The sequence below is a fragment of the Sus scrofa genome, chromosome 14 (assembly GCF_000003025.6).
Source record: "Sus scrofa isolate TJ Tabasco breed Duroc chromosome 14, Sscrofa11.1, whole genome shotgun sequence".
NCBI classification, from domain to species: domain Eukaryota; kingdom Metazoa; phylum Chordata; class Mammalia; order Artiodactyla; family Suidae; genus Sus; species Sus scrofa.
Genome location: NC_010456.5, coordinates 66,376,891 through 66,448,979, shown reverse-complemented (window position 1 = coordinate 66,448,979; position 72,089 = coordinate 66,376,891). Strand labels below are relative to the sequence as shown.

The 72,089-nt window shown below is 40.2% G+C and overlaps 1 long non-coding RNA gene across 4 annotated transcripts; it reads right to left on the bottom strand.

Moving 5' to 3' along the window:
- Positions 14,323–70,661, bottom strand: LOC110256759. 4 transcript variants are annotated; one of them, XR_002338690.1, is made up of 5 exons: positions 70,330–70,661; positions 69,224–69,368; positions 59,794–59,910; positions 20,539–20,641; positions 14,323–14,526 (listed from the first exon to the last, which is right to left on the bottom strand). It is a non-coding gene; the product is annotated as an uncharacterized LOC110256759 (long non-coding RNA). The 4 variants fall into 4 exon arrangements; XR_002338688.1 differs by lacking the exons at positions 14,323–14,526; positions 20,539–20,641 and adding exons at positions 33,675–34,080; positions 35,202–35,303 and having other exon boundaries at positions 70,330–70,658; XR_002338691.1 differs by lacking the exons at positions 14,323–14,526; positions 20,539–20,641 and adding an exon at positions 42,918–43,313 and having other exon boundaries at positions 70,330–70,653.

The window sequence follows — 72,089 nt, the reverse complement described above, 5'->3', positions numbered from 1 at the left end:
AAAAATCTCTCTGACAATAAAGGTTTCAGTTATATGGTTTAAAGATGACCGCTTCCATTGAAAAAAAAAAGTTGAGAAGGATGGCTATGATGGAAGATTCTTCCAAGGAGGTTCAGGCTCTGTAGAGAGTGGGGGTGAAGTGTGACCAGTGAGGAAGTAAGCGTGTTTTTGGGTGGTGGAGGGAAGTAAAAGAAAACCAGGGAGGGTGGGAAGGAATGTGGTATGTCATTCAGCCTGCTTCCAGCCTGACCAGTCTCTCCACCAATTTTAATGCATGCAATTTCTCAGTGAGCAGGCAGGGTTTCCTGAACAGGGAAAGTAAGTCCTTCTGTGGAGAGTGAGAAAGAGTATAAGTGTACATGGATCTTTTTCTTCTCACTTCTCAGCTGATGAATATGAGAAGAAGGATGAGTAGGCTCAGAGAGAATTATTCATTTCCGTCGTATTCCATGGGCAAATTATTCAAAGATCCCAGATTCTGCTCTGTGGATTTATTCATTATTTTCATCCTCTAATGTGGAGTTTCTCTCAAATGACATGTGTGAATAAAAGAAACTAAACATTACAAGATTCCAGAACCAAATACCTGTGACTGGTACTTATTTAAGTAGCACCCTTCTTTCCACCCTCCCTCCCCTTTACTACACTTTGCTGGTGATTCAGATTTTCCCTGGGATCTATACTCTCTTGGTCTGAGGCTGACCTTGGCATTTGGAGCCCAGAAACAGTCTCTGAAGGATCCCTGCACAGGTGGAGGAAACAGTGACCTCCAGAAACATCCTGCTGGTGTGCATGGCTGGTGTGTGTGTAAAGCAGAGAAGGGGTCCCTCCCCCAGAACTACTGCCTCTTGGGCAAGGAACTTGGGCTGGTACTGGGTTGATTTGCAATTCACCACTTTGGCCACTCCCTCCTTGACAGGCTGGTTCTGAGGACTGGAAGGGAAGCAGCTGTTGTCTGACAGGGAGATGGGCAAGCATGATAGCTGAAATGCCAACCTGGGAGGTGGTGGCTGGGAATCCTGTGGTGGAGGAAGGGCTCTTGTAGAAGATGGGTCAAAAGTTGCCAGTGGATGCGTGAGGGATGGGGGAGGGTTTAAGGTGAAGCCGGAAGTCCTCTCCTGGGCAAACAGGAAAGCCCTGAATACAAGCCTCAGTGTCCCCTCCTGACCTTCTAGCTCCTCTTCCCTAATCTACGCCTTGGCTCTTGGAGCTCTTCTCCACCTTTGGGTGTAAGAGGCTGATGACATCTTGAGTGTCATCTGTCCCCGGTGGAGATTGCTTTTGCGTGGACATCATGACCTAGAGCAACGATTCCTTTTTTTGTCTTGTCTTTTTTTTTTTTTTTTTTTTTTTTGCCATTTCTTGGGCTGCTCCCACGGCATATGGAGGTTCCCAGGCTAGGGGTCTAATCGGAGCTGTAGCTGCCAGCCTATGCCAGAGCCACAGAAACGCGGGATCTGAGCTGAGTCTGTGACCTACACCACAGCTCATGGCAACGCCGGATCCTTAACCCACTGAGCAAGGGCAGGGATCGAACCCACAACCTCATGGTTCCTAGTCGGATTCGTTAACCACTGTGCCACGACGGGAACTCAGAGCAACGATTCCTTAAGTGTAGCCCCTGGACTCCCAGAGGCAGCATCACTTGGAAATTGTTAGAAATGCAAATTTTAGGGCCCTAATGCAAACCTAGTGAAGCAGAAACTCTAAGGTTTGGGAACTCAAGATCCATTTTAACAAGCCTTCCAGGTGTTTCTGATGTATGAAAGAGTTTGAGAATCACTGACCTAAAAAACCTGACCAGATGTGGTTTCCATTTGTTTTTATCTAGTGTTCAGTTTAGGCTTTCTAATTATTCTCATAGAATTGAACCACTGCCCTTTATGAATGATTCTCCAAGGTCTGGGGGAGGGAGAAAGGGGATTTGTATGGCTTAAGATCTGGAAAACAAATCGTGCAAATAAAGAGCATTAAAATATAGGAAATTTCCTGTGGTTAGCAAGCTCTGTTTCCATTCCAGCCCCCTGCCTCAGGAGTGGTACCAAGGAACATTTGATGAAAGAGAGTGGAACCCTCAGAAAGTTAAGAGTGTTTCCAAAGTATGGTTAGTACATAAGAGTAGATCCTTGATAGGTTTAAAAAAATTTTAATTTTATTTTTATTATAGTTAATGTACAGTGTTATGTCAATTTCTGCTGTACAGATAACCCAATCTCAGATATATATATATACACACACAGAAACAATTTTTCTCATGCTATCTTCCATCCTATTCTATCCCAAGAGATTGGATATGGTTCCTTGTGCTATTCAGTAGGATCTCATTGCTTGATAGATATTTAATGAATTGAAACCTCCATAACTTTGTCTCAAGAAACTAACTCTTCATTCATACATTTATCTCAACCTTCTTGAAGCTAATTTTATGGTTTACATAGGCTGTAACAAGTTTCAGATGAGGTAAGGAATTTACTACCTACCTCTTAAAGGAATGTGCCCCTTTATCCTAAAATGACCTCTTCCAGTTTCAAGGTTGCTTATCTGAACTCTTAACTCTTGGCTTGGGTATTGATGCTGCCGACCTTGTCTGAGGTGGTCTCTTTGTGACTGTGCAAAGATGAGTCAGTAGTCTGGATCAGCACTGCCAGGCCATACCAGGCAGGAAACCCTCCAAGGAGCAGAAAGCCATCTGACTCCATGCTGGGCTAGGCTTACCTCTCCTGGAGCGGGTGGACTTCCCCAGAGTGTGGTTTTCGGAAATCACCACATAGAAGACCACATTGCTCCTGAATCAGTGCTTGCAATTTCACCATGGAAACTCATTATTCTGGGTAAAACATTTCATTACAAGCATTTTCTCCTGCTCGATTTACCTTTCATGAAGGCAAGGAGGATGCCTCAATCAGTTTTGTTAGCCCTTACCACCTGTCATAGAGCTTGAACTAAACTAATATATTTGCCACAGCTCTTTGTGGGTACATGTGTATACACTTTCAGAGAAGGATAACAAGTTATTACTTTGCACCTGAGTATGAATAGGCTGTGAGGGGGATTTAGCTCTACATTTGGAGACAATTGACTGAAGCCTGATCCTTGTCTTCATGAAAGTTAAGTCTATTTAGTGATGTTGAGAATTTTTTCATGTGCTTGTTAGCTATCTGTATATATTCTTCAGAGAAATGTCTTCTCAGGTCTTTTGCCCATTTTTCAGTTGGGTTGTTGGTTTTTTGCTGTTGAGTTGTATCAATTGTTTGTATGTTTTAGAGATTAAGTCCTTGTCAGAAAGGGTACCCTCCTTCACTGTTGGTGGGAATGTAAATTTGTACAGCCACTATGGAAAACAGTATGGAAGTACCTCAGAAAACTAAATATAGAACTATCATATGACCCAGAAATCTACTCTTGGGCATATATCTGGACAAAACTTTCCTTGAAAAAGGTAATGCACTCCTATGTTCACTGCAGCACTATTCACAATAGCCAAGACATGGAAACAGCCTAAATGCCCATTGACAGATGAATAGATTAAGATGTGGTACAGATACAAATGGAATACTACTCAGCCATAAGAAAGAATAATGCCATTTGCAGCAACATGGATGGAACCAGATACTCTCACACTAAATGAAGTAAGTGAGAGAAAGACAAATACCGTATGATATCACTTATATCTGGAATCTAATATATGGCATAAATGAATGTTTCCACAGAAAGTAAACAAACTCATGGTCTTGGAGAACAGACTTGTGGTTGCCAAGGGAGAGGGGGAGGGAGTGGGATGGACTGGGAGTTTGGGGTTAAGAGATGCAAACTATTGTATTTGGAGTGGATAACTAATGAGAGCCTGTTGTAAAGCACAGGGAACTATATCTAGTCACATGTGATGGAACATGACGGAGGATAACATGAGAAAAAGAATATACATATATGGAAGTTCCCAGGCTAGGGGTCTAATTGAGCTGTAGTCTCCGGCCTATGCCACAGCCACAGCAACGCCAGATCCGAGCCACATCTGCGACCTACATCACAGCTCACATTAATGCTGGATTCTTAATAACCCACTGAGCAAGATCAGGGATCGAACCTGCATCCCCATGGATATTACTCAGGTTCGTTAACCTCTGAGCCACGATGGGAACACCCTGTTCCGGAAATTCTTTACTGCACTTGATATTTATCAATTTATTTGATTCTTATCAATTTCAATTCCTATGAAATTACTCTTAGTATCCCCCTTTCACAGATGAGAAAACTGAAGAGCAAAATGGTTAAAGAACTTGCCAAAGGAAACCTAGCTAGTAAGTGGAAGCTCTAGAACTCAAACTGAATTTAAGTTTGAAGCCTGGCTATCAAACAGTATGCTCTACTACCTCTTTATAAGAGGGAAAGGAGCAAAGAAAGGCAGGATAGGTTGAAGACGAACTACTTCCATTTTGCCATTTTTGCGAAAGATGAGCCCAACACATCATGCAGCAATTTTCCAGGAACCAAGATTAGATATTGCTAGCCTTCTGGGAGGGAATGCATGAAACAAATGCTCTCTGAAAGCCTGCTTTATCAGCTGGGTCAAGGAAAGGGTTATTTAGAGGGCAATCAGAAGCTTCCTTTCAACTACTGCAGTGGTCCTCCCCTCTCCCATTCACCTCTCCTTAATAATTTGATCAGTTCTCTGCAGAAAGCACTTAGTTGCTATGGTAATAAGTACTCTATAAATATTAATAGAATAAAGCCAAACAGAATATCACCCCATTATTGCAGAGGCTCACAGAATTAGCCTTGAACATCGTGGTCTTAATGATGTGCCAGTTATTTATTTTTTCTAAAATCCCGTGAACATGTGTGTTAGCCCTGGACCTCACAGTGATAAGTAAGAAAGATTGGGAGTAAATGCTGTCATGTAGCTTTGGAAGCCCCAACCCATCTCTTCTCAAATGTTGTGCACATCATGTATGTTCACTGCTTTGATGTTTTTAGTGGAACTTAATAGAAACAATTATTATCATTTTTCTTTGTTTTTCATGGCTGCACCTGCAGCATATGGAAGTTCCCAGGCTAGGGGTCTTTTTCAAGCTGCTGTTCTTCTCATAGACAAATCAAAATATTGTGAATAAATCTAATAGTTGCTGTCTAATTCCATAGTTTGTGTTCAGTCTTTAGCGTAGTTTAAGCATCCAGTTCAGGCTTAGGTAATGAGACCATATCTCTTGAATTTTCTAGGACTATCTTGGCGTCAAATACTCTAGTTCATTGTTTTCATAAAAGTCAACCTCATTTTATAATGTGGGGTTCAGAAAATCTGGTAATGATACTTTTAATCTTTTGTTCAACTTCTTTCAGAAGAAGATTTTTTTTTCTGTGAGAAATCTACCTTGTTCATTTCTTAGTAGCTAAGTACTGAAGTATTTGACATGTTAAGAATTACAATTAGTACAATATGTAAGTTGTTTTTGTTTCTGCCTTCAGCCTCTAAGTGGAACTGAGTCATCATACACTAAAGTGACTTTGTTTATAGAAACTGTTACTTCAAGGAAACAAATAAACTTGTCACCCCTTCTTTATTTTTATAGTTCAACAAAACATGGAGTTTTTGTTTCTCCCAGGATGGAACCAATTATTGCTTTAGTTACCTTTTGGTGTGTATTAAATTACTCCAAAACTTAGTGGCTTAAATTCACAACAAACATTTATCATCTCACCCCTTCTGTGGGTCAGAAATTTGGAACTGGCTTTTCTGCATGGTTCTGGCTCAGGGTTTCTCATGAGGTTAGGGTCAAAATGTTGCCTAGAGTACCAGTCATCTGAGCCTTGATCAAGTTGAAAGATTCAATTCCAAAATGGTTCAAAGTGGCAAGGTAAGTGTTGACCGTAGGCAAGAGACTTAATTCATTACCATGGGGACCTCTCTATAAGGCTACTAGGGTCTTATGATACGCCGCTGCCTTCTTCCAGTTAGAGTGATCTAAGAGAGAGGAAGGCAGCAACTCAGATATCTTTTATGGATCCAGCCTTTAGAAGGCATAAACCTTCATTTACACTATATCCTATTAGATAGACAAGTCAGCTCTATTCCCTGTGAGAGAGGACTATCTATACAAGGGCATGGACACCCAGAGGTGAGAATTTGGGGGAGCTTGGAGATTGGCTTCTGTGGTTATTCATTTAACAAATTCCTAATTGAGTACTTACATGTCACTGTGAAAACTAGGAAGAAATACCAAGTGTGGTTCTGCCTGTATAGGTCTTACAGTCAAGGTAAAGACACTGTCAGTCAAAGGCAATGCATGGTAAATAAATGGTGGTGATTTCAGGCAATAGTATCTACCGAGAGGTTACCCTACCTCGAAACGGTCAGTGAAGGCTTCAAGGGCAAGTGTGATGGGTGCTGGGGTAAGAAGGATGGATGAGCAATTAGTAAAAAGAAGGCTCCATTTCTTTCTACTCCCCTCTCTGAGCCACTATTCATTCCTAAGGCAACATACCAAATTTTATCAGCTGGGGTTCTTTGTTTTAAGAACAGATGACAACTCACTCTGTTCTAGGGACTGTTTTAAGGATTCTGCAAATAATGTTTCATTTATTCCCTACAACTTTGAGGGATGGGTTCTTCTATTATCCCTGTTTTTTTTTTTTGTTTTGTTTTTGTTTTTGTTTTTAAATGAGAAAACTAAGGCACAGAGACGTTAAGTGATTCTGCAAGATTAGTTACCCCCCCTCCTTTCTTTTTCCTTTTTAGGGTCGAACATGCAGTATAGGGAATTTCCCAGGATAGAGGTCGAATTGGAGCCACAGCCATAGCAATGCCAGATTCCAGCTGCATCTGTGATCTACATCGAAACTCGGCAGCTTGAAGCAACACCGGATCTTTAACCCACTGAGTGAGGCCAGGGACGGAACCTGCATTCTTATGGATACTATGTTGGGTTCCTAACCTGTTGAGCCTCAACTGGAACTCCAGATTAGCTACCTTCTAAGTGGTAAAACCAGGGTTTTAACTCAGAAAGTCTAAAGAAAGAGAAAGTGAGTTATCTGGAGAACGCTGGAGTTTCTCCTTGGAGCTAAGGATGGATAAATAATAAGGTCTATGGAAACTAAGAATCACAGAAGCCCTAGGAATCATGGTGGTAGGAATGCATAGACAAGTTCTCCAGGATGAGACTTCAAATGAATTTACTTCATTGACCTCCTTCTGAGTGCCTAAGAGTGTCTGCTTAATCCAACCTGTGTCATGTGGACACCCCAGCAGGGGAGATGAGAGGGCCCCCAATTATCAGTCTCCCAGAATCCTAAGGAGTGGAGAAGGGCTGATTCCCCCAAGAAAGGGAGCCTGGATATAGACTTCTTTTTAAACCCAAATAATAATTTTTTAAAAAAGAGAATCATTTGCATCTTAAAGAAAATGGGAGTCTCACTGAGTCTCAAACACTATCTCATTGAATTTTAATTTCTTTATGCTGACAGTGTTGTTGGGGGGTGATGCTACATTTCAGATAGAAAATAGCAGAACAATTGCCTTAGGCAATGATTTTTTTCCCCCCAGAAAGGTACCCAATTTATCTTGGGTTTCTAGTGTGTTTGGGTTTCTAATTAGTTTGCCTGAGATTTTCCAGAATACTATCCTGTGGAAATGACCAGTTATCTTTTCCTGCTCAGAAGAAAGAAGGTATCCAGAATTTCCAATAATTTTTTTCATGGTATTTCCTTTTTTTCCCCTTAGTATTTACCAGTTTATTATCATTGTTATCTATAATAATCTGTTTACAATTTGTGACATCTGTCCCCATCACTAAACCAAAATCTTTACTAGCGCTTATTATAAAGCATGATTTCTCAATTTCAACACTATTTGACATTTGGGGAAAATTCTTTATTATTGAGGGCTCTTCTGTGCATGGCAGGATGTTTAGCATTGTTCCCTGGCCTCATCTAACTAGATGTCAGTAGTTCCTTCCTAGTTATAACAACAAAAAAGTTTCCATATATCCCCTGGGGGGCAAAACTCTCCCCAGCTGAGAACCACTCATGTATATAATTGACATATAAAGGAATGCATGAATTAATAAATCCCATTTAAAGATGGATGGGATTTCTAAATCCTTGAGGTTTTCCAGTCCTTTATTAAAAATGAATTTTATTATTATATTTGTAGTTGTACAATGATGATAACAACCTGATTTTATAGCATTTTCATTGCAAACCCCCAGCCCATCCCCCACCCAATCTGTCTCATTTGGAAACCAACCATAAGTTTTTCAAAGTCCGTGAGTCAGTATCTGTTCTGCAAAGAAATTCATTGTGTCCTTTTTTTTAGGTTCCACATGTAAGTGATAGCATTTGATGTTGGTGCGAGGTTTTCCGGTCCTTGAATGAGTGTTTTTCTGCTAATTTATTCTGATTCATTCATCTCTCCACTCACCAAATATTTGGTGGAAGCCTGTCATGGAATGAGGTCAGGGGTGATGCTCAACAACCTACAGCACTCGGGGGGCCTGTGCCAGACATTATGGGGTTAAGGCTGGCAAAAACATGAATTACTCTTAGCTTACTGTGTTCTGGGAGGATAGCATTTCCTTTTATTTTTTCTTTTTGCTTTTTAGGGCTGCACCCACAGCATATGGAGGTCCCTAGACTAGGGGTCAAATTGGAGCTACAGCTGCTGGCCTACACCACAGCAACTCAGGATCTGAACTGTGTCTGCTACCTACCCCACAGCTCACGACAATGCCAGATCCTTAACCCACTGAGCAAGGCCAGGGATTGAACCCATATCTGCATGGATACTAGTTAGATTCGTTAATGCTGTGCCATGATGGGAACTCTCCTAAATTTCTCATTTTTAAAAATTTTATTGAAGCATAGTTGATTTACAATGTTGTGATAGGAGTTCCTGTTGTGATAATTGCTGCTGTACAACAGAGTGATTCAGTTATACATGCACACACATTCGTTTTTTTTTTTTTCCGATTCTTTCCCCACATAACACAGAATATTGGGTAGTTATCTGTGCTATATAGCAGGTCCTATGTACATATGCCAATCCCAAACCTCCAGTCCATCCTTCTGTCCCCCACCTGCCCTTATGGTAATCAACCATAAGTTTTTCAAAGTCTGTAAGTCTGTTTCTGTTCAAGCTGCACATTTTGGATCAGGCTTACTCTGCCTACTATGCCTTCCCGGTCCTTTTCCTGCTGTTTTTTTGCATCTTAACCAACTTTCACAACCAGTTCAGATTCACCTTCTTGAAGCCTATTGCAGAGAGGGTCCCAATCTCTCCCCACAGCTTCCTTAATGCATCTGATATTGGCCATTTGGCCTTTACATCGACCATATTGCCTTGATGTTTTATAAATCTTATAAATATGTTTGGACTTCCTAAATAAATGTTTTGAAGAAGTTAATTAAGTGGAAAAAAATTCTTAGATATAAATGTGCTTCTTATCTTACTTTTGCCATCAGTCTAGCTTTGTGACCCTAGGCAGGTTGCCTAATTGCTGAGACTCAATCTAGAATATGGAAATGGTTTTACCTGTTCTACAACTACCTTACAAGGATATTGAGGATGTTAAGTGAAATCATGGATGTAAGCAAATTTTATAATTTTAAAAGCACTATACAAATGTAATACACTGGCAAACATTAAGAATAATAACACACACTTCTTGGGGCTGTATTTTACATATTTTTGTATCACCAGAGCCAACAATATGGCTGAATAGAGCTCCACAAATGATAGTTGGTGATGCTGATATGAAGTGTGGATCTCATTCATTATATAAACTTGTTATCTCTGATTATACTCTAGTCAATAAATAGTTGTAGAGTCAAATTGAATTTCAGATAATCACCCAAGAAGTCTGTATTATTGCTTATGCATATGTACTGGCACCTTCTGAAGCTATGAGTTGTAAATATTCGATATGAAACGAATTTTAAGGACCTAATGGTGTCTTAGGGGTTTTTTATTGAGAACTTCAAATAATATTTTATTTTACACAGCAACACATCAAACAAGGTTGAAATTCTGGTACATTTCACTCTGAAATATGTTAGGATTAAAAGTGATCTATTTGCAGGACTTGGATAGATTTTGTTTGTTTTTATTATAAAAGAAAGAGACAAATCCTCCAGAATACTGTAAGAGATTGCTCTAAAAGACTCATCTTTCCCAGATATGCCTTCAGTTTTGAAAATTGTTTTAACCAAGGTATACACTCAATTGACTAAAATTTGTTATTGCAAAACTCACAGTGGGTTTTTGCCTTCCTGATATTGGCCTATTTTGTGGTAATGCTGAAATTGAACACCATAGTAACAAATTTGTTTTACTAAAAATATTGAGATAACACAAATAAGACATTAAGCAAACTCATGCATTAGCAGAGTTGACCTTTCTTGAAAAATAAATATTAAGGAAATATTTTAAGGGAGTTCCTTTTTCCCCCTCACCTTAGGGTTCACTTCCAGTCAAATACTGCTTTTGCTTAGAAAGAATTAGGTTAATACCTGTTAAATGTGGCAGTAAAGTTTTACTGCATATAATTAAGTTGTAAAACTAAATGGATGTTATGGATATAATTTCCAATATAAGCTTTTATATTTTTTTAATGAAAAATAACTGACTAGCTCATTGTACTAAATACTACACTAGTTACAGAGCTTTGGAAATATTTAGTTTTTCTAAAACAGGAAATTCAGAATGAGATTTAAGTCCATTAAAAAGAGTGATGTGCACTGTATTTAATTAGTATAGCATTGAACTTTCTCCCTCTATAAGTTCAGATTCAGAGGATTTTACAGACCATCTTAGGCAGGCCAAACAGAGTGCTAGCTCCTTCATATGTGTTCACTTCATCTTCCAACAACTGACTGCTGGTGTCTTCATTAGAAAGAACCACCACCTGCAGCTCTTTGAAGTGAAGGAACTTGTCTTCAGTTACAAAGTTTTAAAATTGCTAAAACTAGATAACAAACCGAGATTTCCTCATTGTGAATTTAGTATTCTCATCACTATCTATATTCAGGATGCCATGAACTCATAACTACCACATGGTATTATCATAAACTTTTCTCATGCAGGACCAGTAGGCATGCCTATAACCTCTAAATTTCTGTAAAATTTCCATGAACTTGATGAACATAATCATTACTATGGGGTATGCCTATTGAAAACAGCTAATTTTAAAAAATTTCAGGATGGTAGGTTGAACTCATAATTTTTATTGGTCAAAATGGGTGCATTTCTTCCTATATTATCATGTGGAGGACAAGTATAAAAAGGTCACTGGTTGAGTTGAAGCCAAAACCTCACTTCAGTCACTCCTCTATTCATTCACATGCTGCTGTATACCAACACAAATCCATCTGGTTCTGTTAGAAGGCTGATATAAAAAGAGGCACTCCTATGATACTAAACCTATTTTATGATCAGAAATGGGTAGAAAACATTTTTTTTTAAGTAACCAACAATTTCTGTTGTTAAACATGGCTAAATCTGTGACATAGACAAGCTGGGAGCTCTTCAAAAGGGTTAAGGGAGGGCGGTGGGTGACAGTTAGGTGGAGTCATTGGCCAGCTCTAAGGTGACACCATCATTTCAAACCTAAGAGGAACAGGCAAAATCTAGTCCATTCCAATAAGAATTAGATCCAAGGGATCCAAATCCAGGGATCAGGGCTTGACAGGGCTATTCAGCCAAGGCAAGTCTCAGCATCTAGTATGTGCTGCAGTGGGATTAGGGAGGCTAGATAGGTATTATTATTTGCTTATCCAATATCCATTTCTTACTTGCAAATGCTAATGGAAATGGATACTTATCTCTAACATGCATTTTCCCATCTTAGGCAAGAAGTGGAATTCCCAAAATTAGCTAGTACATGGCCACTCAGAATGTATTTCTCAGTCTGCTCTTCAGCTAGGTGTGGCCATGTGACTAAGCTCTAGTTAATGGGATGTAAGTAGAGTGATGATACATGAAACTTTTAGGAAGTTTCTTTATAGTCTCCAGTCTTTTCTTCTAGCTGGATGGACTAGAGATGTGAATGCTGGAGCAGGCTCAGTCATTATAAACTCTGGCATATGTTATAGAACCGAATGTTTGTGTCCCCTAAAATCCCTATGTTGAAGCCCTAAATCCCACTATAATGGGGTTAGGAGAAGACAACTTTGAGAAATTAGTAAATTTAGATAATGTCATGAGGGTAGGGCCCCCACCATGGATTAATATCCTTTTAAGAAGGGAGACCAGAGCTCATTCTCTCTCTGTACAGACACAAAGAGCTGATCATGTGAGTACACGGCAAGATGGTGACCATCTGCAAGTCAGGAAGAGGGTGCACCATGAGCCGAATCTGCCAGCACAACGGTCTTGGTCTTCTCAGCCTCCAGAACTTTGAGAAATAAATGTCTGTTGTTTAAGCTACCCCATCCATGGTATTCTGTTATAGCAGCCCAAACGGATTCAAGCAACATAGAAGTCTCGCGAAGAGGATGGTAGAACCAAAAGGTAAAAGGAAACTGAAACCCTGGTACTGATCCTGAGGAGCCACCAAACCGGCCTTGGACCACCTACCTTGATGTGAACTTATGCACTAATACCACCCCTACACTATTGGAGGTGGCAACGTATTCAATAATAAAACTCTTTTCCAGTCTCTCCTGAAGCCCTGGAGGGCAATATGTCAAAGCTCTAGCCACTGAAATAAAATTGAGATTAGGAAGGAGTCTGGGAAGCTTCACTGAAAGAAAGACAGACAGCTGGAGGAATTCCCTTGTGTCTTTTCTCTTCCTCCCTTCCTGCTGTTTGAAATGTGGATGTGGTAGAAGAAGCTCTAGGGACTCTTTTAGATCATGAGAGTCTTAGAGGAGCAGAAAGATGAGTGTTCCCTGCCTTTCCTGAGGTCCATGGATGACTCTGTGAAACCAGTTTACTAGTATTGGACCACTTATGTTTGGACTTTTCCCCAAAGAAACAAATGTTCTGGTTTTAAGTCACTTAATTCTCTGTTTTCTATTAGGCGCAGCCAAATCTAATCCTATCTGAGAGGTTCATTAGAGTTAATGAGAAGGTACAGGAAATGCGGGTCAACTCCAGAGACCAGGGACACGGGGCTTGTGTCTTGGTTGGGAAACTGGAGTGGAAGCAGCAGCTCCCTGGCAACCACCTGGCTAATTAGTGGTTAGCTCGAGGTCAAAGCATGAGTGTGAACTGTCTGGGTCCTGATCATTCATGGGTAGGAGGAGTCAGCATGTTGCCACAGCTGGGGCTGCAGGCCCTTTAGGGTCTGACATAGGCTGGGCACAGGCAGAAGCAGGCAGGGGTTGGCCTAAATCGTGCTTCTTTTGGACACTGTTAAGGCAGAAAGAATATGCAGGCCCTCTCTCTCCTCTCAGGGTTGAAAGCAGCTGGATGACTCTCTAACATCCAGGCTTGAGACTCGGCCTTGCTCCTCTCTGGGTCATGTGTGGGCCAGCTGCATCCCTACTGGTCCTCATTTCCCCTGCATTGAGCTCATTTACTCCCTGGGGATTAATATGACTGTGAATATGCTGGACTCCAAAGTGTGGGAAAACTGGAGACACAAACAACAGAAGCCTCATTGCTGCAGGGGCAGAGTGTGGTGTCTTTCCCTCAGTTAGCATCATGTAAGGCCTGGAATGTGGTTTTGTTGTGGTGACATTTCATAGTCAGAGACACTCCTAGGCGGTGACTCAGGGAGGCAGCCTGCTGCTGAGCAAGGAGGAGGCAGGTCTGTGTGCTGGGCTCATATGAAAACTCTCAGCCCAGAGCTTTTATTATCAAAGAGGTAAGGTGGGTGGAAGCATGAAATATAAAGTGCCCTACAGATTATTGTAATTGTATTAATGGAGGAAAAAAAAAAAACTAATACCCTCCTCCCCACTGTTACTGAGATCATGAGGTACTATTCCTCTTCAACATGGCCAGAGACTACAGGTTGCCCTCTTTTTAATTTCTCCCCATCAAGGCTTACCTTGGGATTTATTTTAGCCAAAGTTCACGTAAATTTTAAAACTGAGGGGAAAAGCAACATTTAAAATGACTTGCCTCAGAACCTGTTCTTTCTCAGGGATGACCTATTCAGAATACTGTTGGAAATATAAATGACAGCTCAGCATACCTTCAAAATTAACCACACTAATGGGGGATACACTAATTATATATGATACCTATTAACCACGTATCCCATATACATGCTAATCACTTACACCATTTACTATTATTTATCCTCATTTCCAGAAGTGCGTTCTACTATTAATAGGCTTTATGTGAAGAAATGTTGGTAGAATGATTTGGGAAATTCTGGGTTAAGCAAAGTTGAGCTAGCAAATTATTACTGGGTATGTGAACTGGTGGGGAGAGAATTGTTTATGGGTACATCCTGAAGGGAGGGTCTTTGTTACCGTGTAGGAATTTGACAAGGCAGATGATAATTTTCTCTGCCCCCATTAGTCAAAGAACAGTCTTCATACCTGGGTTTGTCTGTCCAAATGCTTCCTCCTGAGATGGCTCATCTAGGAAATGACACAAAGTCAAAGGAATAAATGAGATGACTCATGGTGGCCATGGCAGTGCCCAAGCCAGATTGTTTCGGTGTTATCCTGTGCCTAACATTCTTGGTCTTCCAGCCTTCTATCTATTCTGGAAGGAACTTTATATCCTCTCTATGACTCCCTTTTCTCCCTAGGGTAGGCAGAGTTCATCCTGCTCCCTACAGCCGAGGTTACTGACTAATGCAGAACTGAAGTGAGTTTCTTTAATGCTGGACTCTCAGAACCTTAAAATTCTAGTTTGCATTATGATTCTCCAAACAATGCTCAAGAATTTGGCATTTTCCCAAAAGTATTAGCTCCAGGTACTCTGTCTCCACACCCCTCCCTGCCAACATCTCTTAGGGTTGTTGTTCCATGGAACACACTGGTGGAAACGGTCATTTAGTTAAATCACTGCTTAGCTAAATCAGAAAACATCTTGGTGGTCTTGGTACAGAAGAGTTAATTTAACTGAAAAAAGTGAACAGTTTTCTTCCTTCTCCATGATAACTCCAGGTTCCCAGCTTCTTTACAATAGATTATGTTCTTATCATGAACTGACAGTGAATTTTCTCTAGAAGACTATCATGTCATATACACTGTCACCTGTATATATCCTCTGAGCTGGCAATGAGGTGCTAGGACTACAGTGGATGTTTGTGGAGTGCTTGGTAGAAGCCAAAATACATCTTATTTTTATGAGATCCATTACACTTGCTAATGACTTAGGTCAACTGGGTAAGCAATGTGGCCATTCATAATTAATTTTGCTTTTCCTTATAGCAAATTATTTTAACCGCTGGATCATTTGTATTTTTATACAATACACAGTCTTCCAGGAACACACAAAAGCTTAATGGGTTGTATAATGTGCAATCCCTGATCCATGATTAACATGCAGTTTAATGAGTACAATTTCAAGAAAGCTTGAAACTTTTAGGTCCCTGGCTTCGACAAAGCCGGCACTGGAATGAAAAGTTTGCAGCCATAATGGGTTTTGAATGTTTTAAATGGAAGGTTATTCTCACATAAATGAGACTTTCCTTGAAAGCATGGAACATCCCCCACTCACAGACACACTGAGATGGTAGTGAACAGGGGCCACACTAGGAGCTTGTTAACTATGCTTTCTTTTCCAATCCTAGATATTCTGATTCAGTGGGAGCAAGGTGGGTGAGGCATGAGATTTTCCAACCAGGAAATTTTGACATAGGCATTGGTGGTTCACATTTTTGAAATACTAGACTCAATTTAAAAAAAAATTTTTAAGGCTTATTGAATGTGCAGGGAATTGGCTGCCCTAAGTGGTGAAGTTAGAGGCCAAGAGAAGGTTCAAGGTTACCTGAACCTGGGTTTCTTGCAGGTTTTTTTTTTTTTTTTAAACTGGTTTATCTTTCTGGAGGAACATGTGGCCTTGCTAAGGCTGAATTTGATTCAGGAACCAGAGAAACTCAATATATTTGTAAACACTCCCCGAATGCATGTGTATTGCTTATTAGTGGAAATTTATCTGAAGTTCTGGGTATATAAGGCTGTAGGGTAGCAAAAACTAAGCTCTCCAAGTTCTATCATATCTTATTTTCTGTAGATGCTGTCTCCAACACCTGGCTGTGTCCCCCATTAGCAGTTCTAAGAACTGTGAGAAGTCATGCTGGAACTATGTTGGACCTGCCCCTGACTCTGTGGCCACCACCCTTCCAGCAATTTTTTGTATCCTTGCCTAAGTACACTGAACACTTAATTCAATCTGATAGGCAAGTGAATGTGAGTGTGCCTGAAAGGCTATGGAGTGAAATGATGAACTGCTTTTATCTTATTCCAGTTCTTGACTGCTCTCATTGAAGTGCCAGGGGAAAGGTGATGTTTAGTGATAAGATCATTTATTCAATCCTCTAATAATTTCTGAGTATTTGACTTTGCTTCTTGATGACTCTGGGCAGTTTTTTGTTTTCTGCTTTGTTTTGCCTTTTTAGCGCTGCACTCGCTACATGTGGAGGTTCCCAGGACAGGGGTAGAATCAGAGCTAAAGCTGCTGGCCTATGCCACAGTCACAGCAACGCAGGATTCAAGCTGCATCTGCAAACTGCAGCACAGCTTATGCCAATGCTGGTTCCCCCACCCACTGAGCGAGGCCAGAGACTGAACCAACATCCTCATGGATACTAGTTGGATTCAATTCTGCTGCGCCAAGATGGGAACTCCCTGGGCAGTTGATTAAGCTTTTCAATTTTCTAGGTTGAAAAATAGAATAATAGCATTCCCCTTTCAGGACTGTTGGCAGGATTATATGAGATAAGGCATATAAATACTCAACATGATTCTAGGCATATGGGGCTCAAAAAATGTTATCCATCTCTCTTCCTCTTCTCTTATTTTCTCTCCTGATCCTCCTCCCTTCCTCTCTACTCCTTTCTCCTAAGTGATAGGCAACTCTATTTCTATTTAGGAAGGACATTTAGGTTATGTAGTCATGTTGGAATGTGAAGAGGAGTGAGCTAGGGAAATTGTCTTAAGACTATGCTTGCTAGTGCAACTTCCCTCGGATTAAGTGTTTATTTGGGGAGGCTGAGAATGGGATACTGAACATGCATGAGCTATGCCTCAGCACACCACCTAATATGCCAGGGACCTTGGGAGATACAAGAATGATGGAGACACCCTCTTTCCTCAATGAGAACAATCTAGGGAGCTACTCATATGTAAGGCAACTTATTACCTATGTTAGAACAGAAATACCCTTGGCCAGATGGGCACAGGGGAGGGAATAATTAATTCTTGGATAATGTCTTATCACTATATTCAGAATAAAAAAAAAAAGCCTGTCTGCTAAAAATAACAATATGGTCAATTGTATATTGCAAGTAGATTATTAGAAAGAATATAAACAAAGACAGTACTGTATATATCAAAGCCTATCTACAGGATCAGGAAGAAAATGGTAGCAGGAAGGATCTGAAGAGCTTCTCCCCTACAGCAGAGTTCTGATTTCACACGCAAAGCTTATTAAGGGAGTTCTGCTATTATGCAGAAGTAGTGACTGTGAAGTTGAGAGATACTAAGGGAAACCAGCGTTTGCCTTTAGTTGTAGGCAATAAATTGTGTTGGAAATGCCAATTTCAAAATTCCTCCTTTCTACAGGATTCAATGTGAGTAAGACAGAATTGTTGTCGTTGACTATAAAATCCATCTCAAAGACTCAAAAATCGTTAATGTCCAATAATACTGATTTGTTTTCTGTTAAATCTGAGTCTTGCAGGTTCTATACATCTTTCCTTTGGCAGAAAATTCAATAATTTGTTATCACTGAAGGTAAAAGTAGTCTCAAAAATGTTTAGTTTGGTTTTGGTGTTATACGCCTTTAGTCCATAAAATGCTAGTTGTGTCTCCATAATTCTCTTCTGGAGAATTAATTAAGTTTCTTGTTTCTGAAGTTTACAACTTGACTATGTTTTTGTTAGAGGTCTGGTGGGAATTCTCATTTATTTTTGGTTTTATAGGAAAATTTCCTATGTTAAAAATTGCAGAGTGGAGAACCATAGCCAATAATACTGTAATATGACAAGTTTTATCTCATTATTTTTTTAGGAAAGATTGGCAACCTCAAAACCTAACAGAATGCTTAAAAAAAATCTGTTTCTTGCAAGTTTTCATCTGAAAAAAATGTGATTTTCAGACCCTAAGCTCATATATTTTATTTTTAGACTGTGTCCACTGTATTGTGGAGGTTCCCAGGCCAGGCCACACCACAGCAATAACCAGAGCCACAGAATCCACAGCATATGGAGGTTCCTAGGCTAAGGACTGAATCGGAGCCGTAGCCACCACCTATGCCACAGCCACAGCAACGCAGGATCTGAGACACATCTGCAACCCACACCACAGCTCATGGCAATGCCGGATCCTCAACCCACTGAGCGAGGCCAGAGGAAATTTCATTTTTAATGGATTCAAATACAAATAATAGACTGCAAGCACCTCAGCACAAGAGAGTATTCCAATTTGGATGCAAAGACTGAATCAATTTAAACTTTTAAGAGGGTTGATACAAGAGGCTTTTTTGGGACAGACCCTATTTGTTTCAGTTTTGACTGATCAGACACACTGAGTTTAACCCAGGTGGGTTCCAGTTTGCTGATTTCCTTCTGTCCCTGCCCTCTAAAATTAAGAGCACTTTTTGAATCCAGCGTATTTAGAAAACAGTTGAGGTAAAATCAGAGGGAGCTGATGGCACACTTGAATGTTTTTGCAAGCAATAATCAATGTTCCTAGAGCACAGTCCTTTCTTCTAAGTCATTTCATCTTAGATTCTTTTCCCCAGATTCTGCAGGTTGTCCATGTTTGTACAACATGCTTCCTTCTTCCCTGTTGAACATCTGATGAAGAGGATCACAGCCTTGGACCGGGCTGAGCCAAACACATGTTCTCTCTTAAGATTTGACCAGAGTCTCTTAAGATTTGACCAGAGGGACCTGGGCAGGAGAGTTGCCAGTTAAGCTGAGAGTTTCTTATCATTTGGGGCCATGGGAAGAGCCATGAGTAATATAGGATGTGGTGAAGTCACAGGAGAGCTGCGAAGCCATGAGGAAACAGAGAAAGGTGGGTGCAGAGAGGCCCCTGGGACTGGAACTGCCCTGGCTGTAAAAGTCAACTTTGCGATCTCTGGGAGGGCGCAGCGAGAGGGTGGGGGGAATCGATTTCTGCTTCAAGTTCTGGTTCTGGGGTGGACTGGATGTTGCTTCAACTGCTGTTCATGGTTTTCTGTGCTCCCCTGAATCCTTACAAACACCCCTGCTATATGTCTGCCTCTTGTGACTATGCTTCTGTTATTTGCAATTACAGCCTGATCAGGATGGAAATTGGGTTAAAAGTGCTATGACTCTCCTTTTAAACCATATTGTTTTACACGTAATCATGACTTTTATAGCAGTTGTTTGCAGCACTGAATATGAAGGTGGGTTGGAATTTCCAAAGAGAAAGAGAAAATTCTCTTCTGTTGGAGAAGGAGGAGTTGACTCATCTGATGACCTTTGAGTGTAATTTGATAAAAGCAAACCAAGACATTTGCCTATATTGAAAAGTGTTGAGGTCAGTCCATTGCTTTAGTGAACCTGCAGCTCAGTTGGGGAAGACAAATATGACAAATAAGACAATATGGCACCTGAAACAATCAGAGAACAATTCAAGGCAGGTAATGATTACAAGCTAAATTGTGGGGTGCTGACTAGATATGCAGTAGATCTGAGGAGGGGAGGTCAGGACAGACTGGAGCCTCGAAATGACTGAAAGGCAGGAAATGAGCTTCAAGAAAGGAGCCCTCAGTCTCTGGAATGGGCATCTGAACTAGCAGGGAGGAGGAGGGTATCAGCAAGGGCAGGGATGTAGGAAGGAGCCACGAGTGAGAATCCCATGTATGGGTGAGTGCTGAACATCTCTGCAGATGGGGCCCCTACCTTACCCCAAGCCTCTGGTCCACTAGGTAGACAAGACATAAAGAAATGAAAATGGTTCAGGAAAGGGTGCGAGGCCAGGATTCAAAGAAATGTCCTGAGTTATTTTAGACTTGAAGGGAGTTTGGAAGAGAATGAATGTACTGAGAAACAACAGGAAGGAGAGTGATTTAGAAATGAGGCTGGTGAAGCCAGTGAGCCAGATGATGAAAAGTGTGAACCCAGGCTTGCAGTGATGTACAACAGTGGTCATCAAACTTCTTTTGGTGAGGAAAGCTTTATCTTTCTGGGCCCATCTCTCAAATGCCATGCCCCTTGCCCTACCCCTGAGGCTTGTCCACAGTACTTAGGTGCTCCTGGGAAAGCTGCTTCAAAGTCCACAGCAGTAGAAAGTAGGGAGCCATCATGGGAGTGGTGGGTGCATGATTGTGGAGGAATTCAGGTGTGAGGTGTCAGGTTTCAGCTGTTGAGTGGGAGAGGGGGAGGTGGAAGGAATGGAGAGGAGACTGTCACTAGTCCCCCTTCCATGTCTTTATCAAAACTGAACCTTCTGCTGCTCCTTGACTTTCATTTGTAGCACTAGTGCTCATCACTTCCTTTGGAATATCGAATGAGGATTTTCAACATGTTCCTAGGCTGCAGTGCTTGTGCTATGAATAAAGAAAGTTAATAGATGAGCAGTGCCAACTGCTTAATTCTCAGGGTTCTACTCATAGGTGTTCCTTCTAGAAGCATACCTGTCTTTTCTCTTCCAGATGTAAGCTGCCTTTTATGTATTTCTGACATTTTATAGTTTCCTGCCTAGGAAGAAAGTGGGCTTCCCAGGGGATTATATTAAACCGAGCTGATTGTCAGGCAGCATTGAAGAGTTGCAACAAAAAAGAAAGCAGGCCAAATTCATCTCTCTAGCTCTTTATGTACCGATTGTTTTTTTTTTTTTTTTTTTTTTTCCTGCCTCCAAATTAAGTCTCTATTGGTTTTGGCTAGTTATCTGACTCCCCACCCTAAAACATGGATCTACTTGAGCTGATTTCAATGAATAGTGAGGTTACAATGACACAGCCTCTAAGGGGGACACTGATGAACTCACCCACTCATCAACATTCAAATTCTTCATTAACCAAGCTGAGCTGATTAAAATATCTTAGCAACCAATCCATATTTGCTACACTGAAGTAATTTGGTGAATGGGAAAAACAACATTGGTCTATAATGAAAGACTAATATGTGAAGCTCAGACAGTGAGTTCTTAAGTGGTCAGATTTACACTGTAGTAAAGAACTGAACTAAGGAAATCTACATACTAAACAGTAGAAAAGGACCAAAAAAAAAAAAAAAAAAAAGGGCCAACTCTTCAAGATGGCCATTATTCTTCAAAGATCAACCACTGACTGGATCAAATATTTCTAAGCACATTTCTGAAGCACAGTTCTGCTAGTGCTGTTCTCCGCCCCAAAACTGTTCATAGGATAAATTCAGGCCTCTCTCCGGCTTGGTCCAAGCCTGCCTTGCCAGCTGTGTCTCCTCTATCTGTTGTTTCCAGAAGCCCACAGACGCTCAGCATTCCTCAGGCATAGTCCCTGGGGCCCACCTCTGCCTTTGCTTTTGCAAATGTCTCAGTAGCTCTTGTTTGGTCTGATTTCCCTTTTGTGAAGACCTTCCTCCAGTGTCCCTGGAAAAGGTGCTCTCTTTCCTTTGCCTTCCTTTAGAGGTTTGAACTGAGCTTATAGGACATTTCCTTTTTTTTTTTTTTTTTTTTTTTTAAAGATTATGATGCATGACTTGTAAATCTCTAAGGTAGATACTGATACATTGATAAATAGTAAGGGAAACATGGGCTTTGGGATCAGTCTGATCTGAGTTCAGATTTTAGCTTCACCAGCTAGTGTCTGGGCTTAGGCAAATTTTGTTTCTGCTCTGTGCCTCTATGTCATCTGTTAAATGAAGATCACATTAAGGACCCCTTGGGTGACTGGGGGGAGGCAAGAAATCAAGAATGTGAAGTATAAGCTTGGGCCCTGACTTCTGGTAGACGCTCACTGAATGTTTATCTTTTGTATACTCTATGTCATTTGGCAAAGGTCCCTGCACTGTCAAAGCCCTCAGTAATGTTTTCCAAGTTGAATTAAAACGAGTAGGAGATTAGATTTGGGACTTTGCCAGCCATAGTAACTGTCTTCAGACCTTTTAGTCCTACTTTGTGCATCCAAATCCTAATTTGCAAAATAGACCAGAAAGCAAAATTTATGTTCTACACCTTTTTTGTAAGGTAGAGGCTCACTTACTGGGTGCAAGAGCCAAACAAAGTATGATAAGGCCATTTTCTTTTGCATCCTCCTGGCTTAGTCGAGAGGTTGGGCTCTTTTTCTGGAGAGAGCCTTTACTAGCTTATAAGCCTTTACAATGGAGAAACCATAAATGATGTGCTGGACTCCATGATGATTAGGGCTGAGAGACTTGGAGTGCAGGTTCTGGTCAGTGTGGGCTCTGGGGTGATGGAAGCCTTCTGCCTCAGTAGCCCCAGATTCCTGGCATGATTTAGATACTTAGGCACTTCATAAACCCCTAATAGACACTGTACAGACACTGTAAAGTGCAAGACCCACACCTACAGAAAGCTTTCTTTGGAAGGTATGCCATTTATTGTTAGTTGCTTCCATACTGAGATTTTAAAACCCTAAATGCATACTTGCCTTGGCTAGGTTTTTCGATTTAAAAAAGGTACTACTTGTTCACTGTAGACAATTTGAAAAGTATATAAAAGCACAATGACATACATGAAGGTTAACACAGTTCTTATTTTTATAAATGATTACATCCTATAAATGCTGTTTTTGTAAACTATATTTATATCTCAACAATTTACTGTGTTCATTTTCCTATGTCAATAAATTATCTTCTACAATATCAAGTTGATACCTGCCTAGTGTTAAATCACAAGAAGATGTGTTTTACAAGTTGGAAATTATTAATAATAATGAAATAAATATCCTTTTATGTATGTCATTTCGCATATTATTTTTGGGTAAATTTCTAGAAAAAAGATTTCTAGATAGAAGGTATCTATAAATGTTGCCAAATTGTACTAATATTCACTCTTCAATTGTTTGACCGTTATTTATAATTTTGTTACTACTGTAGTTTATACTATGAAAAGATTCTTGAACATGATTTTTTTTGCTCACCTATTGTTTTATAGGGTAAATGCAATTGCAGTATCAAAGACATAAGCATGTTTGAAGCTTTTCACCCATATTACCAAATTTTCTTCTAGAGACTGTCCAAGAACAGTAGTTTAGTATTTTTATTTGCATTTCTTTGACTGTTAATGAGGGTGAACATAATTTCATGCATTTGTTTTCAATTTTAAAATTTATTAACATAAGCCAGAACAATCAGACAAACAAAAGAAATAAAAGTATCCAAATTGGAAGAGAAGAGGTAAAATTGTCAGTATGTGCAGGTGACATGATACTATATATAGAAACCCTAAGGACTCCACACAAAAACTACATACACACACTGATCAATGAATTCAGCAAAGTAGCAAGACACAAGATTAACATTCAGAAATCAGTTTCATTCTGTGTACTAACAATGAAATATTAGAAAAAGAATATTAAACAATACCTTTTAAAAGCACACCCCCCAAAAAATTAAATACCTAGGAATAAATCTAACCAAGGAGGTAAAAGACTTATATACTGAGAACTATAAATATTAATCAAGGAAATTAAAGAGGATTCAAAGAAATGGAAAGATATCCCATGCTCCAGGATTGGAAGAATTAGTATCATTAAAATGGCCATATTATCCAAAGCAATTTGCAGATTTAATGCAGTCCCTATTAAATTGCTCATGATATTTTTCACAAAACTAGAAAAAACAATCCAAAAAATGATATGGAATGATAAAAGACACAGAATTGCAAAGCAATCCTGAGGAACAAAAACCAAGTAGGAGCATAACCCTTCCAGACTTCAGACAATATTACAAAACTACAGTCATCAACACAGTGTGGTAAATTTACCAAAACAGACAAATGGATCAAGAGAACAGAAGAGAGAGCCCAGAAATAAAGCCAGACACCTACCATCAATTAGTCTTTGACAAAGGAGGCAAGAATATCAAATGGGAAAAAGTCTCTTTGGTAAGTGGTACTGGAAAACTGACAGATGCATGTAAATCAATGAAACTAGAGCACACACTTCCAACATGCATAAAAATAAACTAAAAATGTCTTAAGACTTAAACATAAGACATGATACCATAAAACTTCTAGAAAAGAACACAGGCAAAACATTATCTGACGTAAATCATACAAATGTTTTCTTAGGTCTCCCAAGGCAAAGGAATAAAAATAAAAATAAACAAATGGAACCTAATCAGACCTAGAAGCTTTTGAACAGCAAAGGAAACCATAAAAAAAAAAAAAAACCTCCAAAAAGTGAAAAGACAACCTAAGGAATGGGAGAAAAATCTTTGCAAACAATGCAACCAACCAGGGCTTAATCTCCAAAATATACAAACAACTCATACAACTCAACAACAACAAAACAAACAATCCAATCAAAAAATGGGCAGAAGACCTAAATAGACATTTTTCCAAAAAGGACATAGATATGGTCAGTAGGCACATGAAAAAAATGTTCAGCATTACTAATTATTAGAGAAAATTCAAATAGAAACTACAATGAGGTACCACTTCACACCTGTCAGTATGCTCATCATTAATAAATCTATAAATAACAAATGCTGGAGAGGGTATGGCAAAGAGGGAACCCTCCTACACTGTTGGTGGGAATGTAAATTGGTATAACCACTATGAAAAACAGTATGGTAGTTCCTCAGAAAACTAAATATAGAACTACCATATGATCCAGCAATCCCACTCCTGGGCATATATCCAGAAAAAAACTACAATTCAGAAAGATACACATGCTCGTATGTTCTAGGAGTACTATTCACAATAGCCAAGACATGGAAACAACCTAAATGTCAATTAACAGATGAATGGATTAAGATGTGGTACATATATATAATGGAATACTACTCAGCTGTAAAAAGAATGAAATAATGCCATTTGCAGCAACATGCATGCAGCTAGAGAGTATCAAACTGAGTGAAGTAAGTCTGAAAGAGAAAGACAAATATATGGAATCTGAAATATGGCACAAATTAATCTATCTTCAGAACGGAAACAGACTCACAGACAGAGAATAGACTTGTGGTTGCCAAGGGGCAGAGGCAGGAGGTGGGATGGATGGGGAGTTTGGGGTTAGCAGATGCAAACTATTAAATTTATAATGAATAAGCAATGAGGTCCTACTGTAGAGTACAGGGAACTATATCTAAATATATATATATATATATATATGACTGGGTCACTTTGTTGTATAGCAAAATTGGCACAACACTGTAAATCAACTATACTTTAAAAATTAAGTAAAAAAGGTTTATTAACATAATAGCTTTACAAATGGGTTTTTTTGGGGTAAGTTTTTTTTTTTTTTTTTTTTGTCCTTTTAGGGCCACACCCATGGCATATGGACATTCCCAGGCTAGGGCTCAAATGGGAGCTGTAGCTGCTGGCCTACGCCACAGCCATGGCAACGCCAGATCTGAGCCACATCTGTGACCTACTTCATAGCTCATGGCAACGCCAGATCCTTAATCCACTGAGTGAGGCCAGGGATCAAACCTGTATGGATACTAGTCAGATCGTTTCTGCTGAGCCATGATGGGAACTCCTCTTTTTAGTAAATATTAGAATTATACCACAAAACTTCTATTTTGGCTGAATTAATTAGCTTTGATACCATTAACCAGGAACTATTTATTGATTTGCAGGAACATGGATGGAACTAGAGATTATCATACCAAGTGAAATTAGAGAAAGGCCAATATCATATGAGATCACTAATATGTGGAATCTAATAAAAATGATACAAAAGACCTTATTCACAAAACACAAATAGACTCAAATATTTCAAAACCAAACTTATGGTTACCAAAGGGGAAATGTTAGAGGGAGGGATGGACTGGGAGGTTGGGATTGGCATATACATACTACTACATATAAAATTGATTGGTAATAGGGTCCTACTATATTGCTTGGGGAAATCTATTCAACAATCTGTGATGGCTTATCTGGAGAAAGAATCTGAAAAAAGAAAAAAGGATATATGTGTGTGTGTATACACATATATATAGCTGATTTGCTTTGCTGTAACCTAAAACTAACACAACCTTGTAAGTCACTGATACTCCAATAAAATTTATTTTAAAAAATAAAGCCAAAAAGAGAAAAAGAGAGAGAGAGAACTGTTTATTGAGTGCTGACTGCCTTCAGGGCTCTGAGAGCCACAGAGAAAATATAGCAGAGAAAAGGTAAGTTCCTATCTCTAAGAAACTGACTTGCTGGAGAGAAAAGACAGATACATACAAATAGATAATTAAAAATGGGAAACCTTGTATATTTTGTTTAATATCTATAATAGCTAAAAGAATATTTCATAATATAAGAGGATCTGATACTATTAACAACAAATAACATTGGAAGTTCCTTTGTGGCATAGAAGGTCAAAGACCTGGCATTGTCACAGCTGTGGCACAGGATGCAACTGTGGCACAGGCTCAATCCCTAGCATGGGAACTTCTGTATATTGTGGGTGCATGGGGGGAAAAAAAAAGCATAGATAATAGCATAGATCCAATAAAGCCACAAAGACAAAGATTAAAGAACAGAATTTACCTTGAGCTTTAAAAAAGAGGCAATTACTAATTACAATGCACAAAACACAACTCTGAGATTCTTTGCAGCCAGAGGGAAATGTGAAGGGTCATGTAGTTGCCATTAACTAATGAAAGGACACATGCAAGTATGTTATAAAGGATAAAACTGTCATAGTACTATACTAGTGGAAGAATTTTCACATAGATCTTTCTGTAAGAAGCACTGGACCACATAACAAATAGTGTTTTTGACAGAATCTTGAAAATCCAGTCTCCGCCACATGACCCTTCCCTCCTTCCCTCTCTCCCTCTCTTTCCTTCCTCCTTCCTTGGGCATGCTTGAGGCATGTGGAAGTTTCCTGGACCTCATGGCACAGCAGCAACCTAAGCCACTGCAGTGACAAGATCAGATCCTTAATCCATAGTGCCGCAAGAGAACTCTGTAAGACCATTTCTTATAGTAACAACAACAAAAAATGAAGTCATAGTATTACATCGTAGTCCTTATTTCTGAGGGAAGTTAAATTGTTTATTTTTCTAATAGTATGATTTAGTATAGAAGTTTTTTTTTTTTTTTCTTTTTAGGGCCACACCCACGGCATATGGAGGTTCCCAGGCTAGGGGTCTAATCAGAGCTGTTGCTGCCAGCCTACACCGGAGCCGCAGCAATGCCAGATCCAAGCTGAGTCTGCGACCTATACCATAGCTCACGCCAGATCCATAACCCACTGAGAGAGGCCTGGGATTGAACCTGCAACCTCATGGTTCCTAGTCGGATTCATTTCCGCTGTGCCATGACGGAACTCCTAGTATAGGAGTAAAGCCCTGAGAATCCAGAGCCAGAATGACTACTCAAAATCTTTGGGCAATCCATTTCAAAGTCAAAGATATTTTGACAGGCACTATACCAATGATTGATGGTGGTTAAAGATAAGAAAAACATGAAATTGCTAATGCCTAGCAGTCCAAAGTATAGGTTTCCAGTTATTGGTCAAAATTAATTTTCTGGGAGTTCTCTTGCAGTGCAATGGGTTAAGGATCAGGCATTGTCACTGCAACAGCTGGGTCCCTGCTATGGCATGGGTTTGATGCCTGGCCTTGGAACTTCCACATGCCATGGGTGCAGCCAGAAAAAAAATTAATTTTCTGTGTTTCATTTATGCATTTAACACATTTAATTAAGTCTGAGATATTAATCTAGGGATTGATCTACATGAGGATCATATTTTTTTTCAGGAGGAGACAAATAGCTAAAACTTAATGTCATATAATATTGTAATAGCAGTAAATGCAAAGCACAAGGGAGCACAGAAGAAAAAGTAAATCTGCACATCTATGTATGTGATGTCAGAAAAGGCTTCTGAGAAGTCATATTTGCAAAGCTGGATAGGAGTTCACCAGATCCAGAACATGAGAAAGGCCTAGGAAGCAAAGGGCACAACACACAGAAAAAGACCAATGTATAAAAGGACAAAATAATAAACCATTGGGGTCAGGGTATAGGGTGCTGGTGGGTAGGGAATACAGGGTTTGCCAGGCCAGGTGGGGTAGGCTCTATCTCTAGTTCTCTACACTGTCCAATTTGGTAGCCATAAGTCATATGAGGCTATTTATGTTGAATTATAATTAAGCATAATTAAAAATTCATTTCCTCAGTTGTGCTAGCCACATTTCAAGTGCTCAATAGCTGCATGTGGCTGGTGGCAACCATACTGGAGAGCACAAATATAGGAACTTCCATCATCGCATATAATTCTATTGCATAGCACTGCTGTAGACAATGGAATGCCTTGAAAGACAAAGAGCAAGAAGAGTGATATAACCAGACTGGTGTCTTAGAAACAGATTGAACCAGAAAAGGAAGTGAAGGTCAAGTTGAGAGAAGGTAAGTGACAGTGGTAATAGAGAAAGAGGTCCAATCTAAGACATTGGGAAGGTAGAAGCAACATGACAATTAGATGGATGAAAGCAGTCAGTAATGGTGAGGAATTCTCACTGTAGCACAATGGGATCTATGGTGTCTTGGGAGTGCTGGAATGCAGGTTTGACCTCCAGCCTGGCACAGTGGGTTGGGGATCTGGCTTTGCAGCTGCGGCTTGGATCTGATCCCTGTCTTGGGAACTCCATATGCTGTTGGGTGCCAAAAAAGAAAAAAAAAAAGTACAATGATATTTCATGGTTGGGCAGAGAGTGATATCATTTATGCAAATAGGAGAGAAGAAGGGGGTCTCTTGGAAAAAATTGCTAAGTTCAGTGTTGGGTGTGTTGCAACTGAGGCACCTATGGGATCTGCATTAGAACAGGTAGTTTAAAGCTCATGAAAGAGGGCAGATCTTACAGAAAGATATGCGTCTTCAGTATATAAGTAGATTGACCACACAAAATAACGCTAATACAACTTCAAGTGCTAGGCACTGTTCCAAATGCTTTGCATATAGTTTACTGCCTGTAACTAGATGAGGTTAGGATTTCCTATTATTAACTCCATTTTGTAGGACACAAAAAGCTTATATAATTCATTGCCTAAGCTCACCCTAGTAGAGTTGAGATTTGAACTCAGATAAACTACTTAACCAAAACCTCATACACAAAGGATAGTGTGACAGGTTATAAAAGCAAGTGGATTTGAATACTTATGGGAGAAATTCCATGAAGTTCTAAGAATCAAATCATATTTAATTGCATAATGAGAGTAATTTTTACAATAAAAATACAGTGGAAAATTTTGGTGCTAATTAGAAAACCTAGAATTCATGATTGCTGGTTTTGTAGTAGTGGTTGAAACCATAAGAATCAATGGGTTTGCTATGGAAGAATGTGAGAGGGGGGAGGAGGAAAGGCCCAGAACAGAACTTGAAGAGCACTGACAGTCAAGAGGCAGTGGAAGGTAGAAGGGTCAGCAGGTAAGACCAAGAATCAGGAAAAGGTGAAATGCTAGAAACCAAAGGAAGAAAACTGCCATCAAAGAGGAAATGGTCAGTGGGGAGAGTCCAGATAAAGTCTTAAAAAGTTTCTAGTGACTTTCCCAAGCAGGAGTTTATGAAGTTGGCCTTTGTCAGAACAGTTTCCATGGTACAGAGAGTGTTGAAGCCAGAAGGTGGGGGAGTGAGAAATGCAGAGGAAAAGTGTAGACAAGTCTTTTACAGTTTGGTGGTGGTGATAAGGTTTGGGTTCTAGGCATTAAGAGTCTTAAATATTAATGCACAGATAGAAAAGAGCCATTCTAGTTCTCTGAGGAAATGGGCTACTGGAATTCCTATAGACTAGTCTACATGTTTCTCAAAAAACAGCTTCATAGGAGCTCAGATACTTGAACAAGGACTTCATTGAAACCATGGAGTCTTGAATAATAAAGAAGATCCAGGCAATATATAACTACTGTGCACTCAACATCCATGCTTTAACTTGTGAGAAATGACAAGGAGAATCATGACCTATCACTTTGGCACTTTGCTGAGGTAGGAATTTTGTGTGTCTGCTGAGGCTGTTGTGAGGGCACCCATCACCTGGCTTGTTTGTAAACCCACCAGACAGCCCAGCATCCTCCCCTACTCCCTGCAGTGTGATGTCTTTAAAGATGTTCTTTGTGAAGAAAAGGCCATCGGGAGTTCCCCTTGTGGCTAAGCGGGTTAAGAACCTGACTGGTATCCACAAAGATGCAGGTTTGATCCCTGGCCTCACACACTCGGTAAGGACAGGCATTGCCACAAGCTGAGGCATAGGTCACAGACATGGCTTAGATCTGGCGTTGCTGTGTCTGTGGCTGTTATGTAGGCCCGTGGCTGCAGCTCTGCTTTGACCCCTAGCCTGGGAATTTCCATATGTGGCAGCGGCAGCCCTAAAAAGAAAAAAGAAAAAGGCCATCAGATGAGACAAAACTCAAAAAGGCAGTTTTCTTGGTGTATAGGTGATGTTCAGACAAGGACGTGTCTAAAGGCAAATAGGATTTAGCAGACAGCAAGGAAATTGAAACTACTTTCATGATTTTGACCTCTTGACAGTTATGGGAATATTTCCCTCATGTCAGAGGCCCTTGGACCAAATAAGCAGGGTGACTGTGCACCTGGGTTGAGCTGGCATAATATTTAATTATATCTTCATTCACTCTCAAAATAGTCCTGGTTTATATGATAAATTATAAGATGATGATACACACAAATACTACTACAATGAATTCAATGAGATTATAGGGAGGAGAGAGGGCATCTGGGAAGACTTGGAAGGTGCGGCCTTGAACAAGACACATCTTCAACAGGGCAGAGAAGGGAGGGAAGACATCCTGGCTGGGGCTTGATAAAAGCAAAGAACTGCTTGCCTCTGAGAAAACAGATACCTTGAATTCTCCCTCAAACCACACTTGTGCAAAAACCAACCAAACCTAAAGAAGTTAAAATGAAAAGCAGAATGCAATTAACATCCTCTAAGAGACCCCACTGCCTTAATTTCAGCTGTCCAGTTCTGACCATTTTAAAGGTGTTGGTTATATGCATATATTTTTATTGTTTTCTGCAGGGAATATTATTGGGCAGCTATATTGCATCATGATGGCACTCAAAACAACTTTTTCAACCCATTCTTAGCTTTCAATCTTTTAGGAGTTGTAGGAATCACAGCTCTCCTATCTAGCTAAAGACAGGTTTGGATCAAGGAGATAAATTTAATTTGAAAACACAGAGGGTTTGAAGACTTCCTCCTCATTGTAATTGTAAGAATTATATAACAGACATCACCTCTTGTTGGGAAAACAACTCCCTTTACATAAAGTGAAAAAAAAATACCACAAATATTTCATTATGTCTGTATTTATTCTAAAACCCCAACAGTATCATCTTCCTCAAAATTAATCCTGATTATCACTAAATGTTCTTTACTGACTTGATTCCTCACTGCTTAACACTATTTTTTTTTTTGTTTTGTGTATATGTGAGAGTTTAAATTCATTGAATTTTAAACCTTTCTGGATGAGGATATTTGCAAGACCACTGTCAGAAATTTTGTCAGCACAGAGTATCTGGTGATGTCTCAGGGCACAAAAAGTTATTACACCAAATATCACATGTGAGAAACTAGATGCAGACTTGTAGTACAATGAAGGCCTAAAATTTTTCTTATGCTTAAATGACACTGGAGTAAGAATAGGCCCAATTTGGAGTTCCCATTGTGGCACAGTAGTTAATGAATCTGACTAGGAACCATGAGGTCGAAGGTTCAATCCCTGGCCTTGCTCAGTGGGTTAAGGATCCGGTGTTGCCTTGAGCTGTGGTGTAGGTCACAGACACAGCTCGGATCCTGTGTTGCTGTGGCTCTGGCACAGGCTGGTGGCTACAGCTCCGATTAGACCCCTAGCCTGGGAACCTCCATATGCCGCGGGAGCAGCCCTAGAAAAGGCAAAAAAGACAAAGCCCAATTCTATAATTTCTATAAAGTCTGACATTCCTCTAATTTCCATGATATATTTGCATTGCTTACTCATATTTGAGAAAATTTAAGACACTGTTGATAGTCTACACACAGGACTTCAATTCTATTTGGGAGAGCAATATGCCTTGCCTAAAAAATTTCCCAGCTGCCCTTACAAGTGAAAGGAGTAGCCATGTGACCTTATTCTGGTCAATGAGATATAAGTAAAATTTACCTGGTAATGCATCTAGGAAAAGCTAATGTTTTCCTGTTAAAGGAGACCCAATTAGCTAGCAAGCTTTTTTGCCTTTTGCCTTTCCCTTTCTTCCTACCTGGACTGTAGATGTGATGGCAGTGATAGTGCTGCCACCTTGGGTCATGAAGCAACAAGCATGAAGACATACAAAGGATGGCTAAATGGAAAGCTAAGAGTCTGATGACAGTTTCTTTGCCAACTCTGAAATGCCTTCAGTGGAAATTTTTTTTTTTTTGGATGAGAAAGATAAACCTTTACTTATTCAATCTGCTATTGTTATGGATTTATTCAATCTGCTACTGTTATGGATTATTGTTATACTGTGTTACAGACTGATAAATTCCTGATTGAATGATCCAGTTCTGGTTAGCACTTCATTCTTGTGATCTTTCTGCATTTGAAAAACATTCTCAGTATCTGAGGGCAGTTGTGAGGATTAAATGAGTCAGTACGAGTGAGATGTTTGGAACAGAGACTGATATTCAGTAAATGTTGTTACCATTAGAGTAAATGGGTACAAGTTCCGAGGAAAGTCTCAGTCCCTTCTCAGTATTTTAATCTTGGAGAAGTTAGGTGAAGGGGGTATTAGAATGTTTCTGTTGGTAGTGGTAAGTAATCCATTTTAATTAGAACTTAATTATTTTATACTATTTTCAACAGTTGAGTTAAGGAGTTCCCATGGTGGAAATTGGCAGCATCTTGGGAGAGCTGGGACACAGGTTCAATCTCTGGCCTGGCACAGTGTGTTAAGGATCCAGAGTTGCCTCAACTGCGGCTTCAATTGAGACTGCAGCTCAGATCTGATCCCTGGCCTGGGAACTCCATATGCTGTGGAGTGGCCAAAAGGAAAAAAAAAAATTGATTTAAGATGGCCCACAACAGGAAAATATTCAGTAAAATAAATAAAGTTATACATCAGGAGAAATTAATATTAAAAAAGGAAAGAGGGAGTTCCCGTCGTGGCGCAGTGGTTAACGAATCTGACTAGGAACCATGAGGTTGCGGGTTCGATCCCTGCCCTTGCTCAGTGGGTTAATGATCCGGCGTTGTCGTGAGCTGCGGTGTAGGTCGCAGATGCGGCTTGGATCCCGCGTTGCTGTGGCTCTGGCGTAGGCCGATGGCTATAGCTCCGATTGGACCCCTAGCCTGGGAACCTCCATATGCCACAGGAGCAGCCCAAGAAATGGCAAAAAGACCAAAAAAAAAAAAAAAAAAAAAAGGAAGGAGTGTGAAAAAGATAGAGTACAGATCTGAACAGCATTCAGTGTAGTAACACAGTAATGGGTAAGTTATAAATTTAGCCCAGAGGTTCCTGGTGACCACATGAAAACAGAGTATCATTTAATAGCATTAGTTCAATAGAGCTTATTAAATGTCTAGTAGGTACCACGCACTTTTCTAGGTTCTAAGGATATAATAGTCAGAAAAGCAAATACATTTTCTACACAATGGAGCTCATAGTCAAGAGGGAGAAAAAGACATGAGTTAGATAATTATGTGCATGTTTTTCAGTTTGGACAAGGAGGGGAAAAAAGTTCTTTCTGGAAAGCAAGATTTTCTCTGCACTTCACTCCAGATAAAATTTCTCATTTGGAGCATTTCCAACCCAATCTTGGTGGCCAAGTGTGACTGTGAGGCTGTGACTCTCCAATTCTGACTTGGTTCCTGTGGAGCCAGTTCTTGCTCTGCTACCGATTCCTGGTTTTGGGATTGGGAAAAGGGATATAAAATATAGTCATCAGATTTCCCTAACTGGAGATCTGTTCTGGTTACCTCACAAACTGCTAAAATTGTAGACATTCTTATTCATTATATAAAACCCCAGGGGAAAATGAAACTATTGGGAAAAAATTTTATTGCAGGTTTTTTATTGACATAGAGTAAAACAAATCCCTTTGGTTTTACTCAAATTTATTTTTTTAAATGAGGCTTTAGGTAAGGTTTCTGAGAAATATATTCTACCAGAATTAAGGGCTTTCCCAGGCCAGAGAGATTTGCCATTATCCAAGTTAAGGCCAGATGGAATTTAATCTACCTTGTTTATCTGGCATCATCAAGAGTGATATATATATGTAATTTCTAGGTAAAACAAATTGACTATCAGGCACTAGGCCTTCAAATCTGAGAAATAAATATGTTTAAAATGCCTTCTGAATGATGCAGAAATCATAACTATAAACAACTTGTGAAATCAGATAAATGAAGATTTGGAGTGTTAATCTTTCCTTAAGGTCAAGTTAATGTTCTTCTCTTGCTGCTTTTGCATCTACCTCTGTTAACACCTCTTTTTAATTTGCTGCTCTAAGACTGTGAAATAGTCATGTTTCCTAGAATTGTGTGTCAAATAAGATCCAATCAGTTCTGGGTGAGAGCCCAGGCTTTGTGATAAACTGTTTTCCTCGAAGGTCCTATGATAACACTTGCTTATTCCTAAATTTAAGATGATCTTCCAGAAGGATGGGGTTAGGTTTGCTAGAGTTGACAAGAGTTATGGGGGAGCTTAAGGAACATGTCTGATAGTCAGTGTAAAGGGCTGGTTCCACTTCACTTGATGTGTGTGAATCTTGGCTCACTGTGGGCTACCTTGGTGAGTAAAACTTGGTTTACTACAGGATACACAAAGGTGTCAGCAGGAGCTGAAATGGCACCAAACCATGGATAACAAACCAAGTTGGGAATATTTATGGAGTACCAGTTATGTGTAGGGCTTGGTATTTGCTCCTGAGATCTGGGGTAATTTTTGTCTTAGAGAAGGTATATGCCTTTATGGATTTTGAATGAAAGGCAAACAGCCATTAAGACTTAATGAAAGCACTTACTTTGGAAGTATGTGTACCACAACTGAAAAGAGAAAAAACAGCTCAACTTGGTCCTTGCCCAAGAAGGACATGCAAATTCATGAAGCGGGTCATATTATGAAACTAAGAAAATGAAAAAAAAAAAGAATTATTAATTCTAGGAAAGATAAAAAATTATACCAAGAGTGTAATTAATCATAGCATACTATGTCACTTAGCAGCAAACAGTATTGCTTAATCATAGTAGCTAAAATACTCAAAACGGATTAATCCAAACATTTTGATATATTGGAGGATAAGAGAGGCGAGGGATATGGGAGGGAGCCAAGTCTTCCTCCACCATTTGAGGTCAATAGATAATGTCTATAATCGATGAATTAAGTGGTAACAGTATATTTATATTACATAAAAATTTGGGGTATATTAGAGGGAAAAAATCACTAAAATAGACGTCATTACATGTTGGTGAGGTGGGAAAGGCAAAGAACTATCTTTCGTGACAAACGTTTTAGATTCTTTGACTTCTGAACTCTGATAAATGTTTAAGCTAAAAAATTAATTGAAAACTACAGTTTGGATAGAACAAAAAAAGGGATTGAGGAGTGAAAGATCAAGAGGGAATGATCCTTGGGAGCGGCAGTTGACAAAGTAAATTGCAGAATATACTCAATGAGAATGAGATGAAACATAGGAGATAAAAGGCTTGGGACCAAGAGGTCCCAGGGAGGCATTCAGAGGAGAAAGGCTGTGACCAGGAAGTCCACATACTCACAGCTGCTTCCAGGCCCCGGTGCTCACTCAATAACAAAGCCACTTCTGTCTGGGAAAACCACAGCAAGGCCAAGCAGGGAGCAGAGTCTTTAATGGGGTGGCGAATGAGTAGCCCTGTGAACTCCAAATGCCTCTAGCAGGCTGAGGCATGCTTTTCTGTTCCTTACTTCTTTACCCACCAGTGGATGGCCTCCCTTCCAGGGCTCCCCTACAAGCACTTGTAGGTCTTTTGCCTTCTCCCTCTGCTCTTGGTCCTGAGCTGCCTTTCTGCCTCTTTGCTGTTCCATCCTGAGCACCCTGCAGACCAGTGGCCCCTGCTCTCATCTCACACTCTTCCCTGTCAAAATGCTTCCCTTTGGGTTCCATTTCCTCAGAACCAGCTGGGTGACTGGCCAACATATTTAATAATTCAATCATAAAATGAATGGTAACAAAAGGCTGGAAAGAACTTAATTCTTAAGCTTGTCTATTAGCATTTCTAATTTAATAGTAGCCTTCAGAGCTTCAACTCTGAGGAATTATTTATCTGGGAAAGTTGGGCAGCCAGCATCCATGCTAAGTGAAATAAGTCAGACAGAGAAAGACAAATACTGTATGAAATCATTGATATGTGGGATCTAAAAATACAACAAACTAGTGAATATAGCAAAAAAAGAAGCAGATTGACTGATACAGAGAACAAACTGGTGGTTATCAGTGTGGGGGAATGAGAGGTACAAACTATTGGGTATAAGGCTACAAGGATACAGGGAATAGAGCCAATATTCTGTAATAATTGTAAATGGAGTGTGATCTTTAAAAATTGTATACATATAAAAAAGCATTCAGAGGAGAGGGGCATGGGATAAACATGCCCAGCTTCCCTGAAATTATTCCGTAGAAGAAACATCTATGCATATGGCCAGCTTGGATATTCCCAGTTAAAGTATTTTTTGTATTGATCCTATACCACCTTTATCTTCTCTCCCTCAGTATTTTGAATATTCAGTCCATTCTACACACTACTTTGTGCTTATTGATAGTTTTCCTAAGACAGGTCACAAGTGTATCCTTTTGCCTCCCCCCCCCCCTTTTTTTTTACAGCCACACCTGCAGCATATGGCAGTTCCCAGGCTGGGGTTGAATCCGAGCTGCAGCTTTAGGCCTACACCACAGCCACAGTGACACCAGATCCGAGCTGCATCTGAGACCTACACCACAGCTTACAACAACTCCAGGTCCTTTGTCTTTCTGGTCCATGACCTCCTTGAGTGCTAGCATCCTGTTGTCAAATGACGTGAAATCTTTATTAGCCTTTGTTACCTACTTACGTCATTAATTTCTGAGGCCTCGACTAAAATGGTTAGCAGTGTCTTTTGGCTAAGAAACTTGTTCCAGTTGTGAGATGAAGCTCATAGAGGAAATAAGATAACCATCTATCCTTCTGTATGAAAGAGAGCTGAGAAAAAAAGAAGCCGACCTCTCCTGGAGAAGAGAGGAGGCAGACAAAGTGGGTGAAGAACTGAAGTGCTGAGCAAGAGCTGATCCCTAGCAGAGAGGATTCTCTTCAATGTAGAAATCATGTTGTGTTTCTGGGAGGTCAGGAACTTACAATGGAACTTTGGGAATCTGGTCATTTTCTAACAGCTTCTTGGCTTTGACTGTCCAAGCCAGGCTCCTAAGAGGGGTCAAGTACTGAGAAATGATATGTTATACTTGCAGTTCTTAAAAACTCATTATGTAGACAGAGCTGTTATGACATTGAGGACAAATCCACCTAAATATTTTTCGACCTGTGTTTTGTTTGGTGATTTCAAAATGCCAGAAATGGTGAAGGCTTGATTCCTTAAAGGGACTCAGATATAAAAATGGTTAAATTATTTACTTGCAAGGAAGGACTATGAATGAATTAGAAATAGCTAGGAATGCCGGTTTCAGAAAAATAAACGAAAATGTCTTTACATTAAAAATTTTATTTTTTTTAATCCCCACAGGTTTTAGAGAAGATATAAACAATTCTGAATATTCTAAAAATTGAAAACACTGGTGAAAGTGTAAATGTTTTCTCATTCGTTTCCATTTCTATTGTGAAAGCCTGAATGCTATATCTATTATTTCAATTACTTCCTAATCCTCAGCAAGTGGCAGCTTCCAGAGATACAAGCAAGGTTCATGGGAAAAAGTTTAGCGCCTCTAAAATTTAACCTGAAATTTGAATTAAGAAACAAACAAAAACAGGAAACATGGCCAAGTTCTCAAATGGGATCCAGTCCATAAAGCTCTACAATTACTGTCCAATATGGTAGCCACCACCTGCATGTGGCTAGGATGACAGAGGAAGTGACTTTCTAAGTTTGTTTAATTTTTGTTAATTTTAAAAATGAAGCAGTGTAAAATACTTTTCTTAAAGTATAACTTTATTGTTTGGTATTCCACTTTAATTGCTGTATGGTGTCAGACACTGTGTTGTAGAGGGTGTGTTGGGCACACATGCTCTTTCTAGAGTGGCACATAAACACCTAATCAACAGATTGATTCAGTTTGAATTATTTTTCTCTGTGCAACAACGTTAACACAGTAACAAGATATGTGAACCTTGTATTCAGATAGCATGAGTTACAGTGATACAAACTGAAATGGTTACTATTTTAATTATAACTAAAATAATTTTATTGGTAAAAAATAAGGGTGAATGAATTTTAAATTTAAAACAAAGACACACCACTGGTGGGGAGTTGAGTAGAGATGCAGAAGAAGTACAACAGTGAAGGAAATAAAGAGACTGAGGAAGAAGGTATGTTGCATATTTCACAATGAATGACATTTGCAATTTGCTGAGGCAGAGCAAAGTGAAAAAGCTGTTGTTCGTGTAAAAAAATTTTTAAGATAATAAAATTACTATTAAGAGGTATTTTCAACAAAATGTGAAACTGTTAAGAAGTTTCCTCTTAACAGACAAAAAAACTTCCTTAGTATCAGAATTTAATGTCTGAGAAATTATTTTTAAATGATTTTTAAGAGGACCTGTGCTTTAACTTTGGTCAGCTATAAAACTGCTTGGATTCTTGAACACATTCAAACACACACACGATGGAGAGATGGTGAAAGAAATTATTATTTCAGTTGTGAGAGTTTTGATAGAAAATTATAAGGAAAAAACTAAAAAAAGATATTTTCAAAAAACCGAAAGATCTTTATGGCACCGAACTGCCCACATATAAACTTTCTAACAATAAGATCACGATTCAAAATTTGAAAAGTTGCAAATATTTTTTCTTAGCTTTAAATACCATGCTACGCAAGAGACATTGCTCAAGTAATTCTTCAGTTATGTTTTTCTCAAATATTGTCAATTTGTGACCTAAAATCAAACACATGATGCACATTCTTTTTGAGTCTTTTATACCTGTCAAAGAGGAGTTTCAGCTAGATTTGGAAAAAAATTATGCTGTATCATATTGGATGGTGTTCTAGCTGCATTAGGTAAAACATTCAAATTTATTTACTGGGTCACTATGCTGTACAGTAGAAAAAAAATAATGTATTGGGGAAGTTAAAAAAATAAAGAATAGAGGTTCTCTTAAAAAAACATTTATTGGAATTTTAAAATGTGACTATTTTCCTTACATGATATATATTGAAAATTCATCCTGTGCTCGGTTTGCTGAGGCAGACTCTATGACAGTGTTGTGGATATAGTTGTTAAAAATCTTTTAATATATATGTGCAAATGCTATGAATCATCAGAGGTTTATGAACAGTTGAAAGAAACAGAAGACAATGAGTTTAGTCATCCTGTGTTCTTTGCCAATGTTCTTTGGTTAAATTGTGGAAGAACTTTGCAGATTTACTGTATTAATTCATATTGTCTTGGAACAAAGGAATGTTTGCTAAGAATTCAATAATCAAAGATAAACATGGCAGTGGGATTTACATTTTCTCCATGGTGTTACAATGCATATGAATGAGCTATATTTGAAGCTCCAAGAAAAGGGAAAACTTATTGTGACCTAGCTAGACAGAAGAGTTTATGCTGAAATGAGAACTTTTCATAATAATAATGATTTTATACATTTTAATAACATGACTCAATATGCAAAGTGTTCTTCATGAAAATTGGCTGCCAAAAGTACAAAGAAAATTTGAACATTTTGTTGATATTGATACATTTAGAGTTATATTTCAATTTATTAAATATTGTTTTGAATTTGAGTTAATAATCCTGAGTGGACATAGGAGAGAGTGAATTTATTTAACTTGAACAGATGTAATTTTGAAACTGCTAAGTTTTTGCTTCAAAGTCAATTCAAATTTTTAAAAAACTCTGTCTTATCAATGTGGATGCAAACATTAAAGGAAGAAATTTTTGGATATAACTTGGAATGCTTTAAGTACATTTGGAACAACTTTGGTACAGGAATCTATTTTTTAATTATAAATTTTATGTATACATTGATATTTTGTAAATAGAAAATCTATACTAGATTTTGTAGACAGAATGAATGAATATAAGAATATACAATATTGCTAATAATTTTTATGTTAAAAAATTACATGTTGAAATTATAATACTTTAGACATACTAGATTAAATAAAATAAAATTAATATCATCTATTTCTCTTCTTTTTTTTGGCCACACCCACGCATGTGGAAGTTCCCTGGCCAGGGGTGACAATGCTGGATCCTTAATCCACTGTGCCATGAGGGAACTCCCTCATTCACTTTTTTTTTTTTTTTTTTGTCTTTTGTCTTTTCTGTTGTTGTTGTTGTTGTTATTGTTGCTATTTCTTGGGCCGCTCCCGCGGCATATGGAGGTTCCCAGGCTAGGGGTCCAATCGGAGCTGTAGCCACCGGCCTACGCCAGAGCCACTGCAACGCGGGATCCGAGCCGCGTCTGCAACCTACACCACAGCTCACGGCAACACCGGATCCTTAACCCACTGAGCAAGGGCAGGGATCGAACCCGCAACCTCATGGTTCCTAGTCGGATTCGTTAACCACTGTGCCACGACGGGAACTCCCTCATTCACTTTTTTTGATGTGGTAACTAATAAATTTAAAATCACTTATATCTGGAATCTAATATATGGCACAAATGAACCTTTCCACAGAAAAGAAACTCATGGACCTGGAGAAGAGGCTTGTGGTTGCCAAGGGGGAGGGGGAGGGGGAGGTAGTGGGGTGGATTGGGAGCTTGGGGTTAATAGATGCAAACTATTGCCTTTAGAATGGATTAGCAATGAGATCCTGCTGTGTAGCACTGGGAACTATGTCTCATCACTTACGATGGAGCATGATAATGTGAGAAAATACAATGTGTACATGTACAGCACTACGCTGTACAGTAGAAAAAAAAATTGTATTGGGGAAATAACAATTTAAAAAAATGTGAAACCAAACATATGCCATTTATAAGTGATACACTTGAGAATGCCACAGAAATAAAATAAAAAGATTAAAAAAAATAAAATTACGAGTGTGAGCAATATTATATATCTATTGTGCATCACTTGCCCCAAAGCCCCAGAAATATGGATTTCACCAAAATCCCAAAGGTATCAGTATCTAGTTATATACTAGATCTGGATCAATGCCAACTGTCACATAATGAATGCCAAGTTTGTTAAGTCATTGACCCATGAACATCTACTCCTCTCCTCCATTGTAAACTAGGGCATCTCTTTGTGAGATGTCTGGTGAGAGTTCAGGGTCCAGTCTGTGGCCAAGAAATACAATTTTGCCTGTCCAAGGAGGAACAACACCGGTGACCCTGGACTGGTTATCGTTCATTTCAATCAACTGAAGTAAATCCTGACTGGGAGAACACCCAGAAATCAAATCCTATAGATTATGTCACTCAGTATTGAGATGCTCACCTGTACCTGAAAAAAAAAAAAAATAGATTCATAGTGCCAAGACTTTTATGAGATAAGACAACATCTGAAGTCATTGTCTAAGTTTCTAAAAAAGAATGGAGACCAGCCAGAATCAATACATTCCTGAGCTGATATGAGAGATTGCCACAAAGAGAAAAATAATCTGCAAGTCTCTATGTCCCCTAGCCACCTTTTCCATTCTATCTTTATGCTATCTTCATACCAGATTTGAAGTATTTGTGGTAATGATGCTTTGTGGTTTAAAAAAGCAGTTAATAAACTTCTTAGAAGATCTTGGTGAAGGGTCCCGTCTTGCCCTTTGCTGAATAAATGACTTTGGATAAACCACTGTCTCTCAGTTTTCTGTTCTGAATTAGATCAGATGATTTATTAGAAACCTCTAGAACCGGAGTTCCCGTCGTGGCGCAGTGGTTAACGAATCCGACTAGGAACCATGAGGTTGCGGGTTCGGTCCCTGCCTTTGCTCAGTGGGTTAACGATCCGGCGTTGCCGTGAGCTGTGGTGTAGGTTGCAGACGCGGCTCGGATCCTGCGTTGCAGTGGCTCTGGCGTAGGCCTGTGGCTACAGCTCCAATTAGACCCCTAGCCTGGGAACCTCCATATGCCGCGGGAGCGACCCAAGAAATAGCAAAAAGACAAAAAAAAAAAAAAAAAGAAACCTCTAGAACCAAGGCTTGCATTTCTTTGTTCCTCTGGCAGAAGCTGAGACATGAAGCCTAAACTATGTAAAACTCATTTAAAATCTCAATTCCATTCTAAGAATTGGAAAACCACCATTTTATTCCTTCTTCAATGGAAGAAGAATGTATAATAACTTCCTTCTGTGATTTTCTATTTATAGAAAGTCTCTATTATATTGTTTTATAAGCGCTGCTGCATAGTCCCCCCTTATCAAAAATAAAGTAGCAAGAAAGAAGATTTAAGAATGCTGTTACGTGTCTAATCATGCTCTTAATTTATAAATGTGGAACCCTCAGAATGAAAGGCTGTATTAATAATAGCATTATGGGGAAAATGGCCAAGGAATCATTTCTTTTTCTCACACATATGATAAAGTCTCATATATTAGTTTGAACTAACTTTTATTGGTATTAGAAGAGGAAACTAGCTCTCCAGGGTAGATAATTTTTATGCTAATTTCTCACACCTCAATGTACACAATTATTACAGGGCATTCAAGTGATCCATTCACTGAATGAAGAAAAATTATTCCAAATGATTATTGATGGGTTAATCAAGATAACCATGTCAACTTTCTTTATCCATTAGTGGTAACATCTACAGTATTTCACAATCATAATAATAAAGAGCCAAATGCTAATGGGCGAGGTAATCAGACCTTAATGAAGAACAGTGAAAAATCTGCTTTTAAAAATAGTTTACAGTCTTCATAATCACTGAAGTGGTCAGTTAATCCCAAGATTCTTCATATTTCATAATGTGTGTTTGCAATTTTTTTCTTCATTTCAAAAATAGTTGGATTTAACTAATGTAAGAAAGTAGAAATAAGTCAGGAAGAGAAAGACAAATACCCTATGATATCACTTATATGTGGAATCTAAGATGTGACACAAATAAACTTATCTATGACACAGAAATAGATCCTCAGATAGACAGAATAGACTTGTGGATGCCGGAGGGGGGCATGGAGGTGGGGGAGGGATATACTGGGAGTTTGGGATTAGCAGATGCAAACTATTATATGCAGAATGGATAAAAATGAGGTCCCACTGTATAGACAGGGAACTGTATTCAATATCCTGTGATAAAACATAATGAAAAAGAATATTTAAAAAAAGGGATGTATGTATATGTATAACTGAGTCACTTTGCTGTATAACAGAAATTAATACAGCATTTAAACCAACCACACTTCAAAAAAAAAGAGAAAGAATAGAAATAAATGGAGAGGGATTCCTCTTTTTATTTTTTGCTTTTTATGGCCACACCCATGGCATATATATGTTCCCAGGCTAGGGGTTGAATCAGCGCCACAGCAGCGTGGATCTGAGCCACGTCTATGACCTACACCACAGCTCACGGCAATGCTGGATCCCCGGCGACCCACTGAGGAAGGCCAGGGATCAAAGTACATCCTTACAGATACTAGTTGGATTTGTTTATTCTGTGCCACAATGGAAACTCCTGGATTCTTTTTAAATAAACACATATTTTATAAGCTATTCATATTGCAATGGTGACTTAAATGGGGGAAATCCCTATTCATTCAAAAACTCATGATTATATTTTTATGCTTTTCTTCCCATCTTTATACTTTCACTCAAATTTGGTCATTTTATTAATATAAGCTCAGATAGGTTTGGACTTGCAACTTTATTATAATTATTCATAGTCATATGTTATGGTTTAACTTTATATTATTGATAAAAATAAATTTGTATTTATTGATGGCTTATGATACCCCAATGTACTGTCATGATAATCTGAGAACCTGGCAGTCGCAACCCACTTCTGAAAAGCAATTTAAAATGGTTCTCTATGAATCAGTCACTCTACTTTATATCATATGACCTCACTACCCTGGCACCATTAACAAAATATTCTAGGGAGTGGCAACTGACTCAAAGTTACTCAGTTATCTGTAGTTGATACTTGGCCTGTGGCCTATAAGATAGCTTGACACAGAACTCTGCCCCCAAAGACGTGCTATTCTGAACATTGACTGGGCAGCACAAACAGATTGTTTGGGTGTCTGAACATGAAAGATCCCAAGAGATATAGTTGAGGTGGTACAGAGAAAAAGCAGCACATAGAATCCATGAACACAAGTTCTTTTTTTTTTTTTGTTTTATCTTTTTGCCTTTTCTAGGTCGCTCCCGCGGCATACGGAGGTTCCCAGGCTAGGGGTGGAATCCAAGCTGTGGCCGCCGGCCTACGCCACCACCACAGCCACAGCAATGCTGTACCTGAGCTGCGTCTGCAACCTATACCACCACTCACGGCAACGCAGGATCCTTAACCCACTGAGCAAGGCCTGGGACCAAACCCACAACCTCATGGTTCCTAGTCAGATTCGTTAACCACTGCGCCATAAGGGGAACTCCACAAGTTCTCAATAAACAGAGCCAGGAGCTGATTATGGAGTGGGAGTCAGTGTCAGTAGCAAGCAGAAGAAGCAAATCTTGACACTAAGCCATGAGTAGGGGCAGTGTGGCTGGTCTGTTAGCACTGTTCTGAGAGCCACTATTGGGTCAAGAGTGCGTCTAGTGGACCACAAGATCTACCCTTTCATCCTGAGGGAACTTCCGGTCCTCTGTAGGCTGTGGTAATGCCGGTGGTTTTTAAAATGTTGGCTGTGATTCCCCAGGAGTTCCAAGAAGTTGTTTAGGGGCCTCTACCAGGGAAGAGGGGAATATCAAAAGGACAGGACCTCCCCACCCCAGCATCAGCTAGAGCAGTGCTCTTTGTTCTGTACTTTTTTTTTTTTTTTCCACATGAGATTTCATGAGAAGGAAGGTTCTATGACAGTTAAAAATTTTTAAAATATTGTCCTTTCAAGTATTAGCCATTGGCAATAAAGTTACAGAAATTTTAACTTTTGCTGACCTTTTTTCTTTTTCTTTTTTGGTCATGCCCACAGCATGTGGATCAAAGCTGAGCCATAGCAGCAACCTGAGCTGCTGCTATGCCACCAGGGAATTCCCACTTTAATGTTTGCTGAGCATTGTCTTAAAATGTGAGACTAAGAGGCTTGTTTTTTCCTTCCAGACGTTTTTTTCCTCCCTCCTCTGTGCAGTTTTTTCTTTCAAACTCCTAATATTTTATGATGAAATGTCAACTGCATACATCTTCAACTCCTTGGTCATTTTGTCCCACTGGGTAACTTTTAAAGCTACTCTGTCATTTATTTTTCACTGCAATTGGGCCACAGTTTCCAAACCTGGCTGATAATTAGAATTGTCTACAAAGCTTTATAAATAGCAGATCTCTGGGCCTTCCCCTCCATCCACAAGATACCTTTGGAGACCAGCTTCTGAAGAAATCTGTATTTCTGAAGCTCCCCAGAAAATTCTGATTCTCAATCTAGGTGTAATACCACTAAATTAGATCAAAAAGGTACCAACTGCCTTTGGAGGGTAGGGTTGGGGGAGAAGCACACAGGTCAGATGAAGTATGATTCTAAGAGGAAAGGAAAAATTATCCTAATTTACAATTTGGTCTAGAATTGGTCCAGGGAGTGTCAATTAAGTATTCTTATCTATACTCTTAAAACTAGAAGGTTGTGGCTTAAACTTAAAAGTAAGTGAAATTTGAGAAGTAATAACAATGTATACATACACTTTCACTATTTTATTTAAACTGGAGATATATAATTTTTTTTTTTTTTTTTGACTGAGGCATGCAAAGGCTTAATGTAGGATCAGTTCCTAGACTAGGGATTAAACCTGGGTAAAACAAAAACAAAAACACCTGGGCCACAGTGGTGAAAGTGCTGCGTCCTAACTACTAGACCACCAGGAAACTTCCAAGATGTATAAATATCTTAAGCAGTCATGGCCTCATCTTGGCGCATGTGTCTTTGCCTATGGAGTTTCCTGTCGTCTTTCTTTTTTTTTTTTTTTTTTTTTTTTGCCTTTTGTCTTTTTTGTTGTTGTTGTTGTTATTGTTGCTATTTCTTGGGCCGCTCCACGGCATATGGAGGTTCCCAGGCTAGGGGTTGAATCGGAGCTGTAGCCACCCGCCTACGCCAGAGCCACAGCAACGCAGGATCCGAGCCGCGTCTGCAACCTACACCACAGCTCACGGCAACGCCGGATCGTTAACCCACTGAGCAAAGGCAGGGACCGAACCCGCAACCTCATGGTTCCTAGTCGGATTCGTTAACCACTGCGCCACGACGGGAACTCCCTGTCGTCTTTCTTGCATAAACCAGACAAAGTATTTCAGCTTTTCAAGTTTCATCCTTAAAGTGGGTTCTTTAAGGAATTTAAAGACATTTGCAAAGGATGTGTATAGAATTCTTTAGAATCCATAATTTTATAAAAAATTTCTAAATTTTTTGTTACTTTTTTTTTTTTTTTTTTCTTTCTAGGACCGCATCTTCGGTGTATGGAAGTTCCGAGGCTAGGGGTTGAATCTGACCTTAGCCGCCAGCCTATACACAGCCAGAGCAACACAACCTCTGAGCCCCATCTGGGGCCTACACCATAGCTCATTGCAGTGCTGGATCCTTTAACCTACTGAGCAAGGCCAGGGATCAAACCCATGCCCTCATGGACACTAGTTGGGCTCGTTACCACTGAGCCACAATGGGAACTCCTAAAAACTTCTAAAATTTTAGACTTATCTTACCTACTTGACTCAAAGGCAATTCAAACATTCGACTTATTATTTATTTTTTTTCTGGCTGTGCCCATGGTGTGTAGAAGTTGCTGGGCCAGGGATTTAACCCATGCCACAGTGGAGATCCAAACCCCTGCAGTGGCAATGCCAGATCCTTAAACTGTTGTTCCACAAAAGAACTCAACTAAATTTTTATAAAAACAATTCTCTTTTTGTACTCAGATTGTACTTCTATGGGTTTATATAATACCTGATTAAATTACATAACAAGGAACAAATAGAACATAAATAGATTTGGGGAAAAGTACAACTGACTCTCAGTACAGACAACTTAATTACAAGAGCATACTGCAGAGTCATCTATAGTTGCAAGTATCCAGCACGCTTTGGTCTTCGATCAGGGTGTTTTGTAGAGATCATCAGCTAATCTGATGAGCTGGTTAAAGGAGAGATTGGCTAAAAAAACTTCTACTGTATATGTTACTCTGTAGATGTATGGAATAGGGTTTTAGGAAGTTAAAGTTAAATGACTACTGGATTTTTACTATTTACTTTGTGAAATATGTTCCCCTTCAAGCTCCCAAGCACTGTTTCAGACATACATAAATATATATAAAATAAATAAATAAATAATATATATATAATATATAATAAATAAATAAATAAAAGAATACACTTTATGCAATCTTGCACAAAGTTCAGAAGTAATTGAAAGAACTGGGAGAAAGCCAATTTGAGGTTGCAAAATAAGTGGATTTTTTTTAAAAAATGCTGTTTTATAACTTTAAAGGGCACAAAATAGCCAATGCCAAATTTAAGTTTTGTTTCTAATAGAAACTCTCAGTGACCTGCTGTTCACACATCAATTACTGGTATGTAAGCAGTTATCTGTATGTAAAGAAGCATGTCTTGTACTTTACACTCAGTAAATATTTAATGAATGAAATGTGGGTTCTTTTTTATAATTTAAACATGTTTAAAAATGTTAATTTACTTACTATAATTAGATTATCTTAAAAATGGGCTTTTTTTCAGAATTGTGGGCATCTTTTGTTTTCCTGGAGCACATGTTAGGACATATGGTAGAGTGATTAAGAGCAAAGTCAGAGTTCATATCCCAGTTTTACCACTTAGTTGTTTGAAATATTGGGCAAGTTAGCTTGACCTCAGTTTTCTCATCTGAAAATGGGAATAACAACCCCTACCTCACAGACTTAGGGGGATTAAATGTGAAAGATAATACCATTTGTCCAAAACATTATCCTTTCTCTGTTAAATTTTCCTTTCATCTTTGTCAAAAATTAGTTATACCTTTATGCACTGATCTATTTCTAGACTGTCAATTGTGTTTCCCTGACCTAGAGGTCTTATTTTTAGATCAATATTACACTGTCTTGATTATGATGCCTTTATAATTAGTCTTGAAATCAGGCAGTGTAAGTTGTCCAACTTTGTTCTTTTTCAACATTGTTTTGACTATTCTAGACTGCATTCCATGTGAATTTTAGAATCAGCTGGTCAATTTCTAAAAAAAAAAAATTAAAAAATAAATTAAAAAAAACAAGCCGAGGTTTTCATGTATGTGCATTTAAAGATCAACCATAGGAAATTAATCTCAATATTAGTATTTGTGACCTATTAACAAGGTTTAGTCCTCCATTTATTTGTCTTCTTTAATTTCTCTCAGTGATGTATTACAGTTTTTGATGTACAAGTCTTATACATCATTTATGAGGCTTAACCCCAGGTACTTCATATTTTTGATGCTGTTGTAAATAGTCTTGTTTTACTAAATAAATTTCTGATTGTTCATTGTCAATTTATAGAAATATAACTGAGTTTTGTGTATTCATTTTGTATCCTACCACCTTGCAAAATTTACCAGTTCCAGTAGCTCTTTTATAGATTTCATCAGATTTCCTACACACATAATTATGTCATCTATGAATAAATACGGTCTTCCTCCTTTTCCAAACTGGTTGTTTTTTTGGAGGGGGGAGTGTGGTGTTTTGTTTTGTTTTGTTTTTGGCCATGCCTGTGGCATATGGAAGTTCCCAGGCCAGGGGATCGAACTCACACCACAGCAGTGATCCTAGCCCACTAAGCCACATGGGAACTCCCCTGCTATCTTAATATCTATAAAATCTGTAGCAATGTCACTTCTCTCATTCCTAGCATTGGTAACTTGGTCTTCTTTCTTTTTCTCCTTGTAAGTTGGGCTATAAATTTATCAAATTTATTGATTTTCTCAAAGAACAAGCTTTCTTTTTCTTTTTTTTTTTTTTTTTTCTTTCTGCTCAATTTAGGCTCAATTTGCTTTTCTTTTTTTCCTACCTCTTCAATGTAAAAGCTGACTGAGATCACTGATTTATGACCTTTTACAATTTCTAATAAACTTTAATTCCTATTTCTATTAACATAGGAGAACAGAATGCCTACGTACTGTGTTAGCAGTGGTCTACAAATTTTTTGGTTTTCACATGCATTTAATTTGCACATTTATTTAAATTATGTTCTAATTTTCCTTTTGTTTTCTTCTTGAATCATGAAATATTTGAGGTAAGTACCTTACTTTTCAAATATTTGTGGATTTCCCAGAGTTCTTTCTGTCATTGATTTCTAATCAATTCATTATGGTCAGAGAATATACTTTGCATGCTTGAATACTTTAAAAATTATTGAGACTTGTTTTACAACCCAAATGTGGTATATCGTGGTAACGCTCCATGTGCACTTGAAAGTAACATATATTCCTCTGTACCACAGAATATTCTATAAAAGTCAATTATGATAAGGTGTACTATGAGGGACCACCTCACACCAGTCAAAATGGCCATCATTAATAAGTCCACAAAAAACAAATGCTGGAGAGGGTGTAGAGAAAAGGGAACCCTCCTATGCTGTTGATGGGTATGTAAATCGGTACAACCACTATGGAAAACAGTATGGAGGTACCTCAGAGAACTAAATATAGAACTACCATATAACCCAGCAATCCAGTCTTGGGCATATATCCAGACAAAGCATTCACTGAAAAAGAAACACGCACCCATATGTTCATTGCAGCACTATTCACAATAGCTGAGACATGGAGACAACTCAAATGCCCATTGATAGATGAGTGGATTAGGAAGATGTGGTATATATACACAATGGAATACTATTCAGCCATAAAAAAGAACAAAATAATGCCATTTGCAGCAACATGGATGAAACTAGAGACTCTCACACCAAGTAAAGTACATCAGAAAGAGAAAGACAAATACTATATATTACTTATATGTAGAATCTAATATATGGCACAAATGAAAGGAAACAAACTCCACAGAAAGGAAACAACTCATGGACTTGGAGAACAGACTTGTGGTTGCCAAGGGGGAGGGGAAGGGAGTGGGAGGGACTGGGAATTTGGGGTTGATAGATGCCAACTATTGCCTTTGGGATGGATAAGCAATGAGATCCTGCTGTATAGCACTGAGAACTATATCTAGTCACTTATGATGGAGCATGATAATGTGAGAAAAAGGAATGTAAATGTGTACGTGTGACTGGGCCACCTTGCTGTACAGCAGAAAATTGACAGAACACTATAAACTAGCTATGATGGGAAAAATAAAAACAATTTAAAGCAAGTATGACAAGGTGGTTATAACGTTGTGAAGTCTTCTACATCAGAGGTCTAGAGGTTCATAAAATTTTTCTCTGAAGGGCCAGATAGTAAATATTTCCAGTTTCGTGGGCCATATATTCCCTGTCACAATTGCTCAAATCCGCAGTTGTATTGAGATAGTACTTGGATATGCCTATATCTGAACATGAGCTGGATTTGGACCAAAGGCCATAGTATGCTGAGTCCTGCTTTCTAACTGTACTGATTTTCAGTCTACATGTTCTATCAATTATTGACAGTTGAATGTTGTAATCCCCAACTATCGTTATAGATTTGTCTGTTTCTCCTTTGAGTTCTGTCCATTTTGGCTTTATGTAAACATGAAACTCTATGAGGTGCCTAAATGTTTAGGACTGTTATGTCCTCCTGAAGAAAACTGACCCCTCTGTAATTATGGTAGAACTTCTTCATCCCTGGTAATATTCTTTAACCCCCTCCCTGCTTTGTCTAATACAAACATGGCCACTTTAGCTTTTTTCTGAGTGTGCGAGGGTGGTATATCTTTTCCCTCATGTTCTCAGAGCAGCCTGTCCTCAGGTCAGGCTGGTGTCCTGTGAGGTGAGCTTGAGGTGCCTGTCTGGAGACAGGCCTGAGGTTGTCCGCTCCATGGATGCCTGGGTGGGTAGGTCTCATTCACACAGACATAAATTAAAAGAACCATTGTGTCTTCCCTTTAATTCACAGTGTCCAGACTAGCTTTTATCCATAATGAAACAGATTTCAGTGTCTATATTTCCATCCATTCAAAATTTGGGAGGAGGAGAAGGAGGGTTTTTTGTTTGTGTTTTGTTTTGCCCACAGTTGTAGTATGTGGAAGTTCCAGGGACAGGGAGTGAACCTGCACTATAGCAGCGACCCAAGCCACTGTAGTAACAATGCAGGATCCTTAACCCACTACACCACAAAGAAGATCTGATAGAGATGTTTTGACTGCCCTACTAAAACTCCTGCAGGCCAGCGGTGTGGGGAATGGAATGTTGCCTGGACCCTGGCTTTTGTTGTCTCACAAAGTGCTGATTCTGAACATTGCATTTGTCTAACCTCAATCTGTGTAGCAAGAAACAGAATCCTTTTTTTTTTTTAAGGGCCGCAGGTGTGGCATATGGAAGTTCCCAGGCTAGGGGTCGAATCAGAGCTATGCCACAGCCACAGCAACACAGGATCAGAGCTGCATCTGTGATCCATACCACAGCTCACAGCAACACCAGATCCTTGATCCACTGAGCGAGGCCAGGGATGGAACCCGCATCCTAATAGATACTAGTTAGATTGGTTTCTGTTGTACCACAACAGGAACCCCCAAGAAGCAAAGCATCTTAATGCTGCCCATTTGGCTGTAGCAAAAAATGTAAAAACGCTGCTTTTTAGTAGCCAGTTATTTTTCCAAGAGACATCTCTATATTTTGTTACCATGTAAGATGAGCAGCACTTCCCTATCCTCCTGTTACACACCATCACTGGTCCCACTCTGAGTCTTGCCACACTCAAGGCTCACCTGAAGATACAAGAAGAACATGAGGGACAAAAATGGACTAAGGCTCAGGGAAGGAGTGAGTCTGAGGGGTGGAGTGTGAAGTTCATCTTCCTTGGTAGGAAGAAACATCAGAAAGCTGAGTGGTTTTGATGGTCATGTTAAAATGGAGAATCCTTTTATCCACAAACCAAAAAGAGCTCTGTCTTTTAGCATAGGGTGGCTGGACCACCTTCCCCTTTTCATGGTCAGGTTCTGTCACCTGACCCCAAAGTTACATCTTGAAGCCTGGATGATCACACACACTTGACATTTCCAAGAAATGATTCTAAAACTATCTTGAGCCAAAACAGACCAAATGTCCAAAGATGGTAACAAGGTGCCCGACCTTCTGCAGAGTCCCAGCAGCACCAACCCAGCTCTCTCCCCATGACGTGGTCTCCTAAAGACAATCACGTTTTTATATGCCTTAGATATTAATTACAAGATCTATTGAGGTCTAATTCTTCATACACTTGTGTGGAATTGCTAAGAATTTGTAAAACTTGTAAAATTATAAAAATTCTCATCTGGGTACTTTCACCTCAGCCTCATCCTACAAGTGGCTACTCAAAGTTTTGTGTTTCTACTTCTTGGAAATTATTTAAATATCTAGCCATGTAAAATTCAAATATCTCTTAATGAGACACTCTGTAAGGACTTCTAAGCAGAGACTTCCATGTTAACTGCTTTTCAATTGTAAATGATGTGAAAAGTTTCCCTCTGACAAATGGCTGGCTGGAAGGTGTCAACTTTCCGAAAAAGGAAAAGTTCTCCAAGCTTGTCCAAGGCCAAATGCACCCTACACCTTTATGGCATGAGGGATATCAACCTGTTCGACATGCTTAAAGGGAAAACGTGAAATATAGGTTGACAGGAGGAGAAGAACATCCACAAAGGGAGATGGAGCACAGAGAGAAATCAGTCAGGATCTCAGAGGAAGGAGCTGTGCTGAGTGTCACACTGTAACTGTTAACTAGCTCTTCCTCTGACATTATGAATGTGCTAGCATTTGGGGAAACAGTAGGGCAGAATGGGCTGCAAACCCAGACTAGCCTAACATTCTTCTTATTCTGTATAGTAAGTAAACTTATTATCAAAGTTTATCTCCCTCAAACATAGTTTCTATACAGCCAATGGTTTTATTTTGTCCTTCAGCCCCAGCCTTGTTCTTAACTTTCCCCTGTTCCCTGACACTCAGAGACCAACAGAGAGAGAATGGATGGTTCAGGAAATAATAGTGAGTCATTTCCAATAAAATAGTGCAAATGAAGGTCTTGTGAAAATGGGTCAACAGGGGATTCATCTTTCTTTGATAAAAGTTATCATTCATAGGTGTTGTCTACCCATGTTTTCCAAAGACGACTGGCATAACAGGGCTATTGAAGGACAATGCTAAGCTCAACCCCTTATCAAGGTCAGGGTCAGGCAGGTGAGACGTTTGTAAATAGCTAGATTATGTCTAGATTATATGACTGCTCCATCTTTGATTTCAAGAGCTGAAAGTTGGTGCCCTTTGCTGGGAGTTTTATGGAGCCAGGGGGATTCCAAGAGGACAAAGCAAGGAGACCTGCTTAGACTCATCCAAGAAAGAGACATGATGAGATACTTGAGGATCTCTGTGTTTTATACTAGTGAACCTTGTGTTAAAGGGCTGACAGAGACTTAGGACAATAGCCCAAGTGAGGAATCAAGTGTATAGATTTGACTCAAAATTTGCCTGTGCCAAGCCTTTTAGGAATGGCATCTCTATCTACTTAATGAGAGAGAAGTCATCCCATAGAGTTAGGAGACGGATCACCAATAAATGGAGTCCCCAACATATGGGAACTCCTAAGTATTCCCAAATGTGAATTCCCTCCCTTCCACCCCCGCCGAGACTCAGCCCCAGGAAAACAGCAAGGTGCAAATGTGTTGACTCTAAGCAGTTAACAAGTCCACTAGTGTTTCTACATTACTCAGTCTTAGTCACTAGGCATTCACTGGGGATCCACTGTGAGCATAAAAACAAGACTATGGGCTGTTAATCTGTGTCATTCCCTGATGTGTCTGCCCTCTTTAACTGCTTCTGCTTCCAACATCTATGTCATGTTCTTGTCTCCGGACAATGCAACTGGGTTGGGTACTAACAAAGAAGGCCAGAATGAGCTCAAGGGTATTGCATTATTGCTGGAAGAGTGTTCCCATTAATAAAAGCAGGCATTGTGTAATGTCATTCACATATTACTGTACATGAGATGATGCAATGTAATACTGGCCCTTGATTCACCCGGAGTTTAATGGCAGAAATGAGACTGGCCATTCCAAACACTTGCATTCTTACTACTGAGAATCACAGAATGTTAGCGCCGGAAGGAACTTTATAGAATATCTCACCCAACCTTTTGTTTTACCAATGGGGAATCTGAGGTTATGTTATTCTTCATTCAATATACCAACTGGAATCTATCCAAAGGGCCTGTTTCTACTCACAAATGCAACATTTTAAAACTGCTTGGGTCCTATGCCATCTGCTACCATCCTTTGTAGACTGGAAAACTAAGAGTCTAGAATAATTCCAAGCCATCTAGTGCACTTCATCAACATTATTAGTATCTTGGCTCCAGAAATTCTCTCCCTGAGGGTAGAGTGATGTGGGATAAAGGTGGAGAAAATAAAAATTATTCTTATTTACTTATAATTTCATCTGATTCATGGCTGCATCAAGGTGAGCTTTCTAATCTTAGATCTTTAGGGCATGGCCCCAGCCCTCTGCGCTATGTGATACAGAGCTATGAAGATTGTCCAGCTTGTAGCAATCTCAAAGGCATGTTTGTGTTGGACCATTTTTAAAATGATATAGTCCTCACTGGAGCTTGCACCTATATATGCGTCTATCCTCTGCCACATCTCCTTAATAGGGGAGGCAGATAGGAATAAAGTAGTCTGGGCTATATTGTCTATACAGCATCAACACATGGATAATGTAGTTCTCAAGTAAGTCACTTTTTGCCTGAATTATTTGTGTCACTTTGGAAGGGATTACAAGAAGCTTCCTTAAGCATTATCCTTGGCTTTGGAAGGCTTTGTTCAATGGAAGCATGTCGGCTTTGTGTCAAATGGCCTAAGAGAAAATTCATGGACATTATCATTTTTCTCTAGGAAAGTTTTCAACTAGAGGGTACTGTAAATATCTGCCAGTACACAGAGTCAAATGAATCTATTTGCCCGGGGTTGGCCATTACAAGTGACTTGTAGCCAATAACCTATCTGCTTGGGATCAAGATGCTTAGCAGGACTCCTGAGAATACAAAAAGGTCTGCTGAATAGCATTGAGAACTATGTCTAGATACTCATGTTGCAACAGAAGAAAGGGGGGGGAATGTAACTGTAATGTATACATGTAAGGATAACCTGACCCCCTTGCTGTACAGTGGGAAAAAAAAAAAAAAAGAATACAAAAAGGTCTGGAAATTAGCAGACCTTCCTTCTGTTTTTGAGAAGGGCCCTCCTATGTTTACATAATACAAAGCTTTGGAAATAGAAAATCCGGGCCAGAGAGTTAGAGGCCAAGAGAAGAAACAGAAATTAAATGAAATGCTTCCTCTTGCCTCCCCCTCACTCCTGTGAAAATAGACAGAGACTTCCTTTGCTACTTACAAATGGGGAGAGTGCTGCTTTGTAATTAGAGCTGAGTTGTGAGGTTGAGGCAAGCTGGGTGGGTGTTGACAACTCTGAGTTATGATCTCCCTGAATTTAAACCCCATCCCCAGGAGGGTCTTTGGGTCGGGAACCAGCATGCATAAGAGTAGAGGGCACTTGACTTAACACTAGGACATCATTTTTTGGCGAGCACAGTGTTTAGCTAGACTCTTCTACTCATCAGAAGTTCGTTGTTGAAACTCATCTATGCCACTCAACGCAGAGAGAATGAAGAGTATTAGAATGGTCTTTTGAAAGATCTGTAGGTTCAAGAAAGAAGAATGTGGTTTTCCTTCATTTATTCCATAAATGTTTATCAACCCATCTCTCCTAATCTATGCAATTTGCCATGTTTGGGGAGAATGGGACAGTAAGGGACCAAGTTCCACAATCTTTCATGCCAGTCAAGGAGATCAGCCAACCCACAAATAATGAAAATAAAAAGAACATAACAAGCTCCTTTAGAAAGCTAGGAATAAAACTTATAGAAATCCAGAACTAAGAAAGATCTGGCTGAGCTTGGGAGAGCAGGGAAGGCTTCATGGTGGAGGTGACAGCAGGAAGGGCAAAAGAATTTGGGTGGTAAACAGCATACGCAAAGGCCAAAAAGCGTGGAGGTATGTTTGAGAAATGTTTGTCTCCTATAGCTGGAGACAATGTAGAGGATGATATGAGAGAAATAGGAGCTAAGGCTGAATAGGAGTTTTTAAATGCCAGGTGGGGAGTCTAGACTGTAGGGCAGGAGAGCAATAAGGAACCACTGAAGAGCTGAATGACACTGTAGAAGAATTTATCTGGCAGATGGGTTTAGAAGTGAAACACAGGAAGAAGGTGATACAGGAAACTATTACAACAGTGCAGATCACAGAAAATGAAAGCTGGAATTGGGGGCCGGAGGTGGGACAGGGAGAGAGAGAAGCAGTAGAAAACAAGATGAGAAGGCAAATATGGGAGACACTGTGGCACTAAAATAGGAAGTGGTAGATAAGGCAGAACACACTGTCGGAGATGTCCTTGAGGGGAGTTCCCGCAATAGCGCAGTGGGTTAAGAACTCAGCTCCAGTGGCTCTAGACACTGAGGAGGCATGGGTTTGATTTCCTGTCTGGGAGTTGGTTAAAAGATCTAGTGTTGTTGCTGCTGCTGCTGTGGCACAGTTCACAGCTACAGCTTGGATTCAGTCCCTGGCCCAGGAACTTCCATATGCTGCAAATGCAGCTATTAAAGAAAAAAAAAAAAAGTCTTTGAGGATTGTAGCTGCCTGTAATCCTCTCCTCCGTGATGATCAAACCATTTCTATCTAGGGAGGGGGGCTTAAGAGAAAATTGATTGCCATGAAGAATTTGTCAAGAGCTCATCCAAAATAAGGATCTCAAAGAAAGAATTCAGTAATATCTGAGAAGCAGACTTAGAGGAAGTATTGAGCACTATACTGTGAAGGGCTCTTCTGAGTGGGATGAATACAGAGGCAAACAAGGCAGAAGACCAGCCTTCAGAGGACTTATAGCTGGGGAGGCAAGAATATCATCACACACTATAAGAAACAATATAATTAAGAGCGCAATTGCATGGTCCAGACTGTGAATTATATAGACATTTAGAAACAAAGGAAAGCCATGGGGTGAGGGTGGTGGTGATCAAGTTTCCTGGAGGAAATGGTACACAATGTGTTGTCATGTTTGGGGTTTGAAAAATGGAGAGAGGCACAAGAGCGATGCAAACAAATGCAGAGTGCTTGGACTGGACAGTCATGTTTATGAGGGAAAGAAGAGACTAAACTGGATATCTTTTTTTCTGGGAATTTGGCCAAGTTCTCAAAGGCAGTCATCTAGGAGATATGAAGGGTGCACAAGAAGAGTCGAGTAAGCCCGATGTACTACTTGGATCAATAGTGAGCCGTATTTGCATAGTTACAATCTGAACACTGACCACTGATTATTAATGGAACAATCTTATAATATGGCTATTTATGGGGTGATGGGAAAAGTAAAGTTGGAGGTACGTATATCAAATAGGGAAGTTCCTGTCTTCTTCCCAGGGATCCAATAAATAATGCTTAGAATAAATCAAAAAACAGCATGGTAGGAATTCCCTTGTGGTACAACAGGTTAAGGATCTAGTGTTGTCACTGCAGTGGCTCGGGTTGCTGCTGTGGTGCTGGTTTGAGCCCTGACCTGGGAACTTCCACATGCTGCAAGCATGGCCAAAAAAATGCATAAGATGCATATTGTTTACAAATATAGGGGTGTCTGGGAGAGACAGAAGCTAAGTAAGTGGGAGATGGTTGCCTCCAGGGAGAAAGAAGCCTCCTAGGGTTGAAGTGGGGTGGAGGATGGCTAATTTTATTTATACTATGTGAATTTTAAAATTATACTAGTGTCATAGTTTTTGAGAAAAAGAAATGGCTGGGGGATGATTTGAGTGACTAGGTAATATAAGAGACTTAGATCCATTTTGCTGTCTCTGTTGGAGACCTTAGGGTGACTTGCCAGGTAGGCTCCCTGTGTTCTCCTTTTCCACCTTCCTACTGCCCCCAAATCAGCCTCCCCATGATCCTTTCCACCAGAGCCTTCCATATGTGGTTTCTTCCACCTGGTCCAGGGTCACACGGTAGCAATGTTTCCAGCTCCACTGATGATCCCGAGGGAAGAAGCCCTCATTTCATTGTACTGCAGATTAGTACCAGGAATCAGCAAGGTGTTAATAAAAATGATCAACATGAGAAAACAAAGCTGAATCCAATTTAGAGAGTTCTAACACTCCTGGTCCAGCCTGATTCCTAATTATCGTGTCTGCTCCTAATTCTCTGGTCTGAACTTGATGGCTCCATTTTTATTCTAGATTCTCCATACGGTCAGGGAAAAAAAAAAAAAAAAAGACCCGGGGAGGGGGTGGGAAGACCCTGAATGGAAAAATTAAGGGTCACAAGCGGATGATTTGCATTTGGAGGGCTATCTCAAGTCAGGATGAAAGCTAGTTCTACAAAAGAATGATTCTTCTCCCAGACTAAAAACAATCTTTAGAATTCTGGGTTTATTTTGAATGTATCCTACTCCAACTTCTTTTTTCCTTCTACTCAACTCCCCTCCAGAAAAGGGTAAAGGCTATTAACCTCTCCGATCTGTGAGAAGATGGTAGCAAAGGTATATCGAAGTGGCATGCTTGGGATTCAGAACCAGCTCTGCCCCTTTTTTCTGGAGACTTCCAAACAAGGCCAGGTGAGAGCTGTATTATCAGTCAGGGGAGGAACTCTGTACAAGATATTTTAGCATATCCTGATCCTCACCATTCCCCAGTAACTTTTCCTTTAAAAGGTCCCTGCTAAGTTTCTGCTGAGAAAAGCAAAAGATTTCCTTTTCCTTTTCTCTCTCTCTCTTCCTTCTGCTTGCAACAACACAGTTCTAAGCCTGCACTCTGGGCAATCTGAGTTTACAAAAGACCTTTGTCTCAGGCAGAGAAGGCAGAAATGGGGCCCTCCGATAGGCTGGCTTGTTATTGATCGAAAGCCCCAGGCACTCAGGTGCCCAGATTGCTTTATCTGCCTTTTTCATAGCCAACAATCAGTGATAAATGGGACGTAGATATTCAGCAATTACTAATAAAAGCCCACACTTCTTTCTCAGTCTTTGGGAACCCCCATTTCTTAATGGCATTCACTTTTATCTCAAAGAGGGACCAAGAGTTTAGGCACCAAACTAGCCTTGGAGCTCAGCCCTTGCACGGGGGCATCACTTGGGCTCTGTTGTGTCATCCAGAGCCTTTCCTACCAGCACAGGGAAGTTTGAAGGGATTAGTTTTCTCACCTGTCCCGGGATGACAAGCATTTTTGCTTTGTTTCATTTTCTGGTTCTGTGGCAGTGAATGAAGGAAGTATGGCCAAGTGTCCCCTGAGAACAATCGGCACACCAGAGGCCCACACCCTGCAAAAGGGAAGGAGTGTGAGTGAGTGAGTGTGTGTGTGGTGGGGGAGATGGGGTGGATAGGTGGGTACCAAAAGGGGCCAGATGTCCGGCTAGTTAGGCAGACCCTTCCTTCTTGTTTCCTTCTCACCTTTTGAGGATGGTTCTAGCAGCACCCAGAGCAGCACACAACAGTGGGCACATCCAGAAATATTCTCTCCAATTTCTGGATGTCACATAATCAGTCACTGTGTGTGCCAATGGAGAAGGCTTTGGGCTGAAGCTTCAGGAGCCGGAGGGAAATGCAATCTGGGCTCTGGCTGCCACCCTGCCTAAGGGCCACCAATAGAAGGAACAAGAAAGAGAGTTGTCTCCCCAGCTGAGCTTCTTCCAAAATAGGGATCTGTAGGACAACAAGTAGCTCTCTGATTTCTCCCCCATTCAATAGTTAGTCAGGCCTTTTCTGGCTGGGCTGACACTGCTTAATGTTCCTGCTGTGGGACAATTCCATGATAACTCAAGTTCATTTTGACCTCTGAGTCTGAAGAGAAGAATCATTCACATCCAGTAGTCCTTAATATCATTTTTTCCCAGTCATGTCTTCTCTCTTTTCTGATCCCATTTAGAGCCCTTCAGTGACGGACTCATAAGATGCTGATTTAGGATGGACTTTATTGTGATCTCCTGAGAGCACTCTGAAGCTAATACACATAAATCAATGGGTCCAGCTTCTGGAATGCAATGAGGAATAAATGAAATTCTAGCTACTTATTATTACCACTATTGCTTATATGCTAAATATGAGTTTTCGGGTAGATAGACAGATGGATAAATGGAGGGGAGTCATCCTCTGTGACTATCGCAAGTAGGCGTTGCAATGAATTACAAAAGGATTTCCCCAATGATCTGGCCAGCCAGGTCTCCAAACTGGAACTGGAAGTTGGGGATTTCCACATTTTTAAAGCTCCGCCTCCACTGTCAGTTTTGTTCCAGTCTTCACTGGGATACCTGAGGTATAGTTTAAGAGCTGATACCTGCCTCTCCTTGACTCTCTTTTTCTAGAGTGAAAGCCCAACTTTTGCTGATAGACTGTCGCCAATAGCAATATTATTTCTAGAAGGATAATCCTTATCTTGATGACTGATTTCTAACATAAACAGAGAAGAGAAAATAAAAGAACACCATTTCCACAGCATGTGGTGGAGAAATAAACAAAAAGGTGACTAGTTGCTATGGTGGAAGAGGGCTTTTGCATGCTCAATTACCTGCCTGAGCTGTTGGCCTGCTTCCTGGCTGCTTTTCTTTGCATTGCTTGACCTTTAGACTAATGCCATTAAAATACATACGCAGCACCACATAAATGGTTTTCAATGGCCTGGCTGCTTAGGGAAAACTCATTGACGAGCAGTGTATAGTTACTTATGCATGGGAAAAAAAGAGATTAAGAGTCCTTTTTGACATCAGCTTGCTAGGATCACATTTTGTTATGGCCCCTCTATAGATTAGTGACCTCCCTATGGATTGTTGACCTCAAATGACATTAGAGCATCTGGCATCTCCTCTAGCTACCAGGTAAGGTGGTGTATCCATGGCTGAGTTCTCTGCTCTGGGTTCAGTGGTGAGCTAGTTGCCAAGTCACTGGCTGGTGGAAAGAGTGGCATTATATTCTTCTACACTTCTGTGCTTGTCTGGATTCATCTGTGTCTTTCACCATAATCTTGGTTTCATTTGGATCTAGATACTAGAGTTACATGCTTTAAGGGCTTAAAGTTCTTCACCCCCCAGCCCCCATCCTCTCCTACCAGTCTCTCCATAGAAAGGGAAACTAAGACTATGAACCTGATATGGATTCTAACCCTAAAACATCAGAGAGAGGCTCCAAATAGATAAGAATGCCCCTGTGGGTCAAGCTATAGCATTTTGCTGTTCACAGAGCCATTCATCCAATCATGTACATTTGAAACAAGTTCACCTCATTCATTTGTTTTTGTTTATGCCAAATATTAAGATGAAACAAATGAAGCCAAAACATGTCTTTATTTCTAAGGAAGTAGATCATTATAAAGTCATAACATAAAGCTCATGAGAAAGATAACAAAGAATATGACCGTGGAGAGCTGGAAAGATGACTTTAACTGGGGTCCTGAAGAAAGGAAAGGGTGTGATGCATAGGTGTGGTAGAGAAGGGCTCTGCCCTCAAAGAAACATGTCCATCAACATGGTTTTTGAGAACAATTTCTGCAAATGGAAGTTGTTTTTGTTTTTTTTTCCTCCCAGAGTGTGTATCTTGTGAACCTCAAAAAAGCATTTGCTGTATTTACCTGAAACAGAACTGACTTTAGAGTCAGTTTACAACCCTTTGATTTAAAAATGGATCTGGGACAGAGCCAGACACATGGAAAGAACAGCTAGTTTCCCTCTCCTTTTCAGTATCAGCCATTCATGTGGCCAGAACATCTTGCCTATGCAAACCTATCTTCAAATGAAAATATGTACATATTATACATTTGTATAATGTACACACTATATATATACACTAGCTGATATAGACACATTTAAAACTAGATGTATTTGTGAACTTATCATATATTATAGTACACTGTATATTATTTACTATTTAAAGTATATACTTATAATGTTATATAACCAGCAATTTTCTTTCCTTTTCCTTTTGTGTTTACACAGTTTTGTCTTCATCATACTTAGAGCATTATTATTATTAGCGCCGATGTGTGTGTGTTGTGTGTGTGTGTGGCCAACCCCATGGCACTGGAAGTTCCCAGGCCAGGGACTGAACCCACACCACAGCAGTGACCTGAGCCACAGCAGTGATAACTCCTGATCTTTAACCCACTGAGCCACAGAGGAACTCCTGATAATTCTTTATGTGCTCTATTTCCTTTCAGGATCCATTTCCCCCTTCCCTATCCTTCTCTGCACTCTGGAGGCTGACTCTGTGGATCATGTATCCAAGGTCCTTTGCTGACAGGCTTGCACTGGGTTCAGCAATAGGAAGCAGTGCAGGGATCCTAGAGAGCTGGAGAGAGAGGTCTCAGGATATGTCTCATCTGTTCCTTCCCAACTTCTTTCCTCCACAATCACGGCTTCTATCTGCGATACTGCTAGCCCTGCTCATTCTCCTTCTCCCCTCTTCTCTCTGGTAGCCTCAGCATCCCTTGTTTATTCTTTCCCTTAACCCTGCTCTCAACTCTGTATATATTTCTGTCATGCAAGTCTCTTCATTTGAATTATTTTAGAGTGAATTCTGTTTCTTTCTGGAAGTTGCACTAATATAATCCTCCATTCCTTTGTTTAAAAATTAATCGCAACATGGAATGGGAAAGTCCAGAGTGTCCAGAAACCCTTTTCTTTTTCTATCTATAAACTTGTTGGGAAATCACGCTTTAAAGAAGGTTGTTATTCAGAGACTGATCTTATTTTCTTCTACTGTTCGACAGAATTAAGTTGCTTAAGAGATTCTATATATTTATGTATTTATTTTTGGTCACTCCTGCAGCATGAGAAAATTCCTGGGCCAGGGATGGAAACTACACCACAGCAGCTATCCCTACTGCAGTGGTAACGCCCATCCTCAACCCCCTGTGCCACAAGGGAATTTTAAGATATGTTGTATTATTCCAACTCAGTACCTTGAGACCAAATTCTAACCTCTACTTGGACTTTATAGAGACTTAGAAGTCTTTACCTCATTAGCAATCTCGGTGCCGGTTTTACCAACATAAGATAGATGAACGATAAAATGGGTAAGAGAAACCATATTTTCATTCTTGCATTTCTTTTTTGCATCTTTCCTGACATCGATGGTCTACAGCTCCATGAACATGGTTTGGTTAGAGTGATTCAGTCTAAGGAGGAACCAATTCTTGTTCTGGTGGAACTAACATTTTCATTCTAAAACTCATAAGGCAGCCACAGGCCTCGGCATAGGAGGGTGGCCATTTAGGCTTCAAGTGTTAAGCAGAATGGAATAGTTACACCACAGTTTTCCTGGACATAACTTTTCACCTTTCCTCCTGTTTCAAGAATTCCATTCAGTTTGTAGGCAATTGTAGTTGATTTGACCTTGTTTTCCCTCTTCCCTATCTTTAGCCATTTACAGAGGCTATCTCAGGCTCTCACCATCTCCTTCCTGAATTATTGCAGTAGTCATCCAACTCATATCCCAAACTCCATGGATTATATTTCCTGAAGCTTAGCCTGTATCCTACTTGTCAACTCTATATTTTTGATGCCTCCCATTGCTCATATGAGTTCCCAGCCTCTCAGCAAGCATTTGGAAACCCTTTATAAGCCGTCTCCAAAATCTCTTCCATGTCTAAACTCATCCAACACTCTCCAAAAGACACAGTGCTCCTGTACTTTGAACTCTGATCACCATCCTTATCCCATCCAGTTTTGTGTTTCTGTGGCTTTGAACACCCTTCTCTCAATGCTTGAGAGTCACTGAGAAACTCACCTTCCCTGAGCCTGGATAACCTCTTTTGAATACCTCTTTTTAATTCTTAAAATCAGAATTATATATTCTTTGCTCTGCAGTCTCAGACGTTTACTTTTTTTTTTTTTTTTTTTTGTCTTTTTAGGACTGTACTTGTGGCATATGGAGGTTCCCAGGCTAGGGGTCTAGTTGGAGCTGTAGCCACCAGCCTACCGCAGAGCCACAGCCATGCGGGATCCAAGCCATGTCTGCGACCTACACCACAGTTCACAGCAACACCGGATCTTTAACCCACTGAGCAAGGCCATGGATCGAACCTGCCTCCTAATGGATGCTAGCGGGGTTCATTAACCACTGAGCCATGATGGGAACTCCCCTTAGACATTTACTTTTAAGTCATTTACAGTTGCCTTGTTTTGCAGTGAATCGTTTATTTCTGCCATTACTTATGATCTCTGCAAAAGCAGAATGTTTTATGTACACAATCTCTCTATGATCTTGTTTTTCCAGGGCAGTGACTTTTCTGTCTTGTTGCGCCCCTAAAGACACTCTTGGCTATCTGACCATATATCTGTTCAGAAAACATAGCCCCAGCTTTTATTCATCTTTATATAGCCCTGTTAAAGAAAACTCTTTTGATTCTTAAATTGAAAAAAGCAGATGACGTCTTAAGAAGCAGTAGTTATCCCTGGCCCCACCCCCGTCCTCTGATTCAATTAGGAAAACTGTATTTATGTCTTGGACCAGCTTTGTTTTCCTCCAGATGTCTTGGCAGCTGGGGAAAATAGGAAAGAAAAAAATGACACCTATCCATAAGGAATCATGGAAATCGAGGTTTGAGGTGAGGAAGAAGCAATTCAATGAATGAAATCAGAACCATTAAGCTTTTGAGGTGCCTGCCCTCCTGCTTGTTGTATCATTGTGTCAACACACAGGAACAGCTTCCTCTCCTTGCCAAAAGACCTGACAATATCTACCTTTCATGCTGGAAAACAGCAGCTGTAGCACAACCTGAGAACAACACCCCTTTTGTATTGAGAGCCCAGTTCTCCAGAGCTCTAATCACTTCCAAGATAGCATCTCCCCAGTTCTCAGAATATCCCTTGGAGGGAAGGAGGAGGCTTGTATTGTTATAGGCTCTATTTTGCATACAGTGAAAACAAGGCAAGCTGAGGTTAAGTGATTTGTCCTTGGTCTGGGTATGAGTCAGACACTGAGCCACCAGGAAAAGCTTCTTCATTCCTGGGCCATTGTTCTATCCTCTTGATACTGTCTTTGGGGTTTCAGAAGGCTATAGAAGTCGCTTGACCCAGAAGTGTTTACAATGGGGAGAATATGTTGTATTGTGGGTTAGGTGCCATAGAACTGATCTAGAACAAACATATGCGTATAGAACTCTACTGTCATTCTTGTAACTGATGGGGGAAAAGGACAGGGGGCAGGGCCAGGTGGGCTCTTTTTACCTCCCAAAATATCAGCACTGGCTAGTGATCCAGAAAGCACAAGTGTGAGGGGGAGTTGTATAGTCGTGTTTGCATCCCTCAAACCGGTGTCTTTGCAGAACCTATATAAGCTGGGCACTGTGCTAGCCCTTTGGGCTGTGGTGTGGAACATGATAGGCATTGGCTCTGCCTTCACAGGCCTCCACTCTGGTGAGACCACACACATTAAACAGGGGAAGTAAGTAATACAATTTTCATGGTAGTTCAGATTTAAGTAGGCTGGACCCATGTATTAGGAAAGTACCTAGCCTGTCCTATTCTTTACCTCTCAGCAAGACATTCAAGATCCATTTGAGTATATCCTCAAAATATCTTCCATCTCCAACAGCCCCATCCCTTTATCCCACAAACACACTCCAGCCCCACTCAACTCTGATCACCTTCCTGGTCCACTCACTGTTACATTTCTGTGGCTTTGCTGAAATGAGCTGAGACCCTTGGCTTTTTAATTGACGGATCTTAGACTGGAGGCAAGGGTGGGAGCCATGCTGAGGGAGAGGGTAGGCCACTGAAATGCCTGGTGATCCCAGGTGCTATAAGTGAAGAGGCTGGGAAGATGGCTGTTATGGTGCCTATTACCGTGGTTAAAGTCTTTGTCTGACATTTCAGCTAGTGTAGTAGAAAAAGTACCGGGTTAGGAGGCTGGGTGGTAATCATGACCAGATCTTAGGTAAGTCACAATAGCTTAACCTCATTTTTGTCTTTTGGCCAACTAAGCAGATAAGATTAGGTGTGCCCTGAGCTTTCTGAGTAAGACTATACCTATCATTCTTTAACCTAATTTTATTTGTATAAAATATATATGTATGTGTGTGTGTGTGTGTGTGTGTGTGTTTAGGAGCACAGGGTAGTAGGAAGGGGAGAGTGATTTTTAAAATTAGACCAGCCTTTGCAAACTACTGGATTTCTTCCAACTATTCTTAAAACCAGTGCTAAGGTGAAGTTCTACATTCATATTTGTTTCTTCATAAATTATACGACCCCTGCCCAGAATAAATTGTATTCCCCCCACTGTATATGCTTGTGGATCCAGTCACTCTTATACTCTTCCCAAACTCTGAAGACCTTTTTCTGTTCCTTGCCTCTTTATTTTTTTAATGGTCACAACTGTGGTATATGGAAGTTCCCGGGCTAGGGATTGAATCAGAGCCACAGCAATACCAGATCCTTTAACCCACTGTGCCAAGCTGGAGATAGAATCCACACCTCCACAGTGACTAGAGCTGCTGCAGCTGGATTTGAAACTCACTGAGCAGGTAAGAACTCCTGCTCCTTGCCTCTGAGCCCCCAATTCTACCTGGGAGCTACCACCACGGTGTACCCAACCTTATAAGAGGCTTGAGAGTCTCTCCTATAGGGAATGTCCAAAGTACCCATCATCCTGGACCTGGTACAGGGAGCCCCATCAGCTTCTCCAACATAAGACAGATTGGCTTCAAGGTCACTTAATTAGAGCTGATTTTACACTTTGCTCATTTCTGGGGGAGGGAGTCAATTTCCTAGGCTTTTGCAACTTTCAGGCACACACAGATTGAGTCTTCAGCTCTGTTTCTAAGACACAAGACTATTTCACAACACTAGCGGCACAGCACAGTAAGATTTCTAAACAAAAGAGACATGTACACCTGCCAGGGCCAGGTCCTTACAGCCAGTTGAGTAAGAGTCTTAGTGACTCTTCGAACAAACGCTTGGGGGGTTTCAAATCCATGGGAGGAGTTTTAGAGAAACTGTATTGCAGCCAAAGTTGACATGTTTTCAGGTATTTAAACTCTCCTCTCTCCAAATGGAGATTTTGCCAGTTCATTCCAATTGTGCCATTTATTTAACCATCTTTAAAGCTATGATCTGAACAGACAGAAAAAGTTTGTCAAAAATAAGGCAGTATCAGAGTTTCCACTGTGGCGCAGTGGGAACTAATCCAACTAGGAACCATGAGGTTGCAGGTTCAATCCCTGGCGTCACTCAGTGGGTTAAGGATCTGGCATTGCCTTGAGCTGTGGTGTAGGTCACAGATGCGGCTCGGATCTGGCATTGCTGTGGTTCTGGTGTAGGCCGGCAGCTCTAGCTCCAATTCGACCCCTGGCCTGGGAACCTCCATGTGCCGCAGGTGTGGCCCTAAAAAGCAAAAAAAAAAAAAAAAAAAAAAAAAAAAAAAAAAAAAAAAAAAAAGCAGTATCTAGTAAATGATAGGATAGGACTTAAGCTAATAGAGCCCAAGAAACTAGAGTCATCCATCTCTGGGCTCTGCCAGGGTCATTTCCAGAGCCAGGGAAGGAATGACTCAGAAATGGTGCTGGTTTCGGTAGCACACATCTTACCTTCAGGCCCAGAAATCTAAATCCCAGATCAAGAAAGTTGTTCGCTCTGCTTTGTTTTCTTTGGCAGGGAGAGTTGGGTTAGGGGGATGGCACTTTTTATCCATCTGTGGGGCTGCACCCTGCAGTGATGCAAGCCCTGTACTTGCTCAACCTTGAGCTTGGAGTCAACAACAGAGCCATCAATTGTTTTGTGGATTGGAAGCGGGAGGGGGGGGGGGGGGGAAATAATGTCTAACACATCTGAAGGTCCTGGAGTGACCCCCCACCATGTGCAGCAGACAGCAGGTGGGATGTGGTTACCAAAATCTGGAGAGACTATTTCACACAGACATTCCCAAAACATTAATTACTCCTATAAGCATTTACCTAAAGGCTCTTAACTCATTTACATTTACTTAAAGCTTCATCATATAGTTATTTTCTTCCCTGCTGACAACTTTGCAACAGATGTAATAAGGTCTTATTTGATCTCTAATAAACCAAGGTACAACAGAGGTATTATACTTAACACTGATGACTCTAAAGCGCGCCTTCCCCCCCACCTTGTTTTAGGGCCCCACCTGTAGCATGTAGAAGTTCCTGGGCTAGGGGTCGAATGCTGCAGCTGCCAGCCTATGCCACAGTAACACCAAATCTCAGCCGCATCTGCGAACTACACCATAGCTTGCAGCAACGCAGGATCCTTAACCCACCAAGCAAGGCCTGGAATTGAACCCACATCCTCATGGATACTAGTTGGATTCTTTACCTGCTGAGCCACAACAGGAACTCCAAAGACATGTCTGTGTTAATCAAACCAATAAACTTAAGCTGGCTTCAATACCAGATACAAATTCACTACAGAAATGTTTCCCATATCACATGAATCTGAAATTTATTCTAGAATTTTTTTATTTCTGTAAGTTTATATGGGCACATAGTATCTTTTAAGCCAATTAAACAGAACTTAGCTATAAGCCAATCTTGGCAATACCATTTGGAGACAGATAGCTCATATTTTTAAGGTACACATAGACAAACATCTATCTATACAGACACAGAGATCTCCCACAGCTTACCTGCTGGAGTTTAAAAAGGCCTTTTTCTTTACTCCCAGAGATCACAGGTGATTAAAATTCACCAGTGAAGTTCACCAGGTAGATCATTTACTTCCCACAGGCACAGGAAGAGAAAGAGCAATTCTTTCTATAAAGATACCTTCCTCTAAGGGCATAAGCAAAAACCAGTTTTAGAATATCAAAAGCATCCCATCTGGGACATTTTCAGAAATTCTTTGCAGTTTTGAAATAGCCAATTCAGTTTAAACAAATAACAGCAGAGACAATAATACATATCACTCACTTTCACATGCCTCACTTTCAAAGGAACATGAATCACCATTCAAGTTACTAGGACCCTGAACGAGGGTCAAAACCAGAAGGAGAGAACAGGATTTGGATTCAGGTATCCAGACACACACAAACCCAAGAGAAAAGCCAAACCAATTCCAAAAGGCTCACTTTGATACAACAGCAGAGCCATTAGGGACCACTGTTCCCATAATACCTCTTCCAGGGTTTGAGAGGAGTGTGGGTACATCTCCTGCACTGGGCCAGGTGAGAACTGAGAGCTGGGAGAGCACTTGGCCCTCACTGATGAGCTGTATAAGGGATGCCCGGCTTTGACACTTCTTGGCCAGTTAACACAGCTGTTAACAGCTAACATAATATCTTCCCTCCATTCCTGGGCGCCTAACCCTTGCCTCCGCTCTTAGCTCAGCGTCTGTGGGCTTCCTCAACACAACAAGCAACAACCAGCCACAGCTGCGGCCACCGCCTGCCAGTCCAACTTCTTTTTCCCCTGTAATGGCGGCAGCATCTCCACAACCCTTGACATTGACCGTGAGCTCTCTGGACTCCCCTGGTGGCCCTCAGCATCCAGGCCAGCACCACAGGGCCCCACATGTTAGGGGGCTGCCCCACAATTTCCATTATCCTCCTTATTTCCTGACGTGTCCCAATCACTGGCGTTCCTCGGTCTCCTGGCTGCTCCGCCAATTGCAGGGCTGACCCCGCAGGCCTGCAAGCTCTGAACTTGCCAGACCTCCAGACCCAAGAAAGAGCCTGGACTCAGCAACAGAGACATCAGTGGTTTCATGGATTGGGGCAGGGATTGGGGGTCTTACCTGCCTGAAGCGAGGTCCTTGAGAGATGTCCCACCGTGCGCAGAGGAAGACAGGAAGATGGACAGGACGTGGCGGCGGGCTTGGCTGGTGGAGAAGTGGGGAGGACACCGGCTATGCAGGAAATGACGTCAGGTTGGCTCACGGGTTACCAGGGAAACCAGTAGCGAGACACGCCCCTCACCTTCCCTTTGATGGCTACCAGGTGGAGATGTTCTGACCTAAAGGTTAGAACAATCATTAGCTGGGGCTGGGGGCAGGTATGTAGGATGGTCAGCCACGTGAGTAGGTGTAGGTGAAGCAGGCCCTGGCCAAGCAGGGGACGTTCAGAGAGCAAGAGAACAGCCATCTTGGGTGGCCTGACAACATGCTATGGAAGAGGGCTTTGTCTTCCACTTTTGTCTCTAGATCGCCTCCATCGGTTGCCTTGTGCAGAGGCCATGACACAGGAGCCAGGCTCCCTGGGACTCTGTGCATCACCTTTAAACATAGATTTCTGCTTCTTGTGAACAGATCTGGATTGAAATTTGCTTCAGAAAGAAAAGCAAAACTGTTAGTTGATACAAGGTTTGGGATTATATGTGGATGGAAATTTGTTCCTATCACCTCCAACAATTTATAATCCTATGGAACTTTGAGGTCTGGGCACCTTTTCTTACTGACCAATAAAGAGAATCCTCCTTGGCTGGCAGCAGCTAACAAAAAGCATTTTGGTCTTGGGTTCTTAATTGCTAGGGACTAATATGCCAAGGTCAACTTTTTATTAGCATGTCTCTTTCCCTTCAGGAAAAAGTTTTAAAACAGTCTACCCAAAGGTCTTCCTATTGCTGGCTCTAGAGATGACTTGTGTTTGAATTTGGCCAATTAACATGACAATGTCAATGACAGATCCTTTTCCAGGGAAAGAGTTGTTCTTTGAAAGGCAGTGTCTGAAGGTGTCGAGGCTGAGAGGCAGCTTCTCCTCTGGGACTATTTGGATTTTATGTTCCTGAGCCAAAAAAACATTCTTTAGCATTGGCTGACAAAATGGGTTACAGAACAGGAGTTTCTAAAGCTGCAGTGGAAACTTTAATTATTCAGTTCCTGTCAAAATCCATCTGCTTAATTCGACTGTTTCTGGGTAAGGTACTTTTTATTTCTCCAGCAGTATTACTTGATAACTCTCTGATAGAAATACGAAATCAGCTTTCTTTGAAAAGCAAGCTTTTTTCTTTATTCTTCTCAGCATTAGGAGTATTTGTGTTAGGCTGTGGTATCTTCCTAGAGTTTATTCACTTTATTGCTGATTTGGTGGAGACACGTAAGTGACTTTTACAGCTGAGAGGCAGATAGTGTCATTTAAGGAAATGCTGCGGGTGATTTCAACATGATAATGACTTAGCCACCGACTAGTGCCCATGACTTTTAGGGAAAGACTTTCTATAATTTATGGGGAGAAGAGCATCAGAAGCTGTTTTGGTTTGTAAAAGACCCAAATATGTGACATGTTGATGAGTACATCTATGGTCTTGGCCATTTCAGTGTGCCTCATCTGAAGAGTTGGAAACCCTATATTAGGCAATAGCTACATTTATGATGAATATTAGTGGATTGCTTTTTGGAGAGAAGGTGGGGGAAGGGTTCGAGGTGGCTGCTAAATGTATAAATATAGAATGTGCCAGCATTTGGGTTTTTTTAGGCTTAAATATCAGACAATGAGCCTTATGCAAACAACCAACTGAGTGAAATGATTTGTTATTTTAGGTGCTTGCCTGGATAATAAG